The following is a 72,089-nucleotide window of genomic DNA, read 5'->3' as shown; positions in this document are numbered from 1 at the left end:
AAGGCTACAGTAACCAAAACGGCATGGTACTGGTACCAAAACAGATATATAGACCAATAGAACAGAACAGAGGCCTCAGAAATAATGCCATGCATCTACAACCATCTGATCTTTAACAAACCTGACAGAAATGAGCAATAGGGAAAGGATGCCCTATTTAATAAATGGTGTTGGGAAAACTGACTAGTCATATGTGGAAAGCTGAAACTGGATCCCTTCCTTACACCTTATACAAAAATTAACTCAAGATGGATTAAAGACTTAAACATAAGACCTAAAACTATAAAAACCCTAGAAGAAAACCAAGGCAATACCATTCAGGACATAAGCATGGGAGAAGACTTCATGACTAAAACACTAAAAACAATGGCAACAAAAGCCAAAATTGAAAAATGGGATCTGATTAAACTAAAGAGCTTCTGCACAGCAAAAGAAACTATCATCAGAGTGAACAGGCAACCTACAGAATGGGAAAGAATTTTTGCAGTCTCTCCATCTGACAAAGGGCTGATAGCCAGAATCTACAAAGAACTTAAACAAATTTACAGGAAAAAAACAACCCCATCAAAAAGTGGGCAAAGGATATGAACAGACGCTTCTTAAAAGAAGACACTTATGCAACCAACAAACACATGAAGAAAAGCTCATCATCACTGGTCATTAGAGAAATGCAAATCAAAACCACAGTGAGATGCCATCTCTTGCCAGTTAAAATGATGATCATTAAAAAGTCAGGAAACAACAGATGCTAGAGCAGATGTGGAGAAATAGGAATGCTTTTACACTGTTGGTGGGAGTGTAAATTAGTTCAACCATTGTGGAAGACAGTGTGGCAATTTCTCAAGGATCTAGAACCAGAAATACCATTTAACCCAGCAATCCCTTTACTGGGTATATTGGTATATACCGAAAGGATTATAAATCATTCTACTATAAAGACACATGCACATGTATGTTTATTGTGGCACTGTTTACAATAGCAATGACTTGGAACCAACCCAAATGCCCATCAATGATAGACTAGATAAAGAAAATGTGGCACATATACACCATGGAATACTATGCAGCCATAAAAATGGATGAGTTCATGTCCTTTGCAGGGACATGTATGATGCTGGAAACTATCATTCTCAGCAAACTAATACAAGAACAGAAAACCAAACCCCGCATATTCTCACCCATAAGTGGGAGTTGATCAATGAGAACACACGGACACAGGGAGGGGAACATCACACACCAGAGCCTATTGGGGGGTCGGGGCTAGGGGAGGGATGGTATTAGGAGAAATACCTAATGTAGATGATGGGTTGATGGGTGCAGCAAACTACGATGGCATGTGTATACCTTTGTAACAAACCTGCACATTCTGCACATGCACCCCAGAACTTAAAGTATAATTTAAAAAAAAAAGAAAAAAAAATTATATGTAATGATATTTTTAAATATCTACAATATATTGTTAAATTTAAAAGCCATATTGTAGAACAGTATGTATGTTATAACTCTGTTTATATATTTATATATTTTTAAGAGATTCATTTAATGAAATCTTTTAAATATGCATAGAAAATGTCAGGAAGGATACACACCACAGAATGAACTGGGTAACAGGAGTATATGGAGGTAAGAGGGAACTCTTTTTTGTTGTTGTTTAATTTTTTTATTTTAGAGATAGGGTCTCACTATGTTGCCCAGGCTGGTCTTGAACCCTTAGGCTCAAGCGATTCTCCCACCTTGGCCTCCCAAAGTGCAGAGATTACAGATGTGAGCCACCACACTTGTCCAGGACTCTTTCATATACTATTTTATTTATATTCTATACGATTAGATATTTTTAAAAATACTCCTATTAAAAATGATACTGTTACTTATTTAAAAAATCCATTTTTAATTAACATGAAAATGCTTACTGAATCACTGATTGTGTTAGTCTATTTTTACATTATTATAAAGGAATACCTGTGACTGGGTAGTTTATAAATAAAAGAGGTTTAATTGGCTCGCTGTTCTTCAGGCTGTACAGGAAGCCAGGTGCCAGCATCTGCTTCTAGTGAGGGCCTCAGGAAGCCTACAATCATGGTGGAGGAAGTGGGAGTAGGCATTTCACATGTTGAGACAGATGCAAGAGAGAAAAGAGCGAGGTCCCAGACTCTTTTAAACAACCAGGTTTCATGTGAACTATTAATAACTGAGCAATAACTCACTCATCACTCATGGGATGGTGCTAAGCCATTTATGAGGAATGAGCCCCCATGATCCAATACTTTCCACTAGGCCCCAATTCCAACATTGGGGATTACATTTCAACATGAGATTTGGAGGACTCAAACATCCAAATCATATCACTGATATTTTGAGTCCCCTTAATTAGGAGGCTTAAAACTTTGTTCCATGAACATTTCTGCAATCTATAAAACATTTCTCACAATCATGTTTTAAAATGCCTAAAATAAAATAAATAAGAATACAAGTGAAACCAATTATAGGCCAGGAGTGGTGGCTCACGCCTGTAATTCTAGCACTTTGGGAGGCTGAGGTGGACAGATTCCTTGAGCCTAGTAGTTCGAAACCAGCCTGGAAAACCTGGTGAAACCCCCATCTCTACAAAGAATACAGATATTATCTGGGCATAATGGCATGCACCTGTAGTACCAGCTACTCAGGAGGCAGAGATAGGAGGATCAACTGAGTTTGGGGAGGTCGCACCACTACACTCGAGCCTGGGCAACAGAGTGAGACCCTGCGTCACACATACACACACACACGCAAATAAATGAAACCAATTATATTGAAATATAGTTATCAAAATATTAAAAAGAATAAATTGTGATATACTAATAGAAGTATTTCTTTATTGACACATTTGATAATAGAAGCAAATCTAATAACTATTGTAAATTCAAAGGAATAATAAGCATAAATGATAATTTGAGGTATCTGTAACATTTGTAATGTGACATGAAAATATATATGACTTCTATCCATGACACAGTTCCAGGTATTATTAATACTATTGTGGTTTGCTGTTTATAATCACAATTGGAGGAAATGCTAAATTCAAGTTGGCTGTTAATAAAAATAAAGATATAATGTTTCTCAACTGAGTTTACAGATCCTCAAATTCTATCTATGGGTCATCTGGGAGACCGTGAATTCAAGATCAAGAAACTGCCTATCACAGATAAGTTTGAAAGTATTAGTCTGTCATTTGAAACAAGTCTCATGTCATTCAATATAGCTATAAGATTGCCTTGTTTAAAGACACCTATAAGCAATGGTAAGGTAAAGAGAATGGAGTCCTCGAATGATTACCAGAACACTGCCTTTTAAACGGGGCCTTAATGTAATGGCTCACAAGAAGTTAGCTCAACTTTTTAAAGTCCATCTGTAATATTTCATTTTTCTTTTATTTCTCTGTTCCTATTCCCTTCAATCTCTATCAGACATTGACTTTTAATCTTTCTTATTTCCCCAACAGTAGCATTTCCCTTCCAGCTGCTCTGCTCTCTAATCTTTCTATATTTTTAGATTGTCTTTTAGCTTGTTTTAATATGAGCTCCCTATCATTATTTTAATGGTGGTTGTAATTAATCACTTACATATCAAGATGTTAACCCTTACCCACTATAGGGCATGCAATTTGAGATAGTATTCCAGTAATAAGAGTGGATTTGCATTGATCCACTCACACTACATCAGAATCCCCTGCTGTGACTAATGATTCAAAGTGTGAAGGTGACTGGGATTAGTGGAAATATCAGTAATTATAGAATAGGTCAAATTTAACAAACCTGTGTAGGAACCTTGGGTCAACCCTATACTTTGATATAATGTTTCTGACACTTTAAAAAAAATGTCAAAAATTGTTCTTCATTCTGAAATTATACCAAATGTTCTTATTTCTGCTTTTCTTTGCTAGATTTGAAACCAGATTCGAATGGCTGATATGTGTACATTAGTGTGTGCATATGTGTCTGTGTGTGTATATGCATGTGTGAGGTTATTACAATAGTGGTTTTGACTGATCAAGGCAGAGAATATATATATATGTATTTTGATCTCAGAAAATACATATTCTAAAATCAAAGAGACTGGGAAACAGAAAATAGTCATACATAGTGTAGCTGAGTTATATTAATAATGAAACACTAGAAAGTTGTGTAGCTAAGCTAAATAGTAGTGGAAGCCTAGAGTAATGATACAGCATCTCTCGCTGTTGAAATCCCCAAAGGCCTCATTTGTTCATGATTGTATAGCATTTCCTTGGATACACTAAGATCTGTCATTATAATTCGCCATCCTTTGCTTGAGCTAATTTATGTTCCTTGCAACCAAAATATTCAGAATAAGGTAAATGTTTGGACCATATTCTTAATTACAAGTTTGTTTTGTGATTATTCTATTGGGGAATTCTTGTTAATTTTATTCAGTTTGTTGGGAGTACATATGTGGTCAGTACATAAGTAGCTACGGTGAGATGCCCCCAGAAGTTGGAAATAAAGTTATTTTCTTTGAATAAAAGAAGTAAGAATCATCCATAATCATTGAAGTATAACATTAATTCACTCTAGAAAGATGGTTTGTAAATAGGTGACTGAGGAAATTTTGGGAATCTTCAAATAAAGGTTAATTCATCAATTTAATCTAGTTAATAGAAAGAACAAGTTAACACAGAAGGTGACAATTAAATGTAGATAATATATCAAATAAGAACACTAACATATTTTGCCTGCTACCCCAGGAGGGATGGGATCCCTGAGAATGGACATGGATTTCTTGGCCTCATAGATTATCTCTCTTCACTTTAATTCATATTAACAAAGCAACAGCTTTATGATTATAACCATGTCTGTTACCTAGGTTTTCCTCTAGGGAAAAGATGTAACAGCCAGATGATAAACAGTGTTGCAGGGCACTTGACCATTATATTTCTCATTAAAAATTAATGAAATGGATTTCTGGATTGCACATCCTTCTCCTGTGCTCCTGGTTAGGGGAAGATTTGCCAATTCTAATCTTTCTTTCTTGATTTACTCTCTTGTTTTATGAAAATTACCCTTGAGTAGCTTCCTGGAAAGAGTATATTGAAATTTTTAAATTTTGCCTATCCAAAATTATCTTTATTATACAAGCATACTTGATTGAAAGATTGGTCAGATACAGAATTATTGATTGAAAATAATTTTCACTTAGTATTTTGAAGGCTTATGACATTGTCTTTAGCTTCCAGTGTTGCTATTGAGAAGTCTGATGCCATTCTGAATTCTGATCCTTCACATGAGATACTTTAGTTTGATACTTTTCTACTGGAAGTTTTTTTTTTTTAGGTTTACCAGTTTGTTACAAAAGACATTACAAATGATACAGATGAACACCAGATGAAGATGCACAGAGCGAGGCATGTGAGAAGGGGCGTGGAACTTCCATGCCCCTCTAGGGCACCACCGTCCAGGAACCTTCATGTGTTCAGCTATCTGGGAGCCCTCCCAAACGCTTTTGGATCATTTCTGGTGACTGTATTCAGTAGCTTTTCAAGAGAAGTATTTTATTTTTAATCCCATCATTTTTATTAGGAAACTAAGACTCAGAGAAACTGAATACATTGCAGTTATATAACTAAAAACTGCCAGATGCAAGATTCAAATACAGTCTAATTCAGAACTCATGTGCTTTACATTACACTACATGACAGTTTATACTTTACTGTTTTAAGGGACACGAGAGTAGATTTAGTCCAATCACTTGGCCCATACCAGTGACTCACATTCATGTTTATTTGCTTTTTTTGAAGTTGTTTCTCTGAAGAATTACACTGATTCACAGTATGGGCACCAAAATACCACTTTTAATTCTTATGGAAAGTAATTCCAACTTTTGTTAGTTATTTGAGAAATCTATGACACATTCAAGCCATCAAGGACTATGTAAACCAAAATAAATAATCCAATTTCAAGTGTCTTACTATTTCAAATATGAGTCAATACAGGTTTAAAGTATCAGCCATTCTACTTGGCCAGTTGAATTCTCTTTAATACAGTTAGTCTCATAGAGGACAGCCTTGTGATTTTAATGCACTCCACACTGATTAACATCTTAAATTCAGTTGTCTATCTTCAAAAACACTGCAAAATGTGACTCCTCTTTTAGGAGATATGCTAAATGTGTCTTCCATTTCTTTGGGCTTTTGTGTTAAATCTGAGATTGGTTCTCTAAAGGCATCATTCTGAAAAACAACTGGTTCAGAATGACTGCTACACTAACATGGAAAGAGTTTTTCATTTTAATTAGATTTAATACAATTCTTTTACAGATAACGTATTAAGGTTGAATCTTATTTGCTACAATTGTGCTTAAATAATATGCTGACTATATTTTACAGAGGGCTGATGTTATCACCAAATTATATACATTAAATTCTCATGGACTATTGAAAACATATATGAAATGAAATCTTTTCCTCTATGATTCTTAAAAAGAAACAAAAGTATATAGACATAATATATAATGTATAAAATATATTATATTCAAGGTGAATGTGAATCAATTTGCAAATCCAAACCTTCCGAGGGGTATCTATTCACCTTTACATTTACCACCATAGTTTTAAAACATTCACTTAATCTTCTATATTTGAGTCATTGTAGATACCAGATGTAATTAAAACTCCATCAGCAAAAGGAGAATTTGGACTTCTATATTACCCATTTTAGATTGCTTATGTGTCTATTATACCTCCCTCCCCCAGAATCTATCATACCAGCACAAAAGTGAAGCAAGCATTAAATTATTCATTAGCTCAGCTCTACCTTTCCTGGATTTCCAAAACATTTATTCCAAAATTGATTATTCAAAAAAAAATTTTTGATAGGATATGTCCCAAAGTGTGTTTTATGAGACAGTAATAGATGTCAGAGGAAAATAATAAGTAAAGGAAGGATTCTATCCCAAATTAATTAAAATCTGGGTAGTTTTCCATTGCAGAATTTTTTGAAACTTCAATAGGTTATAACACATTCATTATAATCTCTCTAACAAGAGCAAGTTATTGCATAAAAAATTCCAAGATGAATTTGACTGGGGAATCTGTTTTAAAAGAAGTCATTTTTTTGTTCTAAAAATCAAGGAGCAATTGAAAAACACTGTTTTAGGCTCTTGTAGCACATCAATTATAGCCTTTTCAAAATGTATCAACAGATTTTAGTAGGGAACAGCCTCTCTCCCTATCGTGAATTACACATTTATCTTATAAGTAAATTGTTATAACTGGTTTCAAACTTACACATGTGATTTGAATAGCTAATCCCCAGAAAGCCCTGGATTTATGGAGAATGATTCTATAGAGAAAAGAAGTATGAAACCAAACTGGGTTTTATACAAAGGTTCCAGAAAAAAAATTCTTTCGAGACCTGCTTTATAATGATAAATTAAATTGTTCCCAATTCTTTAGTTTTCCTTGTGAAACAGTTCTTAAAGTCACATTTTTCTATTTCCCCTAATGAGTCACTACCAGACATCCCAATAGGAGGCATAGGTTTCCTGTGGATAAAATTTAAAGCTAATTCAGTGTTCTAACATTTATTTTTTCCAGTTGTTCAAAAAGTTTAGTGCATTTTAAGCAATGGATTTTTTAAAAGTAACCATTAATCTGTGGTTAGGTTTTCATATGCTTGGAGGTTTTGACTAGCCTAAAGGAAAATGGACCCTAATTACTTTATTTGTTCATTCAATTAATATTTATTGATTCTATTTTGTGACCATTAATGTGCTCTATACTGGCATGAGTGTAAAAAAAAAAACAAAACAACCCTTGGTTCTTCCCTTAACTTGCATGAAAATATTAAAATATAGGGTGAAAATAGCTACAGTGTAGGTCTAACGGCTGTTGATTTTAACAAGCTTACTTTAAGAATAGCTGCACCAGTAACACACTACAATAGATTTTCATCAGAGATTTTTTCTGTCAGCGATTCTCAGTGATGATTATGCATAAGCATCATCAGAGTTTGACGATCACTTCTGATTTCTGGTCTGATAGGTAAAGAGCTTAGAGGTCATTACTCCCATCCTCACAGCGTATACAAAGCTGAACAAACTGAAAATCAACAACTCTTCTTAGATCCATCAGAGAATTCAGATCACAGGGCTAACTGTGGCCCCCAGAACTGGAAGGAGGGACAAATACCAAGAATCACAACTGACCGGGAGCAGAAGCCCAAAGCAAAATCCTGCCATTGGGAGCAGTAGTGATAGGAAAAGTTAACATGGTGACTTTCTGAAGGCTCAATGTGGACTAGAATGAGAGTTAAGACATCTGTTAAGATTCGGTTTTAGGATAACCCCATACTTTCATAATTTTTATCTCCAGGATCCCTAGTAGGTTCTAAGGGTGAAGCAGGGAAAAATCCCTTCATGTTCCTGGCAAGAGAAAGGAATAGTAACCACCTGAAATGCACCCAGGGCCTTCTGTTTTTCTTAACAAAGACTTCCCTCAAACTATTTTTGGCTGAGTGCAGTAGTTCACACCTGTAACCCCAGCACTTTGGAAGGCCAAAGTGGGTAGGCCACTTGAGCCCAGGAGTTCAAGACTAACCTGGGCAACCTGGTAAAACCCTGTCTCTACAGAAAAAAAAAAAAAAAAAAAAAAAAATTAGCTGGACATGGTGTCCAACCTCAGGAGGCTGAGGTGAGAGGATCACCTGAGGCCAGGAGGTCGAGGCTACAGTGAGCTGTGATTGTGCCACTATACTCCAGCCTGGGTGACAGAGGGAGACCCTTTGTCAAAAGAAAAAGAAAAAAAAAAAAGGCAAGAAAAGAAAAGAAACTACTTTACCAAAACCTAACTGACTTTTGGGGGAAGGGAAATAATCCTAGCCCCATTTAATTGTCTTGTCTCACCTAAGGAGGATGGGGAGGGAAGCTGAGAAGCAATTGTGAAGGTCACAGTCCAGACACACAGGCTCACTAAAAGACTAGAACCTAACCATAGGACTACACAATGCATCCTCTCTACCCACACCTTACCAACCCATCAGTCAGGCTCTTAATAATAATAGTTGATTATAGCTAAAAGAACTACAGGTTCAGATCCTGTTTAAGGAGTCTCTACAAAAACTCAAAGACAAAAGATGGGATAGAAACAAGAACACTGGAGGAAACTTTAGCCCCTGACACCTGCAGCTACAGCATACAGTAAATAGCCTAACTCTTAGCTAGACAAACATAAAACCTCACATTGAGACCCATTTTCCTTGATTCTTTTTACCTGATACATCATTCTTGACTTTCAGCAAAATATTACAAAGCATGAACAAATGCAAAAAAAGAAAAAAACCAAAACCAAAAATAAAAATAAAAACAGTTTGAAGAGAGAAAGCATGCATGAGAACCAGGCTCAGATACTCAGATAGGGCAGAGATTTTGGAATTATCAAACCAGGAATTTACAATAATTATGAATAATATTCTAAAAGGTATAGTTGAAACGGGGACAACATACAAGAACAGATGGGTATCCAAGCAGAGAGATAGGAAATAAGAAAGAAGCAAAAGAAAATGCTAAAAATAAAAAATGTTGTCATAGAAATGAAGAGTTTAATGGGCTTACTGATAGAATGTACATAACTAAGGAAGAAATCAGTGAGCAAGAAAATACATCAAAAGAAACTTCCCAAACTGAAAAGCAAAGAAAAAAAAAAAGGAATGACAAAAAAAAAACACAAAACCCAGAACAGAATATCTAAGAATGGTGAGACAGTTACAAAAGGTACAATATATGCATAATAAGTATATCAATACTCAAAGAGAGAAAGAAAGGAGCAGAGGAAATATTAGAAATAAGAAAGGCTAAAAATCTTTCAAAAGCCATCAGAGATACCAAATTACAGAGCCAGGAAGTTCAGAGAATATCAAGCAGGATAGATACCAAAAAATCTCCACCTAGGCATATCATATTGAAACTTCAGAAATTCAAAGACAAAAAGAAAATCTTCAAAGAAGCTGGGGATTGGTGGTGGGGAAAACCTATTTACAAAGGAACAATTTTAAGAATTACATCTGACTGCTCTTCAGAAACTATGCACTCAAGAAAAGAGTGAAGTGAAATATGTTAGTTACCAAAAGAAAAAAGCCACCAGTATGGAATTCTGTATCCAGTGAAATTATCATTCAAAAGTGAAGGAGAAAGAATGACTCTTGGACAAACAACAATGAGGAAATTTGTTGCCAATAAACTACCCTGCAAGAAAGGTTAAAAAGTTCTGCAGAGAGAAGGAAAATTACATAGGTCAGAAACTTGGATCTACATAAAGAAAGGAAGACTGAGGCCGGGCACGGTGGCTCGCCTATAATCCCAGCACTTTGGGAGGCCGAGGTGGGTGGATCACGAGATCAAGAAATTGAAACCATCCTGGCCAACATGGTGAAACCCCGTCTCTACTAAAAATACAAAACTTAGTGGAGTGTGGTGGCGCATGCCTGTAGTCTTCTCGGGAAGCTGAGGTAGAAGAATCGCTTGGACCCGGGAGGTTTCAGTGAGCCGAGATCACGTCAGCCTGGCGACAGAGTGAGACTCCGTCTTAAAAAAAAAAAAAAAAGGAAGAGTGTTATAGAAGGAGTAAACAAAAGTAAAATAACATATATTCATATATTATTTTTCTTTTTAAATATTAGTCTAAGAGAGGTTTGTCTGAAATTATAACAAAAATTAATTTTGTGATTATAGCTTATGAATAAATAAAATTAATGACAGCAATGTTATAAAGAATGAATGGCAGTTGGCGGCAGTGGCTCAGGCCCCTTTGGGAGGCCAAGGTGGGCAGATCACTTGAGGTCAGGAGTTCAAGACCAGCCTGGCCAACATGGTGAAACCCTGTCTCTACTAAAACACAAAAATTAGTTGGGCATGGTTGGCATACTTGTAATCCCAGTTACTCAGGAAGCTGAGACAGGAGAATTTCTTGAACCTGGGAGGTAGAGATTGCAATGAGCCGAGATCATGCCACTGTACCCCAGTCTGGGTAACAGATTGAGACCCTGTCTCAAAAAAAAAAAAAAAAAAAGAATGAATGGCAGCAATTGGGATTACTTTGTTATAAGGTACCTGCACTAAGAATGAAGCATTATTGATATGGTTTGAATGTGTGTCCCCTCCAAATCTCATGTTGAAATGTGATCCCCAGTGTTGGAGGTGGGCCTAGTCGAAGAAGTTTGAGCCATGGAGTTGGATCCTTCATGAATGGCTTGATACTGCCCTCATGGTAATGAGAGTTTTTATGTAAGATCTTTGTTTAAAAGAGTTTGCCACCTCTTCCCTCTCTCTGTTACTCTTTCTTTTGCCATGTGACACACTGCCTCCTCTTTGCCATCCACCATGATTGTAAACTTCCTGAGGCTGTCACCAGAAGCAGCTGGTGGAACCTGGCTTCCTGTACAGCCTGGAGAACTGAGAGCCAAATAAACTTATTTCCTTTATAAATTACCCAGTGTCAGGTGTTTCTTCATAGCAATGGAAACAGACTAACAGAAGTATACTGTTATTTCAAAGTGTACTTTGATTAGTTGTAAATGTATATTGCAAACTCTAGGGCAACCACTAAAAAAAATTTTAAGTATAATTTTTATGCTAAGAAAATAGATTCATATAAAATGCTCAATTAAAATCAGAGAAGGCAACAGAAGGGTGAAAGTCAAAAGAAAAAATAAAGAACAAGAGTAGTAAATACAAAATAGTTACAAATATGATAGATATTAAGCCAACTATATCAGGCCGGGTGTGGTAACTCACACTTGTAATTCCAGCATTTTGGGAGGCGAGTGGCTCATTTGAGCTCGGGAGTTCTAGACCAGCCTTAGCAAAATGACAAAACCCCACTTCTACAAAAAATACAAAAAGTCACCAGCCATGGTTGCTTATTCCTGTAGTCCCACCTACTTTGGAGGCTGAGGTGGGAGGATTGCCTGAGCTCAGGAGGCAAAGGTTGCAGTGAGCTGTGAGTGTCCCATTGCATTCCAGCCCGGGCAGCAGAGCAATGTCCTGTCTCAAAAAAATAAAATTAAATTTAAAAACCCAACTACATCAATAATCACTTTAAATGTAATTGATCTGAATACATCAATTAGAAATACATCAATTAGAAATGGAAGGAAATATGCTCAACTTGCTAACATCTAAAAAAATCTACAACTAACATCACAGTTAATAGTGAGAAACTTGATGCTTTCCCCCTAAGATCAGGAACAAGATAAGGATGTCCTACTGTCCTACCCCTCCTATTCAAATTGTACTGGAAGTCCTAGCTAATATAATAAGACAAGAAAAGAAATAGAGTTTACAGATTGGGATGGAAAAAATAAAACTCTTTGTTCACATATGACATAACTATATATGTAGAAAATCTCAAAGAATTAACAAAAATACTCTTGAAACTAATAACTGTAGCAAAGTTGCAGGGTACAAGCTTAATACCAAAGTCAGTATCATTCCACTATACCAGCAATTAATAGTTGAAATATGAATATGAGTAAACAACACAATTTAATTTAGCACCAAAGGAAAAAATAAACACTAATCTTTAAAAGTATGTACAAGACCTGTATGAGGAAAACCACAAAGGTCAGATGAAAGAAATCAATGATCCAAATAAATTCCTTGCTCATGGATGAGAAGACTCAATATTATTAAGATGTCAGTTCTTACCAACTTGATCTATATATTTAATTTAACCCGATCAAAATCCCAGCAAGTTATTTTGTGGATATTGACAAACAGATTCTAAAGTTCATATGGAAAGGCAAAAAGACTCAGAATAGGCAACAAAGTATTAAGAACACAGTACAGACACTACCAACTTTAAAACTTCCTATAAAGCTATCAAGACAGTGTGGTATTGGCAAAAGAATAAATACTTTAATGGAACAGTGTAGAGAACTCCCAGACACACATAATGAACTGTTCTTTGACAAAGGAGCAAAGGCAATACAATGGAGACAAGATAGTCTTTTCAACAAATGGTGCTGAAACAACTGGACATCAAAAAATTAATCTAGACAAGGGTCTTATACCTTTGCCTAACATTAACTCAGAATTGATCATAGGCTTTTGAAAAATGTAAAAATATAAAACTCCTAAAAGATAACATTGGAGAAAACCTAGATGAGCTGGATATAGCAATGAGTTTTTTAGCTATGACACCAAAACCATGGTCCATGAAAAAACACTGATAAATTTGACTTTATTAAAATTCAAAACTTCTACTACTGTAAAAGATAGCATTAAAGGAATGTATTAAGAGAAACACATATATGATAAAGAACTGGTATACAAAATATACAAAAAGTCCTTAAAAACCTAACAATAGGAAACCATACAGCCTAGAAAGTGGGCAAAAGATATGAAAAGATACCTCACCGAAGATATACAGATGGCAGATAAACCTATGAGAAGATGCTCAACATCATATGTCATTAAGGAATTGCAAATTAAAACAACAATGAGATATTACTCACAACTATTAGAATAGCTAAAATTCAAAACACTGACAACCCCAAGTGTTTGTTGAGGATGTGGAGCAACAAGAACTCTCATTCTTGGCTGATGGGAATGCAAAATGGCATAGCCACTTTGGAAGACAGTTTGGGCAGTTTTGGCAGTTTCTTACAAAACTAAACAAACTCTTATCACACAATCTAGCAATCACATTCCTTTGTGTTTACCCAAATGAGTTGAAAACTTAAGTCTGCACAAAAACCTGCAAAGAAATGTTTACAACAGCTTTATTTATAATTGCCAAAACTTGGAAGCAACCAAGAAGTTCCTCAGAAGGTGAATGGATAAAGAAATTTGGTGCACCTATTTAATGGAGTACCATTTAGCAACAAATGGAAATCAGCCATTAAGCCACAAAGACATAAAGGTACCTTAAGTGCATGTTACTAAGTGAAAGAAGCCAATCTGAGTGGGTTGCTTACTATATGATTCCAACTATAAGACATTCTGGAAAAGTCGACACTATAGAGACAATAAAAAGATCAGTTGTTTCCAGAGCTTTAGAGTAAGAAAGGAAGAATAAATAGGTGAAACATGTAGGATTTTTAGGGCAGTGAAATTATTATATATGATACTCCAATGTTACATACATGACATTATCATTGTGCATTTTTTTGGAACCTACAGCACTATACAAGATAGACAATTAACCCTAATATAAACTATGGATTTTAGTTAATAATTGAGTATTAATATTGGCTCATCATCTCTAACAAATGTACCACCTTAATGCAAGATGTTAGTAAGAAGAGAAACTGTATACAGGATAGAGGTGGAGAGAAGTGACATATGGAAACTGTAATTTCTGCTCATGTTTTCTGTAAACCAAAAACAGCTCTAAAAAATAAAGTCAAGTAATAAAGTTTCAAGACCACAAACTTTTATAATTACATTTTGAGAAGATCCAGTATTTCTGGGCTTTTTGTTCAAAAGGAATGAGCGCAGTATGAGTTAAGGGCATATGCCTCTGAGAGACAATGATAGTTCATGTCACAGGACTGTCATAGTATAATATATCATTTATTTTTTATACCATCCTTTTTCTCTACAGGAGACTCATCTTGAATGGACCATGATAAAACTTTAATATGGACCTTTCTGTTTCAATGGAGTATACCACTTCTTTTAAATTACCTTTTCCTCCCACAGTTGCTATTACATGACTACCAATCTAAAAATTATGGGAAATGTTTTTGGGGTTTTATTAAGATTAATGGACCCTTTACCCCCCTTTATGAGGTTTTCAACTGGTACTTTAATTCTAAGGAAATATACCCACCAGTTCTGGGATGTCTGCCCTAGAAGATTAACTGGTGGTTGACTTCTTACTATACATATTCCATTAGTTTATGACTGGCCAGAAAATTTCACATTATTTTCTAACACTTGAAAGCAAAAGGGGAAAGAAAAATCCCCAGAAGGCACCAAATTGCTATTTCTAAGTGTCCAAGTGCAATTTAAAATAATAGTTGAGTTTGACCAGTTTATTGCAACCCTGAATCTCAAGTTGACTCTAAACTTGCCTTTTAATCAAGTTAACTACAACACAGAATCAGGAAAGAAGTAGGCATTTGCTGTTATATCCCTCCTTGTTAATACAAAATGCTACTCAATTTCATAACTCCCTACTGCACTCTTAGCAGCCCCAACTTCCTCTTCTCACATCTCAACTCATTGCCAATCTAAGTTATTATGTACCAATATTTTTTAGGAAGATAAATTCTGAGAACAGAATTTTTTAATGGGAACTTTTTTTCGAGAATAACATGGAGTTTATTTTAAGGTGTGTTTCAGCCAACAGTATAAAGAACAAACCAGAAACCCAGCTAGTTGGGTGCAATTAATACATTCCGAGAATTCAAGTTCTGAAAATAGTTATTTTAATATCAAATATTGACAGCATCTTTTAGTGACACAGCCTTCACTCAGATCTCCTTTTTGCTATGGGTTTGAAGTTGAGCCTCTAAAGACATTGAAATTTGTAGTATCAAATGTCTTTTAAGCTAGAACTAAGCAGATATTATCATTGCCCGAACACCAGATGGTGAAGAGTTCCTTATCAGCTCACTTATAAAAGAGCCATAGGGAGAAGGAAGGAAAGGAAGAATAACTAAGGGGATGGATCTCTGATATGGTTTGGCTGTGTCCCCACCCAAATCTCATCTTGAATTCCCCTAAGTCATGGGAAGAACCCAGTAGGAGATTACTGAATTATGGGGGTGTGTCTTTCCTGTGCTTTTCTCATGATAGTGAATGAGTCTCACAAGATCTGATAGTTTTAAAATGGGAGTTTCCCTGAACAAGCTTTCTTTGCCTGCTGCCATGCACGTAAGATGTGACTTGCTCTCCTTGCCTTCCACCATGATTGTGAGGCCTCCCCAGCGATGTGGAACTGTAAGTCCAATAAACCTTTTTATTTTGTAAATTGCCCAGTCTTCTTGGGTATGTTTTTATCAGCAGCATGAAAACAGACTAATACAGTAAATTGGTACCAGTAGAGTGTGTGCTGCTGAAAAGATACATGAAAATGTGGAAGCAAGTTTGGAACTGGGTAACAGGCGGAGGTTGAAACAGCTTGGAGGGCTCAGAAGAAGATGGGAAGATGTGGGAAAGTTTGGAACTCCCTAGAGACTTATTGAATGGCTTTGACCAAAATGCTGATAATGATATTGACAATGAAATCGAAGCTGAGGTGGGCTCAGATGGAGATAAGGAACTTGTTGGAAATTGGAGCAAAGGTGACCTTTATGATGTTTTAGCAAAGAGACTGGCAGCATTTTGCTCCTGCCCTAGAGATTTGCGGAACTTTGAACTTGAGAGATGATTTAGGGTATCTGGCAGAAGAAACTTCTAAGCAGCAAAGCATTCAAGAGGTGACTTGGGTGCTGTTACAGGCATTCAGTTTTAAAAGGGAAACAGAGTATAAAAGTTCAGAAAATATGCAGCCTGACAATGCCATAGAAAAGAAAATCCCATTTTCAGAGAAGAAATCCAAGCCAGCTGCAGAAAATTGCATAAGTAATGAGGAGCCAAATGTTAATCACTAGGACAATAGGGAAAATGTCCCCAGGTCCTGTCAGAGACCATTGAGACCACTCCCATCACAGGCCTGGAGGCCTAGGAGGAAAAAATGGTTTTGGAGGACAGGCCCAGGGTCCCCATGCTGTGTGCATTCTAGGGACTTAGTGCCGTGTGTCCCAGCCACTCCAGCCATGACTAAAAAGGGCCAATGTACAGCTCAGGCCATGGCTTCAGAGGGTGCAAGCCCCAAGCCTTGGCAGCTTCCATGTGGTGTTGAGCCTGCTGGGTGCACAGAAGTCAAGAACTGAGGTTTGGAAACCTCCACCTAGATTTCAGAAGATGTATGGAAATGACTACATGTCCAGGCAAAAGTTTGCTGCAGGGGTGGGGCTCTCATGGAGAACCTCTGCTAGGGCAGTGCAGAAGGGAAATATGGGGTCAGAGCCCACACACAGAGTCCTACTGGGGCACTGCCTAGTGGAGCTGTGAGAAGAGGGCCACCATCCTCCAGACCCCAGAAAGGTAAATCCACTGACATCTTGCACCGTGTGCCTGGAAAAGCTGCAGACACTCAATGCCAGACTGTGAAAGCAGCTGGGAGGGAGGCTGTACCCTACAAAGCCACAGGGGCAAAGCTGCCCAAGACCATGGGAACCTCTTGCATCAGCATGACCTGCATGTGAAACATGGGGTTGAAGGAGATCATTTTGGAGCTTTAAGATTTGACTGCCATGATGGATTTCAGACTTGCATGGGCCCCGTAGCCCCTTGGTTTTGGCCAATTTCTCCCATTTAGAATGACTGTATTTACCCAATGCCTGTACCCCCATGGTATCTAGGAAGTAACTAACTTGCTTTTGGTTTTACAGTCTCATAGGCGGAAGGGACTTGCCTTATCTCAGATGAGACATTGGACTGCCCTTTTGAGTTAATGCTGAAATGGGTTGAGACTTTGGGGGACTGTTGGGAAGGCATGATTGGTTTTGAAATGTGAGGACATGAGATTTGGGAGGGGCCAAGAGTGGAATAATATAGTTTGGCTGTGTCCCCACCCAAATCTCATCTTGAATTCCCATGTGTTGTGAAAAGGACCCAGTGGGAGGTAATTGAATTGTGGGGACAGGTGTTTCCCTTGCTGTTCTCATGATAGTGAATAAGTATTATGAGATTTGATGGTTTTGAGAAAGGGAGTCTCCCTGAACAAGCTGTCTTTTTGTCTGCTGTTATCCATGTAAGATGTGATTTGTTCCTCCTTGCCTTCCACAATGATTGTGAGGCTTCCCCAACCATGTGAAACTGTTAAGTCCAATTAAACCTCTTTGTAAATTGCCCAGTCTTGGGTATGTCTTTATCAGCAGCATGAAAATAAACTAATACAATCCCTTGTTAAAAAGTAATAAATGGTCAAGTCAGAACACTAAAATGTAAAATAAGGGCTTTGAGTTTCTATCTTTTTTTTTTTTAAGATGGAGTCTCACTCTGTTGCCAGGCTGGAGTGCAGTGGCGTGATCTCGGCTCACTGCAACCTCCACTTCCCTGGTTCAAGCAATTCTGCTGCCTCAGCCTCCCAAGTAGCTGGGACTACAGGCGCATACCACCATGCCCAGCTAATTATTGTATTTTCAGTGCAGACGGGGTTTCACCATGTTGGCCAGGATGGTCTTGATCTCTTGACCTCATCATCCACCTGCCTTGGCCTCCCAAAGTGCTGGGATTACAGGCGTGAGCCACTGCGCCTGGCCTCTGTCTCTTTTTATTTTAACAGCTTTATTGAGAAATAACTCACATACCGTACAATTCACCCATTTAAAATGCACTATTAAATGTTTTTAAAAACATATTCAGAGCATTGTTCAACCATCAGCACAATCTAACTTTAGAACATTTTCGTCATCCCTAAAAGAAACCCAAAGCCCATTAGCAATCAATCACCATTCTCCTCTTTCCCCACCCCAGTTCTAAGCAACCACTAGTTTATTTTCTGTCTCTATAAATTTGCCTATTCTGAATATTTCATATAAATGAAATCATACAATATGTAGTCTTTTGTGACTTATTTATTTCATTTAGCCTCATATTTTCAAAGGTCATTCATATTGTAGTGTGTATCATGGAATATCATTTTTATCATGTAATGAGTTGATGGACATTGGGTTATTTAAACATCTTGGCTGCCATGAATAATGCTGCTTTGGACATTTATGTACAAGATTTTGTGGGGTATATGTTTTATTTTTTTTCTTGGATAGATGCTTAGGAGTGGAATTGCCATGTAATTTGGTCATTCTATGTTTAACTTTTTGAGGAGCTGACAATTTGTTTTCTAAAGGAGCTGCACAACTTTACATTTTCAACAGCAATGTATAAGTTGAGAGCTCCAATTTTGCCCTATTTAATCTCTTCTATAAATTCACCTATGCAAACACAGAAAGAAAGGCAGGAAGGCAAGAAGGCAAGAAAGAAGGAATAAATCAGTTAATGCTTTCCTGCTCATAGGGTCATTCTAACGATGGATTAGACTTTTTCAGTGAGGTATTATATAAATAAAGACTGAATTACATTGACCCTCTTTCCTACATTATCAGCTGTTTTCTCAATGGAATTATAAGCCTAAATATTTTTTTATAATCTTTGAAGTGAAAAAAATGCAAGAAACAAAAACTGCTTATGCTTGCATGCATGTTTTCACACAAACATGCAAAGTAAAGGATCTGGAAGAAAATACACCCAGGTTTTAATACTTTTTATCTCTAGAAATGGAGACTACACATGGATTTTGTTTGTCTTATTTTTGGTTATCTATAGCTATCTTTTAAAAAACAATAAGCATGTATAGCTTTTTCATTTTAAGGAGCAAATATGATACTCCTGCCAGTAGTCTCATAGCACTGTTTCTAAACCTGGAACATTAGAATCACCAAAGAAGTTTAAAAAAATAATAGCAAATGTCTCAATCCCCCCTTCCTTAGATATTCAAATTTAATTGATCTGGGAAGATTCTAATGTGAAAGCAGAGTGAGAATCACACCCTGTACCTTCAATTTCATGCCACCTTATTTGTTGAGTTTTACAGGAAGAAAAGAATGCCTTCCTATAGGCTGTCCATCTCCTGATGTGAAGTTAGTTGAGGCCTTTTATTTATGGTTTGCAAGGTATTATCTTTACTGGGTTACATCTGGAGAGGTTTCCTTAGTATCAAGAGACTACTTCAAGAAACATGTGAAGAGGTGTCCCAAACTTTCTCCTGGCAAGTGTCATGGGAAGATCAGCAACTTACTGTTGAAATGAAACCATCTGGCACTTAAAGAGTTCAACACAAAGAGTAAGGTGCAGTTTTTAATCCACTCTTTAAAAGAAAGCAGTCTTTGGCTTAATGGATAACTAATGGATAATATTTAGACAATGATTTGTCACCTAGTCTTGTGCTGCATAGTAATGAGAGAAGCAGAGAAGCGATCAGGGTATGGGAGAGAGAAGATAGAAGTAAACATGGAAAACCTCAGTAAGAATATGCCTCAGTGAATATTCTACACCATTGCCTCTTTTTTAAATAATTACAATAGGTGGTTGGAGAGAAACAGGATCCACTAAAATTCTTGATTATGTCATGTGCTGCAAAGTAACACGCTTCTTAAATGAAAAACAAAGGAGCCAACTTCATGGCTGAATGATGAGGTGAGGCAACTTACGTGTCTGATACTTTCAAAACTAGGAACATTTGAGTTTCTTTCAGAAGGATCTATTTCTGAAACATCTGAAGACTTTCACCTTAAAAATTTGGATGCATACATTCCTTGGTAAATCTTAAGTCTTGGCTCCTGTTTGGTCTCTCTTTGGTGGGGTGAGAAGAGGGTTGAAGAGAATGTTTGTCTTTCTCTGTGACAGGAAGGATAAGTACTACTGAATTTAAGCAGCTCTTATCACAAATGCAGTTATTTTTAGAAGATTTATTTTTATCTCTTCATCTACAAAGCAATTTTAATGAGTTTCAACTATGTACAAGGCGTGGTAGGTAAATGGGGAAAGCCAAAAATGAATAACATTATTCAAGCCTTCAAATTCTTATGATCCAGAAGAAAAAAAAATACAAGTACTCAAAATACAACAAAAAATACAAGTACTCAACAAATTATTAAACACAGTAGGATGTGGAAAATTGCATGAAAATGAAATAGGTTCTGTAAGATCTCTAAGAATAGAGAGAGCACTTTTCAATGTAGAAAATATTAAATGTTTTCTAGGATTATCTCAAAGCTGAATTTCCTCTCGCCATTTTTAAAGCTGTACCAATTTTCAAATGAATCTATGCAATCCCTTTAAATTCAATTGTGAGGCTTTTGTTTATCCTTTTCTCTCACTGAACTGTTTGTTATTATTGTTTCTGTATAATAAATGTCAGAAGTGTTTGGTTGTTTTGGCCTTCTGCTTCCTGCTTCAGATTGCCAAATTGCCTTTTAGTTTAGAATGCTCATTTGTGATCACATTAGACATTAATATCAAGGAAGGTGCAGGATTCTTCTGGTTAACTCTGAAAGTTTAAATTTAACATTTAAATATAATGATAATAACAATAAATAATAGCTATAATTTATTGAGCTACTTCACTTTGTTCCTTCTGTGTGATCACCTTGTTCTAAATGTATTATCTCATTTAAATTTTAAAAAATTATAATCTTTAATTTTTGTGGATACATAATAGGTGTATATATTTAGGGGGAATGTAAGATATTGTGAATCAGGCATGAAGTGCATAATAATCACATCATGGATAATGAAGTATCCATCGTCTCAAGTGTTTATCATTTGTGTTCAAATAATCCAATTATACTCATTTAGTTACTTTTAAATGCACAATTAAATTATTTTGTCTATAGTCACCCTATTGTGCGATCAAATACTAGGTCTTATTCTTTCTTTCTGTTTGTACCCATTAACCATCCCCACCTGCCCCCTCCCTCACTCACTACCCTTCCCAGTCTCTGGTAACCAGCCTTCTACTCTATCTCCATGAGTTCAATTGTTCTGATTTTTAGATCCCACAAATAAGTGAGAACATGCAATGTTTGTCTTTCTGTGCCTGGCTTATTTCACTTAACAAAATGACTTCCAATTCCATCCAGGTTGTTGAAAATGACAAGATCTCATTCTTTTTATGGCTGAATGGTACTCCATTGTGTATATGTACCACATTTTCTTTATCCATTTATCTATTGACGGACACTGAGGTTGATTCCAAATCTTGGCTATTGTGAACAGTGCTGCAACCAATATAGGAGGGCCAATATCTGTTGGATATACTGATTTCCTTTCTTTTCTTTTCTTTTTATTTATTATTTTTTTTGAGACAGAGTCTTACTCTATCACCCAGGCTGGAGTGCAGTGGTGCGATCTTGGCTCACTGCAACCTCCACCTCCTGGGTTCAAGCAGTTCTCTGCCTCAGCCTCCCGAATAGCTGGGATTACAGGTGCCCGCCACCATGCTCAGCTAATTTTTGTATTTTTAGTACAGACAGGGTTTCACCATCTTGGCCAGGCTGGTCTTGAAATCTTGACCTCGTGATCCACCTGCCTCGGCCTCCCAAAGTGCTGGTATTACAGGCATGAGCCACCGCGCCCGGCGATTTCCTTTCTTTTGAGTATATACCCAGCAGTGGGATTGCTGGATCACATGGTAGCTCAATTTTTAGTTTTTTGAGGAACCTCCAAACTATTCTCCATAGTGGTTGTACTAATTTACATTCCCACCAACAGTGTACAAGAGTTCCCTTTTCTCCACATTCTCGCCAGCATTTGTTGTTGCCTGTCTTTTGGATATAAGCCATTTTAACTCTGGTGAGATGACATCTCATTGTAGCTTTGATTTAAATTTTCTGATGATCAGTGATGTTGAGCACCTTTTCATATGCCTCTTTGCCATTTATATGTTTTCTTTTGAGATCCATCTATCTATATCTTTTGCCAATTTTAAAATCACATTACTAGATTTTTTTCCTATAGAGTTGCTTGACCTCCTTGTATGTTCTAATTATTAATCCCTTGTCAGATGGGTAGTTTGCAAATATCACATATCTCTGTTTTCCAAGGATTGGTCCCTTGTGCCTTATTTTATTTTATTTCATTTTATTTTATTTGTTACCCCGTCTTCTGCTGCACAGTAATGAGAGAGGCACAGAAGCGATCAGGGTATGGGAGAGAGAAGATGGAGTCTTACTCTGTCACCCAGGCTGGAATGCAGTGGCACAATCTCTGCTCACTGCAACTTCTGCCTCCTGGGTTCAGGCTATTCTCCTGCCTCAGCCTCTGGAGTAGCTGGGATTACAGGCATGCACCATCACGCCAGCTAATTTTTATATTTTTAGTAGAGAGGGGGGTTTCACCATGTTGGCCAGGCTGGTCTCAAACTCCTGACCTCAAATGATCCGCCCGCCTTGGCCTCCCAAAGTGCTGGGATTACAGGCATGAGCCACTGTGACCGGCCCCTTGTGCCTTATTTAATTCGTTTGGTGAGGTCATGTTTTCCTGGATGATCTTGGTGCTTATGGATGTTTGTCAGTGTCTGGGCATTGAAGAGTTTGGCATTTATTGTAGTCTTTGCAGTCTGGGCCTGTTTGTGCCCATCTTTCTTGAGAAGGTTTTCCAGGTATTTGAAGGGACTTCAAGCCCAATAACGCTGTGGTTTTTGCAGATTCATAGAGGTACCTTGGTGGCCTTGGATAAGATCCAGAAGAATTCTCTGGATTATCAGGCAGAAACTCTTGTTCTTTTCCCTTACTTTCTCCCAAACAAATGGAATCTCTCTGTCTTTGCTGAGCCACCTGGAACTGGGGATGTGGTGATGCAAGCACCCCTGTGGCCACCACCACTGGGACTGTACTGGGTCAGACCCTAAGCCAGCACAGCCCTGGGTCTCACCCAAGGCGTGCTGTAACCACTACCTGGCTACTGCCTATGTTTACTTAAGGCCCTGGAATACTATGGTCAGCATGTGGCAAAGCCAGCCAGGTTTGTGTCCTTGCCTTCAGGGTGATGAGCTCCCCAGGACCTGAGCAAGTCCAGAGATGCTTCCTGGGAGCCGGAATTGGAGTCAAAAACCTTAGAAATTTGCTTGATGTTCTGTTTTGCTGCAGCTAAACTGGCACTCAAACCACATAACAAAGTTCTTCCTGCTCTTCCCTCCCCTTTCCATAAGCAAAGGAGCCTCTCCCTCTGGCCACCACCACCAATAGCCCACAAGGGGTTTTTGCAAGGCCACTGCCAATGTTTACTCAAAACCCAGAGGCTCTTCAGTCAGCTTATGGCAAATGCTGCCAGGCCTGAGACTCAGGCTTCAGGGCAGTGGACTCCTTTCGGCCCAGAGCAGATCCAGAAATGCTCTCCAAGATCCAGAAATGCTCTCGGGACCCCAAGAGCCTGCTTGTTGCTCTACCCTACTGTGGCCGAGCTGGTACCTAAGGTGCAAGACAAAGTCCCCCTTACTTTTCTCTGCTTTTCTCAGAGGAGTCTTTCACCATAGCCACCACAACTGGAAGTTTGCTGAGTCATGCCTGAAGTCAGCACATCTCAGAGCCCAAGGACCACAGTGTACCACTTGGTATCACTGCTGGTTATTCAGGGTCCAAGGGTTCTTTAGTCGGCAGGTGATGAATCCTGCCAGGACTGGGTCCATCCTTTCAAGGCAGCAGGCAACCTCTGGCCCAGGATGTGTCTAGAAATGTCATCTGGGAGTTGGGGCCTGGAATGTGGGCCTCATGATTCTGCCTGGCGCCCTACCCTACTGTGGCTGAGCTGGTATCCAAGGTGCAAGACAAAGCCCTGTTTATTTTTGCTCTCCTCTCCTTAAGCAGAAGGAAGGAGTCACCTTTTGTTGCGAGCTGCACTGCCTGAGGTTGGGGGAGGGATGGCACAAGCGCTCTCTTAGCCACCCTAGCTGGTAACTCCCTAGGACACATGCTGCCCTGGTCCTCTGGCCCTGAGCCTAGCCTAGCACTAAGACTTGCCTAGGAATTGCAGTCCTTGTGTCCTAGACTGTCTTTCAAGTTTATCTAGGACCCCAGAGCACTTCGGCCCAGGGGCAAGGCTTGCAGACAAAGTTCCAACTTGCTGGGATGGCTGATTCCCCTCTGGCTGAGTCTTCCAAATGCTCCCTCCATACACAGGCACTGGCTGAGCCCAGCATGGTTTTGGTCTCCACTATGACAGGGTAGCACTGAGTTCGATGTAAAGCCTTCCATTCACTGCACTCTCCCTTACCAAGGTGCACAGTCCCCCAGTCTCCACACCCTACAACTGCGGGGGAATGGGGTGGGGGGGCAGCATCAGCAATTCAAGACTGTCTCTCTGGATCCCTTCAATGCCTCTTTTAGAGACATGAAGCTAAAACTAGGTACTGTGATTGCTCACCTGATTTTTGGTTCTTGCGATAGCACTTTTCTGTGTGCAGACAGTTGTTAAAATTTGGTGTTCCTGTTGGGGAGAATTAATGGGTATAGACTTCTATTCTGCCATCTTGCTCTGTCTTCCTCATTCAGTATTCAGAATACCCTATGTACAATTCTTCTAGCTTCATCTTCATCATAATTCCTGAAAATGCATGTAATATCTTACTTTTACTAGTATGTTTGGTAAGCTATAAAAATCAATGAAAAAAACCCAGGCAGGTTAGAAATTATTGTATCTCTTGTAATGGTTGAGTTTATTTCCATCTTTATGTCACTTTTAAAAAATATCTTTTGGTAAGTTTGTGAGTTAGACATTCTATTTCCATTCTTTTAGTAGTTACTCTTAATAAAAATATATACATAACCTAATAAGTTTTGAGGTAAATCAATAATTCTATTCTTCTCTTGAAATAAAACAAGGATCTTAAAATGTTTTCTCCCATCCCATCATCTGTGTTATTTTTTAGTTTATTTTAGTCCACACACACACATTTAAACCTAAATCTATCATTGTACTTTTTGGTCTTTTGTTTGTTCATTATTGGTTCTTTTACTGCACTCTTTCCTGCTACATAACTGAATTATATTTTTAAATTTTATTTGTTTATTTGTTTTTCCTCTAATCCCGTGACAGATTAGAAATTATATTTTTGTCATGTTTCAGTAAGGATCTGTAAATATAACTTTTCTCAGTCTTTGTACATCTGAATTTAAAAAAAAAAATTACCCTTACTCTTGAAAGTTCAGTTAGTTTAGTTGAGCAGACAGTTATTTTTCCTCAGCAATATAAAAATACCATTCCTTCCGGCATCTTTTGCTGATGTCAAGTCTACCATCATTCCCTAGTGGATGGACTATACTTTCTCTGGTTTCTTCTACAAATTTTTAAAATTCATCTTTGATAATCTAAAGCTTAACCATGGTTAAGTCTAGGTGTAGATTTTTCAGAAAATTACTGTACTAAAGACTATCTGCTCCTTGAGTATGAAGATTCGTGTTTTATTTTTCATTTTCGGAATATTGTTTCTCTCCTAATTTCTCATTCTAGAGAGAATACGTATTAGAGTTATTAAACATATGTTGGAGATTTTCATTCCATCCTCAATGTTTCTTCTTTTTAATGTAATTTATTTATTTACCAATGAGCTTATAATTAATAAATTCAGGAATAACATGCATACAGTATGCTAGGTACCATCTTACTGCACCATATACATATCTATATATCTACATATCTATCCTCTATCCATCTATATATTTATTTTGCATATAAGGTTAATTTCTCAGATCTGTTTTCACATTTACTAATTTCTTCCTCTTTATTTGTATTTAATACACTGGATAAAGTTTATATATTGAGCTTTTTGATCAATTATTATCGCTTTCATTTCTAGGATTTTCATTTTATTCTTTTTCAAAACTGCTGCTTCTCTTTTAGATGTTATCCTTATGATTTTTATCTTGTCTTTATTTATATATTTTAACATTTAAAGCAAATTTGTTTTCACATTGTCCTGTGATCTATTGGTTTTAGCATATAAATTCTCATTTGTTGAGACTCCTGGCTCTGGACAGGTACAGTGGCTCATGTCTGTAATCCCAGCACTTCGGGAGACTGTGGTGGGAGGATCACTTGAGCCCAGGAGTTTGAGATCAGCTGGGGCAGCACAGTGAGACCCCCACCTGCATTTATTAATATATATATAAATAATATTAATAATATATAATTTAAAAGACCCTCCTGGCTCTAACAAGGTCTGTTTTCTTGAGTGTTTCAAATTTCAGACTTTGAACATATCTTCAGAGGAAATTGCTTTCCAAAGATATGTCATGGTTCAGGATTGTGAAGTTATCACTCTGGTGGTTTATGTTTACCTCTGCCAGGTCCAGTGGTCTCTCAACTAGTTTTTACAATAATTTCTTGACTTCAGATTTTTAAAAATCAAGCTTGATATGTTAATTCAACCCAATATTCACATAGTATTGGTTTAGATTTTTCCAAGATTATTAGTTTTCGACCATGACTTAGGACAGGCAGCCCATTTTTCTCCCTAAATCTCCATTCCAATGGAAAGAACTTTTATAGTCCCTTCTAGGCTCTCAGTTTTAAGTTGACATTGAAATTCTAGCTTCCCATGCCACCAGGCCTGCAAACTCAACTTCTGCCTTACTTCTCAACTCTCTACTCTTAGGTTAAAACCTCAATAATTTAGGAGACTATCCAGGCTCAGTAACTTTATGGGCCATTTGGCATAAGCTCCCATTCACTGCTCAAGTTTTGGATTGACTTTCTTCATTTCTGGTACCATGTAGTTTTCTTTTTTTGTTTCAAACTGAGATATGTATCTGCCTGTTTTCAGGGTTGTTATATGTATTCAGCAGCGCAGTGTTTGGAGCAAGTGGTTGGGGAAGTTAACCAACCATGTTGACCAAAAATTTCAGTTTTATCTATATGATACCACCTAGCTAATTTGACTTTCTTTGTATTCTGTTTGCTTAATTTTGTTTCCATTAAATAAACCAATGGATCACATAAACTGTCCAAAAAAATGCAGCCTTGAATCTTGTTGCTCTGTCTTTACATGTCACAGTTGTCACAGACAGCAAATTCCTGGAGAACAGGCACTGCACTACATGTAGGCATGCATTAGCATCACTGGAAAATGAAAATAAACAGAGTAGCATGCATGGAGTATCAGAGGATCACATTTGCCAGGAAAAATATCTTTTTCTAAGTTAGCAGCTTTCTTTTTGGCAATTCTATTTTGTGGATTCAGACTCAAAATGCAGCTTTCTTTTCGTCTGGCAGTGGTGGTCATTGGTGTCTTCACATTATTACACTGTTACTTTAGAATAAACGGGAAGTTTTGCTACCACTTTTGCTTGCTGTGACCAAATTTCAAGAAATTGGAGGGTCCTTTGGCACCAGCCCTTACCTGCAGTTGGTTGACTTAATACTTGGTTAAATGTCATTCTCAAGCCTGAAATATAATAATGAGAAATTTTTCTCCTCTTTTCTTTTTGTGAGGATGAGGGGTAGAATTATGAACTATAAAACTGAAGTGACAGGAAGGTGCTAGGAGAAATGTTCAAAACATTGATGTGATTTATGAACATGTGGCAAACAGATGTGGTGGAGTTACAGGGACCCCCATCTCCTTTTATAAATTTGGATCACATTTGTGTCTTTCTCATACCACCACCACCCCCAGGTTCATAATATGCTTTATTAAAATTCTCTGCGGGGTATATGGATGATTAATAATTGTTGATGACAGAAATTTGGTTTTGGTAAGCTGCACAGTGAAAGATAAATACAACAGGGCTATTTTAACCTCTGTATATTATGCTTATTAGAATGAGGCTTCTCTGTAAGATGGTCTCTGTTGAGTTTGTGTGTGATTTATGGAAATGTCACCAATGACCCTGGTTCTGGAAGAACTCTTAAAATCTCTTTTGTTGTAATCATCACTTGAGTTTCAGTTGTCACTAGGGAAAATCATTTTTGGAAAAAACATAATCAAGAGTGGTTAACATATGCTTCAAATAAAATAAACATTGGTTAGCTATTTAGGAATAAAATACAAAGAAAACCCTGAAATATGTATTAGAAATAAAAATTTATTTGTAACCAAATCTAAATGCATTGTGGTAGAGAAGTCCATGGATAGGAAAACACTGGAATATTGATTTTTTATTCTCTTCCCGACTCTGATATATCTAACATATCTGGAACCTTTAGACAAGCCATTTAATTCTTTCTACCTTTGTTGGTAGAGCAAGTGCTCTGCAATTAGTATCTCTAATATAGTTTGAAATAAAATTTTTAATAAAACAACAAATGTTAATGAGCATTGCCTCTGTATGGCAAGGAACTCCAATAGTACAAATGTGTTTATAGGAAAGAATTGGTATTTCTCTTGTCCTTCCCAATTCCTCAGTATCATTTGTCTAAAAGCAACCACTATTAGTTTGAAATCATTAAATAAAAGTCCTAATATTATAAGTTAATCTTTCAAATAGGAATGTTAAAATTTATCACAAATTACAATACAAATTTAGTATTCTGTACTTTACACAGTGAGTTAAAATTGGTTATTTGAAAAGCTGGTAATTATAACAATATCACATAACTCCCACCTCATTCAAATGATATATTTGAAAAAGATAAAGGAAAATATTTTTTATATAATCAAAATAATGCTAGATGCTTCATGATTACTGACCTGGTGAATTTTTGCTTTGGGCTGGGACTTCTGTCAGTTTTCTAAACTCAATTTCTCCTAAGCAAGAATATGGCTGGCAGTTGTCTGGAAGTCACAAAGAATGATTGCTGGATAGGGGCCTCCTACAAAATGCTACAAAAATCGGCATGAGGCAAGTCTTTATTTAATGTGTGGGGTTAAAGGAGAAAAAGAATCAAGAACTCCCATGCTTTACTTCATGCCCTCATTTTTCATTCAATTAGGGTAAATTATAAAACCAGTAACAAAAAATGAAAACACACACGGTAACAATATCATAATGCATTTGAGAAATAATGCAGAAGATGGACTTAACCACCTCAAAAAAATTTGGGAAATGATTCAGGGGTCTAAATGGAAGTCTGGAATTTTGATTACTTAGACAACTTTCCTTCAGCTCTGTTCAGATCATCAGTTTCCCTCTCACCTCTATCAGTAATGACTAGTAACTCAGTTTTATAATACCTGTCTGTTAAAGAATGATAAAAAGCTTTCCAAAGGAAAAAAAGAGTGAATGTTGTTACATTTTTCATTTCTTTAGGGTGATTTATCCTCAGTCTGAAAGTGAGTTAGGACATTTAGACTTGAATAACTGGAAAGTCTCTTGATTCTTTTCTAAATTGAAGTGTGTTGGTGGTTGACAATTGAAGACTGATATACAATTCCTGGAGTACTTTGTGGATTTGGCTTTTTAAAACCAGTTCTTAATATTCAAGCTATTTGGCAGTTGGAACTTGAATAATAGCTAGTGATTTTTAAAATGTGGAGTTTGTTCAGTTTGAAGTATATGTCCAAACTGACATATTTTCAGAAATGCAAATTACCACATTCAATTGTCCTGAGAACCAATGGAGAAGCAGTAACTTGTTTTCTCCAAATTGTGAAATAAGTTGATGTGCAAAAATTTAAAAACTAAGGAAAGCAGACTTTCCTTCACAGGTGTTATCGTCCCAATATACTCCCCATTCATTGTGGTGTGGCCCTGTAATGATATCATGTTTCAAGGTCTCACCAGTTCAAATCCAGAGCGTAAGGGAGACAGCCACAACTTCTTATATATCTTCTCAGAAAAAAAGCTAATGTTCTATTAATTCAGACTTTCAAAAATAAATTTAAATATTCTGGTATCTCATGAGTGTAGCAGTTTTGAATTACCCTAGCAAGGGAACCAGTTCAACTCTTGACTACTCTTAGCTAACACAAACAAAATAATGAATCTTTCTATCTTTCTTGAAACTAGTCAGTAAGTGTTGAAAGTACATGTAAGCCTAAATAGCATTTTTAATTAATAGGAAAAGGCAACTAGGTGACTAAGAACTTGAAACTGGGTTTATAACTCACCCGACATTCTATTCTTATCACCTACAACTTTGCTAAATAAGACCTTCATTCTGTCTTTCTTGAAGGGAGATCTAAATTAAAAATAAAAAATTTTTAAATGAAAAAGAAGGCTGGGCATGGTGGCTCATGCCTATAATCTCAGCACTTTGGGAGGCCGAGGTGGGCAGATCACTTGAGCCTAGGAGATTGAGACCTGCCTGGGCAACATTTTCCTATTTTTCTATTTTTTGTGGAGACCTCCATCTCTACAAAAATTAGTTAGATCCCAAAAATTAGATAGGCATGGTGGTGTGTTCCTCTAGTCCCAACTACTCAGGAGGTTGAGGCAGGAGAATCGCCTGAGCCTGGGGAGGTCAAGGCTGCAGTGTACCATGGTTTTGCCACTGCATTGCAACCTGGACAACAGAGTGAGACCCTGTCTCAAAATAACAACAATAAAAAAAAGAACGAAAAAGAAACCCTCCACTCATTCTTTCCTTAATTCTACAATTATTTAGCACCCTCTATGTGTTAAATATCTTGCCAGGAACTGTGTAAAGATTTTAAAACAAAGAAATAAATAAAATGAAACAACAAAAAAACACTATCTGTGACTTTTAGTAGCTCATATTGAGGAGACAGAAATATAACTACTACCTAATAAAAACGCTACACAATATGACTGCTGTAAAAGATGTATGCGTAAAATTCTATAGAAATACAGAGAAAGGAAGGACTTGCTACCCCTAGAGAAACTAGAAGTCACATAATTTCTCATGTTGGTGTTTACCAGGTGTAAGGAAAGGATGATCATGATCAGAAGGAGGGGCATGAGCAAGAATACACAGCTGTGGACGGAGATACTTGGGATCAGATATTGGTAAATATGCTTGAGTCCACATTAAAGGGGACCCTCTGTAGCATGTTAAGAAATCTGTTTATACTCAGTATAAGCAAAGAATAGTTTTTTAAGATTTCCAGGCAGTGGGACTCACATGATCAGATTTGAGTTTACACAAACCACTCAGGGCTACAAAAAAGGAATTGATGGGAGCAAGACTCTGGGGAGGAAGAATAAACAAGAGGCTATTGCATGAAAACCTGAACACACACACACACACACACACACACACACACACACACACCACCACCACCAAATGCAGTGGAATGATGAGGAAAGGTATGAAAATTAAGTTCCTCAATTCCAAGGCACTACTCTATATGTCAATCCCTGTGTCCATTCATGCCTCTCCCCTAACAAGCTCTCTCTCTGATATGGTTAGGATGTTTGTCCATGTTGAAATATGATTCCCAGTGTTGGAGGTGGGGCCAAGCGAGAGGTAATTGGATCATGGGCGCAGATTCCTCATTAATGGTTTAGCACTATCCCCTTGGTGATGAGTGAGTTCTCACTCAATTAGTTCACAGGAGATCAAGCTGTTTAAAATAGTCTGGGATCTCTCCTCTCTCTCTCTCTCTCTTGCTCCCTCACTTGCCATGTGATGTGCCTGTTCCTGCTTCTCCTTCCGCCATGAGTGGAAGCTCCCTGAAGCCTCTCTATAAGCCAAGCAGATGCCAGTGCCATGCTTACTGCACAGCCTGCAGAACCATAAGCCAATTAAACCTTTCTTTATAAATTACCCAGTCTCAGGTATTCCTTTATAGCAACACAAGCATGAACTAAAACACCCTCTACACTTTTTGCACATTCTACAAAATTCCCATTTACCTCCTTTAAAAATTGTGATATATTTCAGACATAGGAAGATGATAAGGACTAATATAATGAATACCTCTGAACCCACTACCCAGTTTAGGAGATAAAACATTAATACTGATTAATCTTTCTGTGTGGCCCTCTGTGTTGATAAATGTAGCTTCAGTTCCATGATTTTTATTACTAAGTAGTATATCATTATGTCAACATACTAAGATTTATTTATCCATGTCTTGTAAATAGACATGGATTGTTCCAGCTTTTTGATGTAATTACTTAACAGTAAGTAATACTGTTATAAAATTATTGTCTGTCACTTTCTATACAGAGAAGAGATTTTTAAGGTATAAACATAAAAGCAAAATTTTTGTCAGAGTAGTATTTTCAACTTCATTAGATACTGACAGATTGTTCTCCTAAGTGACTACACCAATTACACGCTCACCAGCAAACTAAAAAATAAAATAACATTTAAAATCGAAATAAAACAGAATCTCTTAATGTTCCACAACCTCACCAATAATCAATATTGTCAGACTTTTTAATTGTTACCAGATTGTACAGGTGTTTTAAGCCATTGAGTATTTCTTAGCTTTTGCTCTAAGGGAGATGTGAAGCCACTGGAGAATTTTGAATAGAAGAATGAAATTATCTGATTATTCTGGCCACTAGGGAACAGACTATAAGGAGAAAAGGGATGGAAGCAGCAAGACCAAATCAGTGGCTGTTATATAACCAATTCAAAATATGATGGAGAATTAAACTAGCATGGTAGCAGTGGAGGAGTGAGAACCAGAAATATATTCAGAATCTAGACATAGTTAGAAGGTGGCACATTTTGAAACTGAAGCCAATAGATTTGTTGTTGGATTGCATGCAGAATATGTAAGAGTGGACTCCAAGGTTTTGAAAGGAATAACTGACAGAATTCAGTTGCTGTTTACTAAGATGGGAAGGATTGCAAGAGGAGCAGGTTTGGAGGGAAGATCAGGAGACAGCTTTGGGCTTGATATCTTTGAGAAGACTATTAGCTATTCAACTAAAGATAGATGAGTCTAGCGTAAATATGATAGAACATATTTATAAATAGGATGCAAATAGGAGAGTTTCCTCAGGTTTTAAGCAAGTTTTCTCCTTAGACCCTTCTAAGTGACATTCTAGTTGGAAGCTCACTTAAGCTAGGGAAGATCAAGTGACAGACGGGGCTGTCTGTTTTCAAACTATCTTTACTACTTGGAGTTAACCTCAAATAAAAAGCCATTTGTCTTAACATGTAACATTTACCTTCATGCCTAGTCATCAGCATGTGCTATTAGCTCTACTAAACATGGAACCTCAAAGATTCTCTGCAAATAAGAAGGAATAATTAGCACTCCTAACCAGGTACAGTAGTTCATGCTTATAATCCCAGCACTTTGGGAGGCTGAGGCAGGAGAATTGCTTGAACCCAGGAGTTTGAGACCAGTCTGGGTGACATAGTGAGACCCTGTCTCTACAAATTTTTTAAAAATTATCTAGGTGTGGTGGCACACTCCGACCTGTAGTCCCAGCTACTTGGGAGGCTGAGGCAGGAGAATGGATTCAGCCTGGGAGTTCAAGGCTACAGTGAGCCGTGATAGGCCACTGCACTCCAGTTTGGGTGATAGAGTGAGACCCTGTCTTTTATCCCTCACCCCCTTCCCACCCTTTCCCCCTGAGTCCCCAAAGTCTGTTGTGTCATTCTTAAGCCTTTGCATCCTCATAGCTTAGCTCCCACTTATGAATAAGAACATACGATGTTTGGTTTTCCATTCCTGAGTTACTTTGCTCAGAATAATATTCTTCAATCTCATCCAGGTTGCTGCAAATGCCATTAATTCTTTCCTTTTTATGGCTGAGTAGTATTCCATCATATATATATATATGATGATATATACATCTATGTGATATATATATATATATGAGATGTAGGAGAATAAAGCTGGATCCTCATCTCTTACCTTATACAAAAATCAACTCAAGATGGATCAAGGACTTAAACCTAAGACCTGAAACTATAAAAATTCTACAAGATATCATTGGAAACACCCTTCTAGACATTGGCTTAGGCAAGGATTTCATGACCGAGAACCCAAAAGCAAATACAATATATATAGTTTCTTTCTCCACTCATTGATTCATGGGCAGTTGGGCTGCTTCCACATTTTTGCCATTGTGAATTGTGCTGCTATAAACATGTATGTGCAAGTAGCTTTTTTCATATAATTACTTCTTTTCCTCTGGCTAGATACCCAGTAGTGGGATTGCTGGATCAAATGGAGGTTCTACTTTTAGTTCTTTAAGGAACCTCCACACTGTTTTCCATAGTGGTTGCACTAGTTTACATTCCCACCAGCAGTGTAGAAGTGTTCCCTGTTCACTGCATCCATGCCAACATCTATTTTTTTTTATTTTTTTATGATGGCCATTCTTGCAGGAGTAAGATGGTGTCACATTGTGGTTTTGCATCTCCCTGATCATTAGTGATGTTGAGCATTTTTTCATGTTTGTTGGCCATTTGTTTATCTTCTTTTGAGAATTGTTTATTCATGTCATTGGCCCACTTTTTGATGGGTTTGTTTGTTTTTTCCTTGATAAAGTGTTTGAGTTTGTTGTAGATTCTGGATATGAGTCCTTTTTCAGATATATATATTGTGAAGGTTTTCTCCCACTCTGTGGGTTGTCTGTTTACTCTGCTGACTATTCCTTTTGCTGTGCAAAAGCTCTTTAATTTAATTAAGTCCCAACTATTTATCTTTGTTTTTATTGCATTTGCTTTTGGGTTCTAGGTTTGTGTGTGTATGTGTGTATATATATATATACACACACACATATATATACATATATATAAACAAATATATATATATGTATATTCTTTGTTGGATTGGGTTATTTAAAAACCTTGGCTTTGAGCTCTGAAGTTCTTTCTTCTGTTTGTTTGATTCTGTTGGTGAGACTTTGCAGAGCATTTTGCATTTCTATAAGTGCGTCCTTTGATTCCTGAAGTTTTTATTGTTTTTCATTTATACTATGTATTTCATTGTAGATTTCTCCCCTCATTTCTTGTATCATTTTTTTACTTTCTTAAATTGGTCTTTGCCTTTCTTTGGTGCCTCCTTGATTAGCTTCATAACCACCCTTTCAAATTCTTTTTCAGGTAAATCAGGGATTTCTTCTTGGTTTGTATCCACTGCTGGTGAGCTAGTGTGATTTTTTTTTTAGGGCGTTAATGAACCTTGTTTTGTCATATTACCAGAGTTGGTTTTCTGCTTACTTCTCATTTGGGTAGGCTCTGTCTGAAGGAGGGTCTAGGGTCAAGGCTGTTGTTTAGATTCTTTTGTCTTTTAGGGTGTTTCCTTGATGTAGTACTCTTCCCTTTTTTCTAGGGATGTGGCTTCCTGAGAGCTGAGCTGTAGTGATTGGTTATCTCTCTTCTGGATCTAGCCACCTAGCAAGTTTACCAGGCTCCAGGCTCTACTGGGGGTTGTCTGCACAGAGTCCTGTGATGTGAACTGTGTGTGGGCGTCTCAGCCATGGATACCAGCTCCTGCTCCAGGGAGGTGGCAGGGGGGTGAAATGGGTTCTGTAAGGGTCCTTAGTTTTGGCTGTTTAATTTACCATTTTTGCAATCACTGGCCTCCTGCCAGGAGGTGGTACTTTAAAAAGAGCATCAGCTGTGGTAGTATGGAGAGGATCAGGTTGTGGGCAGGGCCCTAGAACTCCCAAGAGTATATGCCCTTTGTCTTCACCTACCAGGGTGGATAGGCAATGACCACCAGGTTGTAGCAGGGCTAGGTGTGTCTGAGGTCCGACTCTCCTTGGGCGGGTCTTGCTGCAGCTGCTGTGGGGGATGAAGATGTGGTTCCCAGGTCAATGGAGTTATATTCCCAGAAAGCTTATGACTGCCTCTGCTGTGTCATGCAGGTTGTCAGGAAAGTAGGGGAAAGCTGGCAGTCACAGGCCTCGCCCAGCTCCCACACAACCCCAAAGGCCAATCTTACTTCCACCCTGCGCCTCACAACAGCACTGAGTCTGTTTCCAGGGAGTGGGCAAGCAGGGCTGAGAACTCGCCCCAGGCTACCCGCCTCCCAGCTGCGAAAGCAAGAAGGACTTTCCTGCTTCCCTGCCTGTGGAGTCTGCACACCAGATTCATGCCTTCCCCTGGGTTCTGGCCAGGAGTCTTCTCATTCAGTTGGAATTGTTACAAAGTTCAGCTGGAGGTTTCCTTCTCCCTGTGGCCTTTTCCCAGTACATCGGGCAGCCTGCCCCCAGGACCCCTGTAAAGCAAGGCAGAAATGGTTTCCTAGGGACCTAGAAAGCTCACAGTTTGGGGATGAGAGTTTTTAAGGATGACTTGGTGGGTGGCAGGAAGCCAGTGAGCCAGGAGTGCTGACTGGTCAGGTCGGAGATGAAATCCTAGGGAGTAGAAGCTGTCTTGTCCTGGGTCAGTTCCTGAGTGGGGTGGGGTACAAGATCAGGTGAGCCAATTTATTGATCTGCGTGGTGCCAGCTGATCCATCAAGTGCAGGGTCTGCAAAATATTTCAAGCACTGATTTTAGGAGCAGTTTAGGGAAGGTCAGAATCTTGTATCCTCCAGCTGCATGACCCCTAAACCATAATTTCTAATCTTGTGGCTTCCTACAAAGGCAGTCTAGTCCCCAGGCAAGAAGGTAATTTGCCTTGGGAAAGACCTGTTATTATCTTTGTTTTAAACTATAAACTAAGTTCCTCCCAAAGTTAGTTCAGCCTACGCCCAGGGATAAACAAGGACAGCTTGGAGGTTAGAAGAAAGATGGAGTTGGTTGGGTCAGATCTCTTTCACTGTCTCAGTTACAATTTTGCAATGATGGTTTCAAAGGTACTCAATTAACATTAGTCAACTAAGTAAAAATTATAAAATGAAAGCTACCCTCATTGAAATCAGTTTAAATATGCATTCCTCAAAATTTGTCAATAGTTGCTTGCTTTTTTTCATAATGCTTTGACTTAAAAACTGCTCTTAATATGGAATGCTCATAAACAAAATCTTTTAATGGCTTTCTACTTACACTCAGTGACTTTGTTTGGATTCTGAGGGCTTCAACAATCTAACTTCAACCTGTCTACCCATTCTTCACGCCCACTACCTTGCTTCTTCCTTTATAATTAAGACAAATTCCTTACTGACCCCAGGGCACACAACATACCTATTCTCATTGCTTGACTCAAGTTCTCCACACCAAGGGCTCTCTACCTTCCTCTAAGTTCATCTAAATCTCCCCCATCCTTTAAGGCCCAGCTCAAATTCCACCCTCTCCCTAGCTAGTTTTCCTCTATAGCTCTAGTCTTCATCTGTCCCCCTCTTCTCTGAAATCATTAAACGAGTCATTCAACAAATATATTTGGATGTTAAGTGCCCAGCTTTCTGCTAGTATGGGATAAAAATATACTTTCCCTGCTTTTTAGTAACACTGCCTAGATTTGATTTCTTTCTCTCCAATGTACCAAGCTCTTTCACCTTGGATAGTTGCTTCACCTCCTTATACCTCTATTTCCTCATTTTCAAAATGGTATAATAATACCTACCTTACTAGGTGGTTGTTATTATTAAAGAAGATAATTACTTAAAGCTTTAAGCAGAGTGCTTTATTCAGTGATATGGTTTGTGTCTGTGCATAGGCATGCACTACCACACTTAGCCAATTTTTAAATTTTTGTAGAGATGGAATCTCACTACCGAACTCCTGGACTGAAGAAATGTGAGTCAATTAAACCTCTTTCCTTTATAAATTACCCAATCTCATGTATTTATAGCAGTGCAAAAGTGGACTAATACAGATACCAGGAGTGGGGCACTGCTGTAAAGATACTTGAAAGTATGGAAGCGACTTTGGAGCAGGACAACAAGATGAGGTTGGAACAGTTTGGAGGGCTTGGAAGAAGAGAAGACAGAAAGATGTGGGAAAGTTTGGAACTTCCTAGAGACTTGTGGAATGATTTTGACCAAAATGCTGACAGTGGTATGGACAATGAAGTCCAGGCTAAGGTGGTCTCAGATGGAGATGAGGAACTTGTTGGAAACTGGAGTAAAGGTCACTCTTGCTATGCTTTAGTAAAGAGACTGGTAGCATTTTCTCCATACCCTAGAGATCTGTGGAACCTTGAACTTCAGAGAGATGATTTAGGGTATCTGGCAGAAGAAATTTTTAACCACCAAAGCATTCAAGAAGACATCTGGTTGATTCTGAAAGCAATCAGTTATATATGCTCACTAAGAGGTGGTTTGAAATTAGAAAACCCCATTTTCTGGGGAGAAATTCAAGTCAGCTGCAGAAATTTGCATGACTAATGAGGAGTCAAATGTTAATAGTCAAGACAATGGGGAAAATGTCTCCAGGGAACATCAGAGACCTTCGTGATAGCCCCTCCCATCACAGGCCCAGAGGCCTAGGAGGGAAAAATGGTTTTGTGGGCCAGCTGCTCCATTGCTGCATGCAAGAGCAGCCCTGAAACTTGGTGCCCTGCGTCCCAACCACTCCAGCTCCAGTCATGGCTAAAATGGGACAAGGCACAGCTCAGGTCATTGCTTCATAGGGTGCAAGCCCCAAGCCTTGGTGGCGTCTCATGGTGTTGGGCCTGTGAATACACAGAAGACAAAAAACTTTGAGAATCTCTGCCTAGATTTCAGAGGATGTATGGAAACGCCTGGATATCCAGGCAGAAGTCTGCAGCAGGCTGCAGCAGGGGCATAACCCTCACGGAGAACCTCTGCTAATACAGTGTGGAAGGGAAATGTGGGGTTGGAGCCCCCATACAGAGTCCCCACTGTGGCACTGACTAGCAGAGCTGTGAGAAGAGGTCCACCATCCTTCAGACCTCAGAAATGTAGATCCACTGACAACTTGCACCATGAACCTAGAAAAGCTACAGGCACTCAACACCAGCCTGTGAAGGATCTGCCCAAGGCTGTGGGAGCCCACTCCTTGCATCAGCCTGCCCTGGATGTGAGACATGAAGTCAAAGGAGATCATTTTGGAGCTGTAAGATTTAATGACTGCCCCACTGGGTTTTGGACTTGCATGGGGCCCATAGCCCCTTCATTTTGGCCAATTTCTCCCCTTTGGAATGGGAATATTTACCCAATGTCTATACCCTCATTTTAACTTGCAAGTAACTAACTTGCTTCTGATTTTACAGGCTCATAGGCAGAAGGGACTTATCTCAGATGAAACTTTGGACTTGGACTTTCGGGTTAATGCTGGAATGAGTTAAGACTCTGGGGGACTGTTGGGAAGGCATGATTGGTTTTGAAATGTGAAAAGGACACGAGATTTGGGTGAGGCCAGAGGCAGAATGATATGGGTTGGCTCTGTGTCCCCACTTAAATCCTATCTCAAATTGTAATCCCCACATGTCAAGGGAGGGGCCTGTAATCCCCAGGTGCCAAAGGAGGGAAGTGATTTGATCATGGGGGCAGTTTCCCCCATGTTGTTCTTGTGATAGCGAGTGAGTTCTCACAAGAGCTTATGGTTTTAATAGTGTTTGGCAGTTCCCACTTCGTTCACTCACTCCCTCCTGCTGCCTTGTGAAGAAGGTGCCTGCTTCCCCTTCACTTTCCACCATGATTGTAAGTATCCTGAGGCCACCCCAGCCATGTGGAACTGAGTCAAATAAACCTTTTTTTCTTTATAAATTACCCAATCTTGGGTATTTCTTTATAGCAGTGTGAAAATGGATTAATACAGTGACTAAAAGGCAAAACTTTTTTTGAATATATATCTCATTTTACTGTATATAATTTAACCAGTAAATCCTGGAGTATCACCAAAATAGAAAATTCTGGAAATAACAGCTACCTGATAAAACAGCTACCTGCTGCTTGGGAGTTTCTTTCTTTTGGTTGACATCAAGATTCACTGTATTTTTTCCAAGACCTACAAAAGGGAGATATTTCTCTGAGTTTCAGATAGAAAGCAGAATGCAGCAATTACATACAAATCAACTTACACATTTTAAATAAGTGGCCTCAGTTAGATCTCACAGATCCACATTACAAAGGATGCTTGCTGTAAGTTATTTTTAAAAAGTAAACGCTATAATAATCCTACATTTGGAATCAATTGAAATGCACAAATGCCATTAGGTTGACTTTTGAACTCCTTTGATTTGTGGCAAAGATAAGAATAAATGATGGACTAATTAATTTGTGCACAGTTTTAAAGTCTCTATATCTTGACAAGTTAACAAATATGATAAATGCTAATTTCAAGCTACCTTAAGTGCATTTAGCACTTTCAACTCTGGTCAAATTTGAGGGACTGTCATTGATACTGAGGAATGTTTTCAGCTTCTCAGTCTTCCTTGGGACTGGGGTCCCAAGTCAAGCCCTCTCTGATTGTCCATCTTGCTATAAACACTGGCTTGTGGTTATGTCTCCTAACCTTGACTGTTTGCCAGGCTGTGGCCTCATTTCCCATTCCAATCAGAGACCAGTTCCCTATTTCTAGAGCTACATGTATATACACATGTAATTTTGTTTGTGGGTTTGTGTTGCTGTCGTGAATTATAGAGAAATAAAACTAAGATGTATCATCTGCTTCCTGCTTATACTTTCTGTTAGGTTCTTCTTTATTTTCTTTAAATTTCACTCTTTGTGAACAGAAAGTTTACTTGCACAGTGAACACATATGTAAGGAAATATACATATAGAAACAAATGAGGCAGAGAGGCCACATTAACTTATTCAAAGTTATGCATGTAAAAAGAGTAGAGCCATAACGAATACACAGAACACCATACCCATTTCCAAAGAGTGTTTCTCAAAGACTACTTGCAATAGAATCTCCTCAGGCACTTGTTTAAAATGTACATTTGTGGTTTCCACCCATCTCATGGAAATCTGGAGATGGGTCCCAGAAACACTGCCCTAGTGTATCCAGAAAGTTCATAGAAATGATAGACTTTTAAATGATCAAGAAACATTGCAATAAAGGATGTGAAATCCAAATCACTTTTCCACTTGAAGCATAGTTTTATGGAAAGTGTCAGGCACCTGACAATAAGGGTTTATAGTAACAGATGTATTTTCAAGATGATTATGGCATTATGCTAAGTTGATACCAATAAATCTTTTCTACAAAGCTCAAGTCTCAGTCCAGGCTGGCAGTAAATCATTTTCCCTGGCACCACAGTTTCAAAAGGAAAGCCAGTGAGGACAATATTATGAATGTTGCTTTTTTGGCACTAGCTTTCTAAAGATTAGTTGCATTGGAATAAATTTTTGTCTCGTGACCTGTTTTTAAATTAAGAATAGAAAAATATCGTCATTCATCCGTGTAGAAATAATAAAGACTGGAAATGGTGAAGTAAACCAGAGACTAAGACATCCAAAAGGAAGACAGCTTTCTATGCATTAAATACACAGGATTCCTTTTTTTAATGAATAAAGTGATGGTATACCACATTAACATTCAATGAGGCACCAAAAAAATGTTAATTAGCAAACAGGACTTTATTAACCTGCTAGTTAGCACTAATTTAGGTTATTAAGAATTTCTAGATGGGGCACAGTGGCTAAGACCTGTAATTCTAGTACTTTGGGAGGTGGAGGGAGGCAAATTGCTTAAGCCTAGGAATTCAAGACCAGCCTGGGCAATATGGTGAAACCCCATCTCTACAAAAAAATATAAAAACTAGCACAGCATGGTGGCGTGCACAAGTGGTCTCAGCTACTCAGAAGGCTGAGGTGGAGGGATTGCTTGAGCCCGGGTGGTCAAGGCTGCAGTGAGTCAAGATCATGCCACTGCACTCCAGTCTGGGCGATAGAGTGAGACTGCCTATCTCAAAAGAAAAAAAAAAAAAAGAATTTCTAAAGGTATTTGTTTCAAAGAGAGATGATCAGACGCTTTCTTTCCTTCACTATTTCACTTTGAATCTGGTTTTAAGTAAGGCTAGAAAAAAAAGCCTACTATTTCCAAAATCTCAGTATATGTAAGTTTGTGGACTACATTCACCATTAAGGAAAGAGTGCTTCTGCAAAGACACTCAGTTTTCAAAAAAAAAAAAAAAAAAAAGAAAGAAAGAAAAGAAAAAGTAAAGTTTGAAGACAGCTGGTAGCAACAAAAGCAGACAAAGTGCCAAGTAATAAGTGATAGCTGGCATGAAGAAGAGTCAATATCAACAAGAAACAGAGGGAGGAGGGAAGATGGTCCATGGATTATAGTAAAGAAAGAACATGGTTGAGTTCAGATATTACTAATTTCAGGAAAAGGGAGAGTCTGATTTCAGGATTGATTCAGCCCCTCTGAAAAAAGCATGAGATGTGCATAATCATATAGATCTTTCATAAGATTAGGCGTAAGAGCCTCAGAGGTAAAGGAGGTTTCTTGATTAATGCTAACTGGCGATTGAAAATGAATGACCTAATTTAGAGACATCTGTAATTCTCTTTTAAGGGATGCATAGGATTAAACTATTAACTATTGGTTAATTTTAAAATTAGTTAGTTGGAGCCTGGAAGGTCGAGGCTGCAGTGAGCTGTGATTGTGTCACTGCACTCCCGCCTGGGTGACACAGTGATACCCTGTCTCCAAAAAATAAAATAAAATAATAAAACAGGCTGGGCACTGTGGTTCATGCTTGTAATGCCAGCACTTTGAGAGGCCGAGGTGGGCAGATCGCTTGAGCTCACAAGTTCGAGTCCAGCCTGGGCAACATGGTGAAAACCCCTCTCTACAAAAAATACAAAAATTAGTAGGCTTGATGGCGCATAACTATAGTCCCAGCTACTCAGGAGGCTGAAGGAGAATGACTTGAGCTTGGGAGGTAGAAGCTGCAGTGAGCCAAAACCATGCCACTGCACTCCAGCCTGGGCGATAGAGCCAGACCTTGTCACAATAAATAAATAGATAAATAATAAAATTAGTTGATCCTTGAACAACAACAAAAAAAATCCATGTATAACTTTTGACTTCCCAAAAACTTAACTACTAACAGCCTACTGTTGACCCAAAGCATACACAGTTGACCGAAAACATACACAGTTGATTAACACATATTTTGTATGTTAATGTATTATGTATTGTATTCATTCTCACAATAAAGCAGGCTAGAGAACAGAAAATGTTGTTAAGAAAACCATAAGAAAGAGAAAAATATATTTACTATTTATTAAGTGGAAGTCGATCATTGTATAGGTCTTCATCCTCACTGGGTAGGCTGAAGAGGAGGAGGAGGGGTTGGTCTTGCTGTCTCAGGGGTGGCAGAGGCAGAAGAGATCAAGGAGGTGGAAAGGGAGGCAGGAGAGGCAGGCACACTTGGTGCAACTTTTATTGAAAAAAATCTGCGTATACGTGAAGCTGCGCAGTTCAAACTCTTGTTTCAAGGGTCCACTGTGTAATCATTTTTTTTACTTTTTAACAAATAGCCTTTCCAAATGGGTAACAGAATTGTACCCCATCCTGACAAGTTGGGGGTGCATGAGAGGGAGAGGAGGACGCAGCCCTTCCTGGCTCACCTGGGAAGTCTCTAGCTGGGCTTATCCAGTCAGCATGGAAAGGGCAGGCGACAGGCCACCCAGGGTAGAATACAATAGTTGGTTTTGATTAAAGGCTTTATGTATGAAAGAGGTGACAGCAAGGGTGGAAACAGTCAAATAACCTGTCTGTTCATGCTAATTCTGCCACCAGAGGCACCAAGAGCGGGCAGGAATTAAAAATGAAAATATATTGTAGTCTGTCAAGCCCTCACAGCTCCACTAACTCACATGGGTGCCTAAAATAGTGGTACTGTCCCAGCCCTTGTGTATTCTCTCTTTGGGGTAGCTTTCTATATTTCTTTTAATTGGATACTGCCTGTCATAGACACTCCAGGGAAATATGAAAAAAAGACAACTGCTGTAACCTGTATATAACATATGAAGACTTTCTATAGCAAAGATTCTATTGGAGAATCAGTTTATAACCCTCACTACCCACTCAGAGCAGGGCAATCAGACTTTCCTTCCCCCATAAGCACCAATCTGTCCTTTTCAATTTCAGTGCCACTATTGATGCTCATTTTAATGTGATTTTCTCTAAAGAAAATGCTAGAAGAGTGGCATATTATGGGATCTTCCACAGGGCCTGATGGTGTAGGAAAAGATGGTGTCTGGTCTTGATGGTAGTAGTCAAAACTCAGAACAGGAGTGTGACATCCCAAACAGGAAACCGCTCTTGTCTAAGGACCAGCCACTAATGATTAATCCAGATTTGCTCTTGGCACCACAAGATTGCTCTTCTGGTCTTGTTTTGTTCAGGACATCCCTGACAGACTTGGTGTTTCCTGTGGAAAATCCTGAGATAGCATTTCTTCAGGGCAAGTGGTAATTAATTAACCTGTTTTCTTTCATTCAGATTGTTCTTCATTCCTAAGGACTAAGGTGCCCACCTTACTATTTTAATATTTAGACTGAGTATCTGTATTTGGAATGCCTACACTTTCAGCTTTTTAAAATAATTTGCTAATATATCTGATTTTCAAAAAAGAAGTTATCTAGTGTATATAATTGACATATTTTTCAATTTACTCAGCAATATTTTAAGCATGTATTTTTGACTGTACATCCTGATGACAATTCACTATGGCTGCCCTGATGTCAAATCAATTCTTACATTGAAACCAGTCATATTAAATTATGTTAGATATTGTTTTGTGATTGATATTTAAATATTTGTTTCCATTTTGTATTTAAACAAGAATATGCTCACAAAAAGTAAGAGATAAATAAAAATTATAAATGTTAATGAATATATGTATGAAAATCAATGTTACTATTTTTCATAAAGAATAAATGAGTACAGGAAAGATATTTTAATGGCTTTTAGCATGAACTTTACAGTCAAACTGATCCCCCCAGCTGTGCTGAGTACTGTGTGTCCCCTGACCCATTTAAATCCCCAATTTTTAAAATCTGGGAAATAATAGTACCGTCTCTGAGTGTATGGTGGGGATTAGATAAAATAACATTTGTAAAGTTGTAAGCATAGTGCTTAACATATAGTGATAATACCTGGGAGTTATTAGACACTATGTTGATACTTATATCTTTGTTTTTTGTTTGTTTGTTTTGTTTTTTTTTTGAGATGAGTCTTGCTCTGTCACCCAGGCTGGAGTGCAGTGGTGCGATCTCAGCTCACTGAAACCTCCACCTCCCAGGTTCAAGCAATTTTCCTGCCTCAGCCTCCAAAGTAGCTGGGACTACAGGCGTGTGCCACTACGCCTGGCTAATTTTTGTATTTTTTTGGTAGAGATGGGGTTTCACCATGTTGACCAGGCTGGTCTCGAACTCCTGACCTCAAATGATCTGCCCTCTTCAGCCTCCCAAAGTGCTGGGATTACAGGCGTGAGCCACGTGACACCCAGCCTATGTCTTTGTTTTTTAGTGTTGGAACTCTTGAAAAGCCAGGTTATTAATTAAGTATAAAATCTCTTCCTTAGGTTAGTTAGAGTTGAAAAATATTATATTCTGGAAACCAATAGATCTAATTATAATCAATTGGGGGAAAGTACTTAAACCATTTATGATAGTAGAATCAAACTTAAAATCCATTATGCCCCAAATCACACCCCTCTTCTTCACATTCCTACCCCAAATCTGCTCTGCTCACTATATTCCTCTTTTCAGTCAACAGTAAATTCATCGTTCCAGGTGCTCAAACTCAAAACATCAGTGTTATCCTTGACTCTTCTCTCTCCCTTCACATGTCTCATCCAATCCATCTACAAATCCTGATAGTTCTTTCTTCAAGATATTGGACGACTTATTTCCACATCCTCCACTATTTCACCCTGGTCTAATCTTAAACATTTTTTAAAAAATCAAACTTCACTTTGATTTACATTCCTTTTAATATAAATAAGTATACAAATATTCATTACTGTTTTTTCCAGTTTGCATTTTATATTTTGGGCATGACCTTCCAAAACTTCTCTATAGGTATTTTTTAAATAAAATAAACCTCAAAATAAAGAATGCAAATTATTTTACTGGTCTTCATTCAGTAATGCAGTTAAAACATATCACAAAACCTCTACTCAAATAAATCATGGTGTAAAAATGCAGTAACTGCAAACCTTTAAATTGTCATTTAATTATCAGTGTTTATCAGTACAAGTTGTATTGCATTAAACTAGCAAGTCTTGTGTCATTAACTGTGGGAGGACTCTGTACCTTGTCAGCATCATTTCTATATCTTTTTTGTTTCACTGTTTGCTTTTATTCTATTGGGGAATTATTAGGGCCATGAAAATGAAGCGTCAAAGAGTAGAAAGAAGACATGTGTTACTTGGCCTTTTGCACTGATCCTCACTAACCCATGTTTTCATGAGCACCAGATTCACCAAGTTTTCAAAGAGGAACAGCAAGTGTTTGATGATGAAGGAAGTTTGGATTTAATTTTCACTTTGAGACACATGGATATTATTCCCTGAAAAAATGTTGGCATTTTGAAGATGTTCAAGTGCTCTTTCTCCAGAAGCTACCAACGACTTTAACTGTATCTGAGGCTCCGGTGGCTCTGAGTGCTGTCAAAGCAGAGATGTTAGAAACCAGCTGCCTCCTTCATTCATCCTGTAAGATCAGACAAAGGTGTTGCTGGACTTTCCTGCCACCCAATCCTTGAAGCAGCAACTAGCACACAGAATTTGACCTTACAGAAAAGTGATTCAAATTATATGGAGCAAAATAACAGGCAGCAATAAGAAATATAACTGGTCATGCACTTTCCATGCACCCAGGACTATTTCAACCATATCTCATGTATTATTTCATTTCATCCCTAAAATATAAACAAGCAAACAGTTGTGAGCTTTCTCCAGGTGAATAGCTGCAAGTAGAGTTACGAAGAACACCCTAAATCTTCAGGGTAGCTCAAAGCTACCTTGCAGACAAATATAGAAAAAAACTTAAGGTAGGAGCTTTATAACTACAGTCAATTGTGGATAGAAAATCCTTCATTGATAAGTCATAGCAGCACATTGAATAAACATTGAGTCCAAGATACTCCATGGGTATGACCCAGAAGTGGCGATAATCTTGTCCTCACCATTGCTAAAATTGTTTCCTAACTTTATCCTTATTTGTCACATCAGAAATTTGAGATGTACTGGATTTTTAAAAAGAATTCCTGCATTATTTAACATTTGTCCTTTTCCATTTTTTATGTATATATTTTATTTTCTTGGCCAAGAAAAAATTTTTCTGGGTAACTTTTTCTCTACTATTATAACCAACATTTTAATATTTTCCCCCTAGAGTTGGAACAATGACTGAGGTACCACAGATATTTCTTATATTCATTCCAGGGAAGGAAAAAGTTTAAACTCAAGTAGCTGCTGTTTATCACTAGCTCAGGTGGTGGAAGGAAAATATCACCCCTTACTAAGTGTCTCTTCATCACCTTTCCATCTTTCCTTTGCACGTTTTCTCAGTTCAGTCTTTGAAGTGGTATCTACTAACAGAGAGTTCAGATGATGGCCATTGCATGGTTCTTCTTCCTAAGACCCAAGTTAGCTAAACCACAAACTTGAAGTGAAATAAGCAATCTGAAATCTAAGCATGATATTCTGTGCTTATTTGCTGATTCTAGTAGCCTTTTATCACCTTCTTTTGGCTCTCACACCCTGTTGTCTTTCAAATGATCACTCGTTAGCCCTCCAAGCAGTTTATGCACTTCAGAAAATAGGACACTACCTCATATTTATGAATGACAAATGTGGCTTAGGCCTAAACTAATTAGCATTAGTCTGGTTTGTAATTGTTTCAGAGAACAGCATGACCTAATTTAGTGCAATAAGAGTGAAGCCTGAGATTGTAAATCAATGGTTGAGGGAGTGAGCCAAATGTAGTATGTTAATGAGAAGCAAGTAGCTTTGAGATCTGTTGGCAACAATTTTGGAACAATCAGGGAGAATCTTCTGAGAATTGGTCTGAGCTTTGGGGGGTTGCTTCTTACACAGCATAATCGCAGTGCAAACCTAATTAATACACCAAAGTTAGTAACAGATCAGGTTACAGGTATCTGAGGTCAAGCCTCCTGACCTACCCTCATGTTAGAATATTATCAGCAAAAAGTAAGATAGATGTACCAAAGCAGGGTAATGACATTCTTAGTGCTAAAAGAAACAAATTCTCTTCCTGCTAGGTTGCTAAGCTTGGAAAAATTGAACCTGGAACCAGTGACCATCTTCCCAGCCATAGTAAAAAGCCTGTTTGCAGAATGAAGCTGCACAGAGACAAACCATGATGAAAGACAGGTAGAGTTAGTGAGAGAGACAGAGAGAGAGAGAGAGCAAAAAGCAATAAGGCATTGGGTGCAGTGGCTTGTATCTGTAATCCCAGTGACTGGGGAGCCTGAGGCAGGAGGATCACTTGAGCCCAGGAGTTTGAGGCTGCAGTGAGCAATAATGATGCCACTGCACTCCAGCCTGGATGACAGAGTGAGACTCAGTGTGTAAAATAATTAAATTGAAATAATAATTTGTTTAAAAAAAGTGAAAAAGCAAAACTGAAAGAGCATGAGTATAAGAGAAAGCAGGACGGAATGAGCAAGGAAAAGAGAGAAAAAGAAATGGGCCAGGTGCCGTGGCTCATGGCTTTAATCCTCACACTTTGGGAGGCTGAGGCGGGTGGATCACCTGAGGTCAGGTGTTCGAGACCAGCCTGGCCAACACAGCAAAACCCTTTCTCTACTAAATACAAAAATTAGCTGGGCTTGGTGGTGGGTGCCTATAATCCCAGCTATTCTGGAGGCAGAGGCAGGAGAATCACTTGAACCTGGGGGGCAGAGGTTGCCATGACCTGAGATCACACCACTTCACTCTAGCGTGGGTGAAAGAGCGAAACTCCGTCTCAAAAAAATAAAAATGAATTAGAAAAATTAGTTTTACATAGATAAAAATTTAACTTTTGCAGATGCACATTTTAGGTAACACTGACTCTTTGGCAACCATTTTTCAAATATGACATAATGACAGAAGTTATATATTTATTTTTTCAGCAATTAATCAGTGCCAGATACTGTTAGATGCTCTCATTAAAAATCTGTAAGTCAATGTAGACGTTAGGATTGTTACGATGAAAATAATTAACATGTAAAAAATACAATGTACTGTGTAAGAGCTGTTATATATAGAGAGATAATAAGTGCTTTGGGAATACAAAAGAGAGAGAAATTAACTCTGCAAGTAAATGGGAATAAGGAAGCACATGGAAAAGAGTTTTCTTTAGAAGTAGGAAGAAAACAAAGGAAAATCAAAGTTGCCTGGTAAATAAATTATGAATGAGGACAAGTGAAAGGTTTACGTTGGTATCAGAGGCTTTAAATTTATATAAATTGGATTAATGTACTAGCCCTGATTACCAACATCCTGTGTGCTTAAACAGGAAAATTAAAACCTGCATTCAAATGTCTGCTACTAATATAACTTATGATTTTCTTCAGTCTTTTCATTTTAGTTAAATATTTAAATTATGCAAAACATAATTTTGTATTGTGGAATGGTCAGACTATGGAGTTTCCTAAATTCAAAAAGATCTCGTTTAAATCTTGCTTCTACCATTTTACTAGCTTTATGGCCTTGAAAAAATATCGTTTGAGTTATCTCAGTTTCCTTTTTTTTTTTTTTATTTTATTTTCATAGAGATGGGGTCTCAGTGTATTGTCCAGGCTGGTCTGCAACTCCTGAGCTTAAGTGATCCTCTCACTTCGGCCTCCCAAATTGCTGGGATTACAGGCATGAGCCACCATGGCTAGCCTGTTTTCTCATTTGTAAGATAAAAGAAATATCCTTACTTCTACAGTTATGGTGTATACATTGATTAGCACAGTGTCCATGGCCTGGTTAAACAACCAATAAATGGTAGTTGTTAATATGAGGGAAGAGAAGAAGAGGTTTTTATTTGTTTATTGGTTTATTTTTGTAGCAAGAGCAATGGGATTCCGAATGGATAGAAGGCATCAAAGGCACACTTTGCCTTTTCTATGCTTTTGCTTAGGACAAAATGTAGATTTCAACAACACTGTGGCAGGCAATGGTGGAGATGAGGTGCAAATGTATCCCCATGTGTCCAGTGTTTCTGGTGAAATAAAGATCACATGTAGTATATTAACATTGCATCAACATTTGATCTCTTCAGATGATTTTTTTCTGGATTTTTGTTTTTACCGACTATAACTTCTCTTCTTATGACTAGTACTTAGAGAGATAGGCAAGGGAACTGCACAGGCACTTCGGGCAAATGAGAAGTTTATCTTAAAGGTGAATATTTACAAATTCTGTATCCTGGACTACTTAGCAAAGCCATATTTACCAGATCCTGTTTTGAGAGCAGTTTATGGCTGACACTTAAAAGGATTTTTTAAAATCCTTTAAAAATACATATACAATGAGTACAAACTGAGCCAGAGTGCTATTTTTTGTGTGTTTTATCAGCATAATAACATTCCTCAGCTGTTCATTTCAACGGGACAATAGGGCCTTAACCATCTCGATATGTGCCGGACTCTTCCACAGGGCAGTACACTGTGCTGCCTACATTGTGGACAAAATAGGGATGTTCTTAAAGTTTCTTCACTTTGCTTAGACCAAATATAAGGCCACACCCTTGAAATGGGTTAGAGTAAAATTGCATTTCAATTTCTATTTTTTCCAAAATCTAGTTTATGTAGTTAATTGATGAAAAGTACTGTATTTTCTGATCAGATATATTAGCTATAAACCTTAAGGACATTTTTCTGCTGCTAATGTAATTACATTACATTAACAGCATTCAACTCTATTTTCAACACTGAAGATTTCACCCACAAAGCATGCTGAAGAAAAGTGCCAGGCCATGAGGCAGTTTAATGAAACTACTTCTGTTTTTCACCCTGACTGTAAAAGTGTAAATGCCCATGCTCTCTGGGGCATTCCAATTCTGAAAGGCAGTTTTTTTTCTTGTTTTTCAGTTTTCAGTGTATAGTAGTATACTACCATGAGACTATTTACGAAACTTCTGACTTAGCAGTTTTAAAACCAACGTTTATCTTTCAAATATGAAATACTCAAATATTGCTTTGTGTACTTGACAGGGTTGGTCTATGCACTGCAACCATACCAAAATGTTTTTGGTTCCTTCATGCTTCCTGTTGGCCTCACGCTTCACTCATGCTGACCTGCTGGGAACCCTCTTCCTGCCCATGGCTTTTCAACTCTTATTCACTATCCAGGGTTCAGTTCAGTTATTTCTTCCTCCAGGAAGCCTTCCCTGATGCCTCAATTCTGAATTAGATGGCATAGATTCCTGTACGTGCCTTATGCATTGTAGTTGCCTCTCTATTTAGCTGAATTCTCCACTAGACTGAGTTTTCTGAGATCAGAGACACTGTTTCATTTACAGAGTGTATTTAGAGCTGGAAGGGACACAGTTGCTTTTCAATAAGTATTTGTTAGGGTGTATTTTATTTTTGTTAGTATTTATTCTTCTTTTTGCCTAAAGGTCAGTATATGTTCCCCTCACCCATTAACTTTGGGTATGGCCCTACTGTTTGGTTTAATCAATGGGAAGTGAGCAGATCTGACCTGCGGCATGCCTGGGCAGAAGATTGAGATGCACTTGCATGGTCTGACATTCCTCCTGTTCTTCCTGCTTCCCACAGTCAGAGAAACATGTTTCCATTAGTGGCTACTCCTCAGACTCAGTTCAGACAGTGAAGACACATAATGCAAGCTGAGCCAAAAAGAGCCCAACAGAGTCCAGTAACATGAACAACAAACTATTTGGTGCTGTAAGTTGCTGACATTTGGAGATTTGTTGCCACAACATAAGTTGACTAATAAATTAGTACATAGAAATAAGGTACTACTGTAACAACAACAACTCAAAAAAATCAACAAAACTAAAATATATGATATTCACACCATGGCTGTTATAGAAGCCCAGATGTTTCATGAGGCTGGAAAAATGACAACGTATACCTGTACTATGCAATGGTGAAAATTTTAATAAAACTGTCACCTGAGATAACTTGAAAGGCAAAGAAATTTCAAGACAGAATGTTAGTAGCCCAAAATTGCTTTTTACACTCTATACGAAAGAGGAACTCAAAAGAATTGGCCTGTTTGCAAATGAGAATGGAAGGCAAAAGGAGAGTCTAAAATCCAGAGACAGAATTGAAAGATACAAGTGTTTCTCATCTCTAGTCAGAGAACTATTTTCAAATTATGACACAATTTCAGTGCAAAGACCAAGACAGGGCATGGCTGGTTGTTTTCTGGTTATGTGTACATTTCCGTACATGAAAAAATTTTAATGATTTTTACTGAATTTGAAGCACATCAGAAATTTAGCAACTTGAACAAATTCTGAATATGAAAGTACCAGAGTAATATGTGAGCAATTTTAAGGATAATGTCAAATAGCATTTAAAGGAAATATTGGGAGAAGTGGAAACTTTCATTATCTATTAGCGAGAGCATAGAATTCAAAGAGGTGAGGGGAAAAGTAAATAAATGAAATTTTTAAAAGAAAAAAGAAAATGAGCAATTATGCAAAGTTAATTGCAAAGTGCCTATGAAAACATTTTTAGCATCCCTCACAATACAAAGTTAATCTTTTCATCTTATTAAGGAAAGTATACCCAATTAATAATCATAACATCAATAATAATAAAGACCCAATCTTGGAGACAAAGAACAAATAAAGACTGTAATCACCACACCATTTGTTAAGACCTCTGATTCCTTTAAAGTGGTCCCCAGTAAATCATTTCACTTGTACAGCATTGCTCAGGGTAAAGAGAATGTAGATTTGGCCCAATGGAAGCAAATAGAGTCCAAATTACTTGTAATTTAACCTAGAGGAAAGTCTTCTAATCATGGATCCGGCTATTGGCAGGAGGAGCTAACAAGAAACAAAGATATTAAAGAAACCAACAATGTTTTTCAAAGATTTGCAGTACCCAAAGTGCTACCAGCTTGAATGAAACAGCTTATGACTGAGCAGTATAACTACCCTCGAGCCCTCGACTTTCTGTGAGCAGACTGAATAGCTACTCATCTTCTAAGAAGTGCATTTTCTCCTGAAAAGGATATTGGAAAGAAAGGCCCACCCAGAAGGTGATACCAAGAGCCATGAAAAATCATGGACTCTAAAGCTACCTCCAGAAAACAAAACTGAGTATTGATGAAGCAGTTTCCTACTCCCAGGTTAGTGGACCCACTAAAAATTGCTCAACGGGACTCCAGAATTGCTGAGGACCCAGTGATTGCTGGATTTTCCCATCCTTCCTGTTTCTAAATGGGACTTTATTGTGGGTTCCCTCATTTTATGTTGCATATATGTAGTGCAAATAACAAGTCTTTTAGTTTATAGGACTTCGGAATAGGAATTTTCACCCTTGCATAGCTACATTTGGGCATGAGGTATTATCAAGATCCTGGATTTCAAGTTAGATCCTGTGATTGGATGTGACTTTGGATCTTTGGGATAAAGTGATTATATTTTGCTTACAGGAAGGAAGTGAACATTTGTTAAGAAAAAAAGGCTGTGGTATATTTCACTACTTCACAAATACTCGTTCCCTCCTTACCTTTGCCATCCTTCATTATGAGCAAAATCTGTTTTCCTGTCCCACTGACTTTGGCCTAGATCATATTACTTTCTTTGGCCACTAGAATATCTGAGTAGAAGTTTTAAATGTGCTTGCATATTTCACTCAGCATAGTACTCACTCCCTTGATTTTGCCCTGCAGAATGAGAACAGCTTGTCCAAGACAGTGGCTTACTCCTATGCCTGCGCTATGGAATAAAAAGATACTTCTCATGAAGCCAAGGTCTAACTCAACCAAGCTCAGCTAGACTGGGCAGAGCTACCACCCTCTCAAACTTGAGCAAGTAATGTGTTTGTTGTTATAAGTCACAGAGATATTAGGGTTGTTTATTACTACAGAAAAAGCTGGCTAACCCAAGTTTTGAATGAATTTGTTATGGAAAATAAAAAAGGAAGAATTATAATGTTTATAAAAATGTGTGGTTTAGGTAAGAAACCAATTAAGGGTCTGAATGTACATAACTAAATAAATTCTTAATCAGAATTACTTGTAGGTGGAATTTATGGAGCAACTAGTTCAGCTGCTTGGTTATTTGGCTACTTAGGCAGCAGTTTCAACCTAAAACCAAAAGGAGTGACCCTAGACTTAGTGGGATACAGAAGATTTTGATAGGCTGTTCGGATACTTTTCCTTTCTTTAAGGAAAATAAAACAAAAAAAAAATAAAAAGCCCAACTAATTAAGAAGTATCTATAGACCCAAAATCTAAAAGAAATACCAGTATACATTAGAAGATGGATAATTGATTCCAAAGATGTTGATACTTAAAGAGCCCTGCAGATTTAAAAAAAAAAAAAAAAAGAATTGCCAACATTGAATGATTGAGATCGACTGCTTAATGCATACAACTTAAGTCTTAAGAAGTGGCACTTGGCACGGAACTCAATTATATATTGTTTGTTCTTTGACTTTTCTTCATCCTGTAGTAGAGATTACTTTTTAGGTGGAAAAATGGCAAAGGAGTTATACTTAGAAATATATTTTGAATGGTATCCATGCATTACTGAGAGAAGAACTGAATTGATGGATGTTGTGGCAAAACCCCAGGGGATTATGAGTTCCAGGAGTTAATTAGAAACTCCACATGCAGAAGGAAGTGTCTCAATAGCCTTACGTAGGAAGGTCTATCATCTGACTGCAGGGCTGACTAACCTCATCATTCATCTTTCTAAATGATTTTGCAATTGTGGGTGCTAGCATCATCAGTTATTTTAAAATTCTTGAAAGACATGGTTATAAGTACTGGTCCCATCTCATGAATTGCTAGTTTTGTGAACTTGTAAATAATTCATCATATTCATAAAAATAATAGAAATGAAGAGATTGACATATATATGTCCACAACTGTCCTTGTTAAAGAATTAATGTATTGAAATGTCAGTGAATCCACTTACTGAATAAGTATGTATTGAGTACCAATTGTATGCCAATCTGTTTACTACTGAAGAGTATTTTAAAAAGGACCATCTACTCCAGGAGCTCGTAATGTGACAAGTCTGTCAAGAATCATGCTTGTGAAATAATTAACTAATACACTCATGGTGGTAAATAATTCTTGTGTTAAAAAGAATGTTTCTGGAAATAAAGTCTTTGGACACTTGGGGACAGATAAATAAAAGGAGGGCTAGATAGAAATCTTTACAATCTCATAGGGAAGTTTGACTTAAGAAGAATTTGTTCTTACAGATAAGTGAGATCTAAGAGCCAGAACGAAGGTATAGACATAGGTAAGCAGTAAAAGAGAGTAACAACATTAGTATCTTAAGGCGACTAAATTGCTGAGAGACTTAGTGCTAAAGGATATGTAAATTGTGTGACATATTTATACTTGAAAACTTCTGCATGCTTCAGAGACAGTGGTGTTACAGAGGCTATGGCTAGCACAAGGAGGATGAGGATAAGTCTGTCTGTTGGGGTCACAGGGGCTCTAGGATCTTTGGTATCTTTTACTAGCTCAGTGGATATCACAGTCAGCTAAAAAGAAGCATTGCTGGGACATTAAGGACTTGCCTTGATTTGAGGAGTTTGAGTACGTTCTGGTTGAGAAGTACCAGACTATGAGATCCCATTGTATGCATGAAAATAATAAGTTTCATGAACATACATTGTCCATGACTTCACTGACATGGAATACATTCTTTATTTGCTTGAATGGGTAATACATTTGTAGGTACTAGTAGCCTTTGGTTCTAGAGAGAGCACAGCCAAGAGATTCTGTAGGCCAATAGCTTTCCACATTTGTTACTGTGATCCAAAGTAAGAAATACACTTTAAGTCACAATCCAATACACATATTCATAACTATGTCTATATTAATATATACTAAGCATTTAAAATTGTTATAAAACCATACTCACTTTATATTTATCTGACTAGGAGTTAGGTGGTACTTACAGTTTACTGTAGTTGTGGAGTTAAGAGGCTGACATTTCCTTTACTGTCTTTGCTTTTGCCTCCACTGTTGTCTTTGAGTTTTCATAGAGACTCCTTCTGTAGTGCCTGAGGCTTACAGTTCTTTGAGCTGTAATCCCCAAGGAGGAAAAGCATTTGAGTCCTATGATTAAGTCTATCTTACAGTGAGCTTGAGTTGGGTGTTTCTTTCCCCCATGTAGGTTATGATTTAGAAAAACCCCAGCCAGTTAGGATCTGGTAAATAGTTTCCCTTGAGGGTAGGCCTTGTTAAGAGGAACAGAGTACTCTGAATGTATTTTAAAACAATTACCCTTCCCTCTTCCTGCCTGAGGGGATTTTTCTTCCATTTTTACAATGAGAACATAGTAGGGCTCCTAGAGGTAAAACTCACAAATGTGTGGAAGTCTCCTTAACATTGGATGCTTGAAATTCTTAACTCAAACTAGTCTGTACAGAACAGCCAGCAATTCATCAATTACAGTATAAAATATACCTGTCAATAATGGCTCCAGCTTCCAGCTTCTCCTGTTGAGTTTCTGCTCCTGGTAAACTGTGATTCTCTATATTCACCTGTCTGTCCCTTTAGTTTTGGGGGGAAGCAATTTACCTTTTCACATCAATTCTCTGATGAATCTAAGAAGAGCTGATTTTCAGTTTGTTCAGTTCCTTTTTCTTATTGTTAGTATGGGAGTGAAAACTTTCAAGCTCTTTTAATACTTACTTTATTATGTGCAATGCATGCTATTATTTTCTATTCTATATTATTGTATTGTATTTTATTTTAAAAGTTTTGGCTCCCCCTCCCCCTCTCCCTCTCCCTCCTTCGGTCTCCCTCTCCTTGTTTTTTCGGTCTCCCTCTGTTGCCGAAGCTGGACTGTACTGCGGTGATCTCGGCTGGCTGCAACCTCCCTGCCTCGGGCTCCTGTGATTCTCCTGCCTCGGCCTGCCCAGTGCCTGGGATTGCAGGCGCCCGCCGCCACGCCTGACTGGTTTTTGGTGGGGACTGGTTTCGCCCTGTTGACCTGGCTGTTCTCCAGCTCCTGGCCTGGAGTGATCTGCCCGCCTCGGCCTCCCGAGGTGCTGGGATTGCAAACGGAGTCTTGCTCACTCAGTGCTCAATGTTGCTCAGGCTGGAGTGCAGTGGCGTGATCTCGGCTGGCTACAACCTCCACCTCCCAACCGCCTGCCTTGGCCTCTTAAAGTGCTAAGATTACAGCCTCTGCCCGGCCGCCATCCCGTATAGGAAGTGAGGAGCATCTCTGCCCTGCCGCCCATCGTCTGGGATGTGAGGAGCGCCCCTGCCCGGCCGCCCCGTCTGGGAAGTGAGGAGCGCCTCTGCCCGGCCGCCACCGCGTCTGGGAGGAAGTGAGGAGCGCCTCTGCCCGGCAGCCCCCTCTGGGAAGTGAGGAGCGCCTCTACCTGGCGGCCCGTCTGGAAAGTGAGGATCGCCTCTGCCCGGCCGCCCCGTCTGGGAGTTGAGGAGCGCCTCTGCCAGGCCGCCCAACGTCTGGGAAGTGAGGAGCGCCTCTGCCAGGCCGCCCAACGTCTGCGAAGTGAGGAGCGCCTCTGCCCGGCCGCCCGGTCTGGGAGATGAGGAGCGCCTCTGCCTGGCCGCCACCCCGTCTGGGAGGAAGTGAGGAGTGCCTCTGCCTGGCGGCCCCATCTGGGAAATGAGGAGCGCCTCTGCCCGGCCGCCACCCCGTCTGGGAAGCGAGGAGCGCCTCTGCCTGGCCGCCCTGTCTGGGAGGTGAGGAGTGCCTCTGCCCGGCCGCCACCCCGTCTGGGAAGCGAGGAGCGCCTCTGCCCGACCGCCCCGTCTGGGAGGTGAGGAGAGCGCCTCTGCCCGGCCACCCCGTCTGGGAAGCGAGGAGCGCCTCTGCCCGGCCGCCCCGTCTGGGAGGTGAGGAGCGCCTCTGCCCGGCCGCCCCGTCTGGGAGGTGAGGAGCGCCTCTGCCCGGCCGCCCCGTCTGGGAGGTGAGGAGCGCCTCTGCCCGGCCGCCCCGTCTGGGAGGTGAGGAGCGCCTCTGCCCGGCCGCCCCGTCTGGGAGGTGAGGAGCGCCTCTGCCCGGCCGCCCATCGTCTGGGATGTGAGGAGCACCTCTGCCCGGCCGCCCCATCTGGGAGGTGAGGAGCGCCTCTGCCCGGCCGCCCTGTCTGGGAGGTGTACCCAACAGCTCCGAAGAGACAGCGACCATCGGGAGCGGGCCATGAGGACGATGGCGGTTTTGTTGAAAAGAAGGGGGGAAAGTGTGGGAAAAAGAAAGGAGAGATCAGATTGTTGCTGTGTCTGTGTAGAAAGAGGTGGGCATAGGAGACTCCATTTTGTTCTGACTAGGAGAAATTCTTCTGCCTTGGGATGCTGTTGATCTATGGCCTTTCCCCCAGCCCCGTGCTCTCTGAAACATGTGCTGTGTCAACTCAGGGTTAAATGGATTAAGGGCGCTGCAAGATGTGCTTTGTTAAACAGATGCTTGAAGGCAGCACGCTCTTTAAGAGTTATCACCACTCCCTAATCTCAAGTACGCAGGGACACAAACACTGCAGAAGGCCGCAGGGACCTCTGCCTAGGAAAACCAGAGACCTTTGTTCATGTGTTCATCTCCTGACCTTCTCTCCACTATTATCCTATGACCCTGCCATATCCCCTCTCCGAGAAACACCCAAAAATGATCAATAAATACTTCATTAAAAAAAAAAAAGTTTTGGCTTATGACCCATTAAACTATTATGGTTATATAAGTGCTAAAAGGAAACACAATTGAATTTTTCTATAGCCTGAAAGCGGGGAAAACTTTGACTCTAGAAGCAATTAAAATAATAAATTTGATTAGATAATGATTTTAAATATGACAATTAAAACATGTAAAAATAAAGGCAAATGACTAACTGGGATAAAAATTTGCAACATATATCACAGATAAAGGGTTAATATCTCAAACATATATATAAACTTTTAAAAATAAAGAAAAAATGACATAAAAAAGAGCTAGAAATATGAACAAAACTCATAGGGAAAATAAATATATATGGCTCTTAAATGTAAGAGAATATTTTACCCCAAGTCATACCAATACAAGTGCAATTTAAAACTTCACTGAGTTATTATTTCTTTCTTATCAGATTGGAGAAAATCCAAAAGTCTGATAACATACTCTGTTGACAAAGCTGTGATGAAACAGGCTTTGTTTATGGAAATACAAAATGTTACCACTCCTATAGAGGGTAATTTGCAAATACATAGCAATATTATACATAATTAGCAATCCCATTTCAAGGAATCTACCACAAAGATACACTGGTAAAAATTCACAAAGTTAGGTTCCCAAGGAATTCACTGAAGTACTATTTGTAATAGCAAAGACTAGAAACAACCCAAATGTTTATCCATAGGTATGGGTTAAATAAAACCATCCTACATCAACACAATAGAGTACTTTGCAGAGATAAAAAGGAATGAGTAATATCTTTAGATATTATGATCTATAGGATATAATCAAGTTTTAAAAGGAATGTTTATGATATGCTGACATTTATGAAAGTGAGAAAGAAACAACAAATTTTGGTGAGAATGTGGAGCAACAGCAATTCTCATTCATTGCTGCTGAGAATATGAAATGGTAGAGCCACTTTGGAAAACAGTTTAGCAGTTTCTTACAAAACTGAACAAAATCTTACCATACTCTTCAGCAATCATTCCTTAGAGTTTATCCAAATGAATTGAAAAGTCCTGTCCATACAAAAACCTTCACACTGATGTTTATAACAGCTTTGTTAATAATTGCCAAAACTTGGAAGCAACCAAGATGTCCTTCAGTGGTGAATGGTTAAATAAACATTGATACATTCAGACAACAGAATAATATTCAGCATTAAAAAGCAATGCACTATCAAGCCATGAAAAGACATGGAGGAAACTTAAGTGCAATTTACTAAGTGAAAGAAGCCAACCTGAAAAGGCTACATACTGTATGAATTCAACTATATAAAACTCTGGGAAAAGCAACACTGTAAAGATAATAAACGAGTCAGTGGTTACCAGGAGTTGGCAGATGGAGAGGGATAAATAGGCAGAGCACAGATAACTTTCAGGGCAGTGAACTATTCTGTATGACATTCCTGTCCTGAGTAAAATGATGAGTGCATGTCATTCTTCATCAAAAACCCATAGAATGTGTGAAGAGTGCACCGTAATGTAAACTATGGACTTTGGGTGAAAATGTGTCAAAGCAGTTTTACTGATTAAAACAAATTTACCATTCTGGTGCAGGATTTTGATAGTGGGGGAGGCTATGCAAATGTGGGACAGGGAGGATATGGGAAATCACAGTGCCTACTGCTCATTTTTACTATAAACCTAAAAATTCTCTAAAAAAGAACAGTCTTTCTAAAAAATAAAGTCTATTTTTTAAAAAACAGAAAAAGAAAGAAAGGAATCATAAACCATACAAATGATTACCAACAACAGCAAAAGAGAATAGAGTGGAGAGGACGGAAATAGAAAATGAATTTCTTTGAAAATTCCTTATTATATACAGTTGATTTTGGAAGTATGTAAATATTTTATTTAATTATAAGACAAAAATAAAGTTGAGAGGGAAAATTAAGTTTTAAAAATAAAAAATAAAGTTGAAGAAACAAGTGGGCTAGGTGCTGTGGCTCAAGCCTATAATCCCAGCACTTTGGGAGGACAAGGTGGGAGGATCACTTGAGCCCAGCAGTTCAAGACCAGCCTGAGCAACAATGTAAGACCCCATCTCTACAAAAAATTAGAAAAATTAGCCAGGCATGGTGGTGTATGCCTGTGGTCCTAGCTACTTGGGAGGCTGAGGCAGGAGGATCCCTTGAGCCCAGGAGGTCAAGGTTGCAGTGAGCCATGGTTGTGCCACTGTACCCCAGCCTGGGTTACACAGTGAGATCCTGTCTCAAAAAAAAAAAAAAAAAACAAAAAAAAAAACCTCAAGAAACAAATGAGGGTAACATATCTAGTTTACTAACATAAACATACATGGAGGAACTATGTCAAGTGATTTAAAATACAGTAATTTGACTTCATATCTTTCAAATGACATAACCTAAGTACAAAGGACAAAGGATCTGCAACAAAAGGTCTGACATATTTTACTAATCATATTATGTGTAGCTAAATTTATATTATTATCTTGTAGTGTACAAAAGCAAATGAGTAATTATGTTGGCATAAGAGATTTTTTGCATAGAAAAGGATACACATTAAGTTATAGGAGGTTAAGGAAAATCTCTAGTCCAAAATTTGAATTAAAAACATCAATATGAACTCACCTATTTTTAAAAAAATATGTAATTTTTTTCTAGTTTTCTAATTGTGTCTATTACAAAATTTCAGAAACAACAAACCTAATGTCAATAAGCACTCTTAAAACACAGAACATGGGGAGGAGGAGCCAAGATGGCTGAATAGGAACAGCTCCGGTCTACAGCTCCCAGCGCGAGCGACGCAGAAGACGGGTGATTTCTGCATTTCCATCTGAGGTACCGTGTTCATCTCACTAGGGAGTGCCAGACAGTGGGCGCAGGTCAGTGGGTGAGCGCACCGTGCGCCAGCCGAAGCAGGGGCGAGGCATTGCCTCACTCGGGAAGCGCAAGGGGTCAGGGAGTTCCCCTTCCAGGGGTGACAGACGGCACCTGGAAAATCGGGCCACTCCCACCCGAATACTGTGCTTTTCCGATGGGCTTAGGAAACGGTGCCCCAGGAGAGTATAGCCCGCACCTGGCTCAGAGGGTCCTACGCCCACGGAGTCTCGCTGATTGCTAGCACAGCAGTCTGAGATCAAACAGCAAGTCGGCAGCGAGGCTGGGGGAGGGGCGCCCGCCATTGCCCAGGCTCGCTTAGGTAAACAAAGCAGCCTGGAAGCTTGAACTGGGTGGAGCCCACCACAGCTCAAGGAGGCCTGCCTGCCTCTGTAGGCTCCACCTCTGGGGGCAGGACACAGACAAACAAAAAGACAGCAGTAACCTCTGCAGACTTAAATGTCCCTGTCTGACAGCTGTGAGGAGAGCAGTGGTTCTCCCAGCATGCAGCTGGAGATCTGAGAACGGGCTGACTGCCTCCTCAAGTGGGTCCCTGACCCCTGACCCCCGAGCAGCCTAACTGGGAGGTACCCCCCAGCAGGGGCAGACTGACACCTCACACGGCCGGCCAGGTACTCCAACAGACCTGCAGCTGAGGGTTCTGTCTGTTAGAAGGAAAACTAACAGAAAGGACATCCACACCAAAAACCCATCTGTACATCACCATCATCAAAGACCAAAAGTAGATAAAACCACAAAGATGGGGAAAAAACAGAGCAGAAAAACTGGAAACTCTAAAAACCAGAGTACCTCTCCTCCTCCAAAGGAACGCAGTTCCTCACCAGCAACGGAACAAAGCTGGACGGAGAATGACTTTGACGAGCTGAGAGAAGAAGGCTTCAGACGATCAAATTACTCCGAGCTACGGGAGGATATTCAAACCAAAGGCAAAGAAGTTGAAAACTTTGAAAAAAATTTAGAAGAATGTATAACTAGAATAACCAATACAGAGCAGTGCTTAAAGGAGCTGATGGAGCTGAAAACCAAGGCTCGAGAACTACGTGAAGAATGCAGAAGCCTCAGGAGCCGATGCGATCAAATGGAAGAAAGGGTATCAGCCCTGGAAGATGAAATGAATGAAATGAAGCGAGAAGGGAAGTTTAGAGAAAAAAGAATAAAAAGAAACGAGCAAAGCCTCCAAGAAATGTGGGACTATGTGAAAAGACCAAATCTACGTCTGATTGGTGTACCTGAAAGTGACGGGGAGAATGGAAACAAGTTGGAAAACACTCTGCAGGATATTATCCAGGAGAACTTCCCCAATCTAGCAAGGCAGGCCAACATTCAGATTCAGGAAATACAGAGAACGCCACAAAGATACTCCTCGAGAAGAGCAACTCCAAGACACATAATTGTCAGATTCACCAAAGTTGAAATGAAGGAAAAAATGTTAAGGGCAGCCAGAGAGAAAGGTCGGGTTACCATCAAAGGGAAGCCCATCAGACTCACAGCGGATCTCTCGGCAGAAACCCTACAAGCCAGAAGAGAGTGGGGGCCAATATTCAACATTCTTAAAGAAAAGAATTTTCAACCCAGAATTTCATATCCTGCCAAACTAAGCTTCATAAGTGAAGGAGAAATAAAATACTTTACAGACAAGCAAATGCTGAGAGATTTTGTCACCACCAGGCCTGCCCTAAAAGAGCTCCTGAAGGAAGCGCTAAACATGGAAAGGCACAACCGGTACCAGCCACTGCAAAATCATACCGAAATGTAAAGAACATCGAGACTAGGAAGAGACTGCATCAACTAACGAGCAAAATATCCAGCTAACATCATAATGACAGGATCAAATTCACACATAACAATATTAACTTTAAATGTAAATGGACTAAATGCTCCAATTAAAAGACACAGACTGGCAAACTGGATTAAGACTCAAGACCCATCAGTGTGCTGTATTCAGGAAACCCATCTCACGTGCAGAGACACACATAGGCTCAAAATAAAAGGATGGAGGAAGATCTACCAAGCAAATGGAAAACAAAAAAAGGCAGGGGTTGCAATCCTAGTCTCTGATAAAACAGACTTTAAACCAACAAAGATCAAAAGAGACAAAGAAGGCCATTACATAATGGTAAAGGGATTAATTCAACAAGAAGAGCTAACTATCCTAAATATATATGCACCCAATACAGGAGCACCCAGATTCATAAAGCAAGTCCTGAGTGACCTACAAAGAGACTTAGACTCCCACACATTAATAATGGGAGACTTTAACACCCCACTATCAACATTAGACAGATCAACGAGACAGAAAGTCAACAAGGATACCCAGGAATTGAACTTAGCTCTGCACCAAGCGGACCTAGTAGACATCTACAGAACTCTCCACCCCAAATCAACAGAATATACATTTTTTTCAGCACCACACCACACCTATTCCAAAATTGACCATATACTTGGAAGTAAAGCTCTCCTCAATAAATGTAAAAGAACAGAAATTGTAACAAACTGTCTCTCAGATCACAGTGCAATCAAGCTAGAACTCAGGATTAAGAATCTCACTCAAAACCGCTCAACTACGTGGAAACTGAACAACCTGCTCCTGAATGACTACTGGGTACATAACGAAATGAAGGCAGAAATAAAGATGTTCTTTGAAACCAACGAGAACCAAGACACAACATACCAGAATCTCTGGGATGCATTCAAAGCAGTGTGTAGAGGGAAATTTATAGCACTAAATGCCCACAAGAGAAAGCAGGAAAGATCCAAAATTGACACCCTAACATCACAATTAAAAGAACTAGAAAAGCAAGAGCAAACACATTCAAAAGCTAGCAGAAGGCAAGAAATAACTAAAATCAGAGCAGAACTGAAGGAAATAGAGACACAAAAAACCCTTCAAAAAATAAATGAATCCAGGAGCTGGTTTTTTGAAAGGATCAACAAAATTGATAGACCGCTAGCAAGATTAATAAAGAAAAAAAGAGAGAAGAATCAAATAGATGCAATAAAAAATGATAAAGGGGATATCACCACCGATCCCACAGAAATACAAACTACCATCAGAGAATATTACAAACACCTCTATGCAAATAAACTAGAAAATCTAGAAGAAATGGATAAATTCCTCAACACATACACCCTCCCAAGACTAAACCAGGAAGAAGTTGAATCTCTGAATAGACCAATAACAGGAGCTGAAATTCTGGCAATAATCAATAGCTTACCAACCAAAAAAAGTCCAGGTCCAGATGGATTCACAGCCGAATTCTACCAGAGGTACAAGGAGGAGCTGGTACCATTCCTTCTGAAACTATTCCAATCAATAGAAAAAGAGGGAATCCTCCCTAACTCATTTTATGAGGCCAGCATCATCCTGATACCAAAGCCTGGCAGAGACACAACAAAAAAAGAGAATTTTAGACCAATATCCTTGATGAACATTGATGCAAAAATCCTCAATAAAATACTGGCAAACAGAATCCAGCAACACATCAAAAAGCTTATCCACCATGATCAAGTGGGCTTCATCCCTGGGATGCAAGGCTGGTTCAATATACGCAATTCAATAAATGTAATCCAGCATATAAACAGAACCAAAGACAAAAACCACATGATTATCTCAATAGATGCAGAAAAGGCCTTTGACAAAATTCAACAACCCTTCATGCTAAAAACTCTCAATAAATTAGGAATTGATGGGACGTATCTCAAAATAATAAGAGCTATTTATGACAAACCCACAGCCAATATCATACTGAATGGGCAAAAACTGGAAGCATTCCCTTTGAAAACTGGCACAAGACAGGGATGCCCTCTCTCACCACTTCTATTCAACATAGTGTTGGAAGTTCTGGCCAGGGCAATTAGGCAGGAGAAGGAAATCAAGGGTATTCAATTAGGAAAAGAGGAAGTCAAATTGTCCCTGTTTGCAGATGACATGATAGTATATCTAGAAAACCCCATTGTCTCAGCCCAAAATCTCCTTAAGCTGATAAGCAACTTCAGCAAAGTCTCAGGATACAAAATCAATGTGCAAAAATCACAAGCATTCTTATACATCAATAACAGACAAACAGAGAGCCAAATCATGAGTGAACTCCCATTCACAATTGCTTCAAAGAGAATAAAATACCTAGGAATCCAACTTACAAGGGATGTGAAAGACCTCTTCAAGGAGAACTACAAACCACTGCTCAAGGAAATAAAAGAGGATACAAACAAATGGAAGAACATTCCATGCTCATGGGTAGGAAGAATCAATATCGTGAAAATGGCCATCCTTCCCAAGGTAATTTACAGATTCAATGCCATCCCCATCAAGCTACCAATGACTTTCTTCACAGAATTGGAAAAAACTACTTTAAAGTTCATATGGAACCAAAAAAGAGCCCACATCGCCAAGTCAATCCTAAGCCAAAAGAACAAAGCTGGAGGCATCACACTACCTGACTTCAAACTATACTACAAGGCTACAGTAACCAAAACAGCATGGTACTGGTACCAAAACAGAGATATAGATCAATGGAACAGAACAGAGCCGTCAGAAATAATGCCACATATCTACAAGTATCTGATCTTTGACAAACCTGACAAAAACAAGAAATGGGGAAAGGATTCCCTATTTAATAAATGGTGCTGGGAAAACTGGCTAGCCATATGTAGAAAGCTGAAACTGGATCCCTTCCTTACACCTTATACAAAAATCAATTCAAGATGGATTAAAGACTTAAATGTTAGACCTAAAACCATAAAAACCCTAGAAGAAAACCTAGGCATTACCATTCAGGACATAGGCATGGGCAAGGACTTCATGTCTAAAACACCAAAAACAATGGCAACAAAAGCCAAAATTGACAAATGGGATCTAATTAAACTCAAGAGCTTCTGCACAGCAAAAGAAACTACCATCAGAGTGAACAGGCAACCTACAAAATGGGAGAAAATTTTCGCAACCTACACATCTGACAAAGGGCTAATATCCAGAATCTACAATGAACTCCAACAAATTTACAAGAAAAAAACAAACAACCCCATCAAAAAGTGGGCGAAGGACATGAACAGACACTTCTCAAAAGAAGACATTTATGCAGCCAAAAAACACATGAAAAAATGCTCACCATCACTGGCCATCAGAGAAATGCAAATCAAAACCACAATGAGATACCATCTCACACCAGTTAGAATGGCAATCATTAAAAAGTCAGGAAACAACAGGTGCTGGAGAGGATGTGGAGAAACAGGAACACTTTTACACTGTTGGTGGGACTGTAAACTAGTTCAGCCCTTGTGGAAGTCAGTGTGGCGATTCCTCAGGGATCTAGAACTAGAAATTCCATTCGACCCAGCCATCCCATTACTGGGTATATACCCAAAGGACTATAAATCATGCTGCTATAAAGACACATGCACACGTATGTTTATTGCGGCATTATTCACAATAGCAAAGACTTGGAACCAACCCAAATGTCCAACAATGATAGACTGGATTAAGAAAATGTGGCACATATACACCATGGAATACTATGCAGCCATAAAAAATGATGAGTTCACGTCCTTTGTAGGGACATGGATGAAATTGGAAATCATCATTCTCAGTAAACTATCGCAAGAACAAAAAACCAAACACCGCATATTCTCACTCATAGGTGGGAATTGAACAATGAGAACACATGGACACAGGAAGGGGATCATCACACTCTGGGGACTGTTGTGGGGTGGGGGGAGGGGGGAGGGATAGCATTGGAAGATATACCTAATGCTAGATGACGAGTTGGTGGGTGCAGCGCACCAGCATGGCACATGTATACATATGTAACTTACCTGCACATTGCGCACATGTACCATAAAACCTAAAGTATAATAATAATAATAATAATAATAATAATAAAAAAAAACAAAACAAAACAAAAAAAAAAACACAGAACATGGTGTCTTAGCACCGTTTTCCAATAAAACGAACTAGTACTCTTTGGATAGGTGGATGATTCCAGTTCTGAAACAGGAAATGTATTGATGAGCCTGCAACATCTTGTCAAGCAGAAAGCAATGAAGTTATCAAAGACTACTAGGGACTTGATAAAAAACTCAGGGATCAGCTTGTCCTATTGACTTGGGACCTTGAGCATCAATAAGGCTAATAACTTCAATGAATTGAAGCAAATCCAATATATTTAAATATATTAAGTTCAAAATGTTATTTTAAAAACTTCATTCATCATTATTATTTTGAAAATGGACTATACATTAGGAAAAGCAAATAACTGATGTCAAAAAGTTTTACTTTACAGAGGTATTTCAGCTGATAAAGAAATAATAGAATTATGATATCACTATTTTGTAACCCCTAATAAATTAATAGATCTAGGGAATAATCGTCAATGGCTGCTAACATCACTGAAAGTGAGACAAACTCTTGCTAAAATACCAAACTCAAATCTGATAAAGCTCTAGAGCTAACTAACAATTTGCAGAAAATAAAGGGGTGGAGGAACATTTTGAATGGCATCATGGAAATATAATCAGAATGAGGGGAGTCAGAACTCTACAAGAGACCATCTGGTTTCTTTAATAACAATATAAGAGAGAGAGAGAGAAGAAATCTGCAATAAAAAGAATTTAGAAAGAAACCTGTATTTTAAAAAGAGAATAAAAAGACACATCAACTAGTTGTAATATGTAGACTTTATTTGAATCCTTATTATTTATTTATTTATTTATTTACAGAGACAGGGTCTTGCTCCATCACCAAAGCTGGTGTGCGGTAATATAACCAGCTCACTGTAGCTCTAACCACCCAATGGGTTCACCTTGCCCACTGCCCAGGCAGAGCCAATTTCTCAAGACAGGGGAATTGCAACAGAGAACGAGTAATTCATGCACAGCTGCTGTGTAGGAGTTCAGAGTTTTGTTATTACTCAAATCAGTCTCCCCGAGCATTTGGGGAGCAGAGTTTTTAAGGACAACTTGGTGGGTGGGGGAGAAGCCAGTGAGCCTGGAGTGCTGATTGGTCAGAGATGAAATGAAATCATAGTGAGTTGAAGCTGTCTTCTTGTGCTCAGTCAGTTCCTGGGTAGGGGGCCACAAGATCAGATGAGCAAGTTTATTGATCGGGGTGGTGCCAGCTGATCCATCAAGTACAGAATCTGCAAAACATGTCAAGCACTGACCTTAGGAGCAGTTTAAGGAGGGTCAGGATCTTGTATCTTCCAGCTGCATGACTCCCAAACCATAATTTCTAATCTTGTGGCTAATGTTAGTCCTACAAAGGCAATCTAATCCCCAGGCAAGTAGGAAGTCCGCTTTGGGTAAGAACTGTCTTAGTTTTAAACTATAAAGTAAATTTCTTCCAAAGTTAGTTCAGCCTATACCCAGGAATGAACAAGGACAGCTTAGAGGTTAGAAGCAAGATGGAGTCAGTTAAGTTAGATCTCTTTCACTGTCTCAATCATAATTTTGTAAAAGTGGTTTTGTAGCCTTTAATTTCTGGGCCCATGCAATCCTCCTGCCTCACCTTGGCCTTTCAAAGTGCTGGGGTTATAGGCAGGAACCATCATGCCTAGCCTGGACCTAATTTAAAAAAAAAATTTTTTTTAATTACATTTATGAGACAATTGAAAATATTTGTATGAATATTTCTGATATTTAAAAATTATTTGCTGAGATAATGATATTGAGATAATATTTGAAGAAAAAATATGCATAGATGCATACATTCATATATAAGCAGACACACGCGTTGAAATACTTACAGATAAAATTATATGAGACTCAGAATTAGCTTCTAAATATTGTAGGGGAGGGGTAGTAAAGAATGTGGGTATTTAAATGAAACAATATTGGCCATGAGTTGCTAACTGCTGGATTGTTGAAACTGGGTAATACATACTGTCTCACTTGTACCCAAGGGATTTTAATTTATGGAGGTGACTAAGTGCTGGCACAGAAAGGCTAAAGCCATTGAAAGATTTTTATTACTTAATTTTCTGAAAGGAGGGGATATGTCATGCCACACAGGGCCATAGGGGAAGCACCAGTGTGGTCAGGATGCAGAAGACAGGAGCAAGAGAAAAATCTAGCCCAAAGCCTTTATTTGGGGTTTCCATGGAAAAGGCAAAGTATGGCAGAGTAAACAGCTTAAGACTGGCCAGTTTGAATAATTCTGGTGGGCTCTGGGCTATAGAGATGGTCTCTAGTTGACTGGTACCTGGTCTTGGGATGATTTTGAGCAGGGGAAATATTGGCTTAATGCATGAGAGATAAAGAGATGGTTGGTTTGCATATGAGAGTCATGCTCCCAAATAAGTTGTTTATGACCTTTAAGAATTAACAGGTCTTGGCCGGGAGCGGTGGCTCATGCATGTAATCCCATCACTTTGGGAGGCCAAGGCAGGCGGATCACCTGAGGTCAGGAGTTCGAGACCAGCCTGACCAACATGGAGAAACCCTGTCTCTACTAAAAATACAAAATTAGCAGGGTGTAGTGGCACATGCCTGTAATCCCAGCTACTTGGGAGGCTGAGGCAGGAGAATTCCTTGAACTCGGGTGGCAGAGGTTGCGGTGAGCCGAGATCATGCCATTGCACTCTGGCCTGGGCAACAAGAGCGAAACTCCATCTCAAAAAAAAGAAAAAAAAAAAGAATTAACAGATCTTGGGAGGGCCAGTCTCTCCTCAGGTGTGTAAGGCCCCCAAATTCTAGAGCATCAAGAACACAGAAAAGAAAATACAGTTAAGAAAGTTGGTCTGGGCTGGGCGCGGTGGCTCATGCCTGTAATCCCAGCAGTTTAGGAGGCTGAAGTGGGTGGATTACTTGAGGTCAGGAGTTTGAGACAAGCCTGGCCAACACGATGAAACCCAGTCTCTAATAAAAATACAAAAATTAGCTGGATGTGGTGGTGCATGCCTGTAATCTCAGCTATTTGGGAGGCTGAGGCAGGAGAATCACTTGAACCTGGGAGGCAGAGGTTGCAGTGAGCCAAGATCACACCACTGCACTCCAGCCTGGGCAACAGAGCAAGACTCCATCTCAAAAAAAAAAAAAAAAAAAAAAAAAGTTTGTCCTGTGATGAATGTATGCCAAATAGATAAAGAACCTAAGAAAACACAGAACACATACATGGTGTACATTATACTGTTTTCTCTATTATTATATATTTTGAGATTTTTCAAAATAAAAAGTTTTTAGTAAACTAGGAAGAACATTAGATAGCATGAGTGGACTGTGTTTCCAAAGAGCATTACAATAGCACCCATTATATTGGGAAAAACTCTCAAACCGCATCTTTCCTCTACTCTCACACCAGCCACAACAATCAACACAGATGACTGCCATGATCAAATATGTGTGTGGGTTTCTCCTCCCAACACCAAGCAGCAGACACCAGCTAGATGTCCTCCAATTCAATTCTGACACTGTTTACCTGGAGACAGTGTCAGGTCCCACAGGCTGGGGTCTCAGTTCACAAGACTGCACCTGCTCCCTTCAGACACCAATCTCAAGTCTGAGCTTCTGGAACTTCTGACCCACTGGCTTCAAGTTGGGGTTCCCATGAACCCCTCTTTGGGTTCGATTAATTTGCTGGGATGGCTCACAGAACTCGGGGAAACACATACGTACATTTGCTGGTTTATTGTAAAGGATACTACAAGGGATACAGATGAAGAGATGAGTAGGGTGAGGAATGGGGAAGGGACATATCCATGCCCTCCCTGGACTCACTAATCTCCAGGGGCCCCCACATGATCAGCTGTCCTGAAGCTCTCTGAACCAAGTTTTCTTGTGTTTTTATGGAACTTCATGACATCAGCGTTCCTTCCTCCAGGGTATAGGGCAGGACCCTCTGAAGAGGGCCTTAAGATTCACAATCAGAAAGGCAGGGCAAGAGTAGAGTCCTGCCTTGGGGCAGGTGAATGGTGGGCAGGAGAAGGTCATAGGCCTGTCCCTGAGGTCTAACACACCCAACATTATTTAAAAATGACTGTAACAAGGGCTATGGGGGTTAGGAGCCAGGAGCTATAGATGAAAACCTATATATACATATAGGTGTGTATATATATATCTTGTGTAATACCCTACAAGCACAGGCAAGCAAAGCAAAAATGGACAAATGGGATCCATAAAGTTAGAAGGCTTCTGCACAGCCTTCTAATTTATATATATAAATGGGTATATATATCATAACACATACCCATTTGACATGCTCTTTTGGAA

Source organism: Pongo abelii, chromosome 7, assembly GCF_028885655.2.
Source record: "Pongo abelii isolate AG06213 chromosome 7, NHGRI_mPonAbe1-v2.0_pri, whole genome shotgun sequence".
Taxonomy (NCBI): Eukaryota; Metazoa; Chordata; class Mammalia; order Primates; family Hominidae; genus Pongo; species Pongo abelii.
This window is presented reverse-complemented; position numbering follows the sequence as displayed.